This window comes from Miscanthus floridulus, chromosome 15 (genome assembly GCF_019320115.1).
Source record: "Miscanthus floridulus cultivar M001 chromosome 15, ASM1932011v1, whole genome shotgun sequence".
NCBI lineage: Eukaryota > Viridiplantae > Streptophyta > Magnoliopsida > Poales > Poaceae > Miscanthus > Miscanthus floridulus.
This window is the reverse complement of record NC_089594.1, coordinates 67,842,528-67,912,608: the sequence shown is the minus strand read 5'-3', so window position 1 is coordinate 67,912,608 and position 70,081 is coordinate 67,842,528. Positions and strand designations below refer to the sequence as shown.

General features: G+C 50.6%; 4 protein-coding genes across 9 annotated transcripts; 2 read left to right on the top strand and 2 right to left on the bottom strand.

The window, feature by feature from the left end:
- Positions 1-28,171: 28,171 nt before the first annotated feature.
- Positions 28,172-30,735, bottom strand: LOC136509128 (uncharacterized). Of its 3 annotated transcripts, none has more exons than XR_010772236.1 (8): positions 30,498-30,735; positions 30,163-30,241; positions 29,593-29,700; positions 29,418-29,487; positions 29,255-29,311; positions 28,915-29,170; positions 28,606-28,781; positions 28,172-28,501 (listed from the first exon to the last, which is right to left on the bottom strand). XR_010772236.1 is itself a non-coding variant. In XM_066503935.1 (7 exons), the coding sequence occupies exons 1-6, from the start codon at positions 30,661-30,663 to the stop codon at positions 28,943-28,945; spliced, it is 708 nt and encodes a 235-aa protein (XP_066360032.1). In that variant the 5' UTR covers positions 30,664-30,735; the 3' UTR covers positions 28,172-28,781; positions 28,915-28,942. The 3 variants fall into 3 exon arrangements, 1 of the variants encoding a protein (XP_066360032.1); XR_010772237.1 differs by having other exon boundaries at positions 29,593-29,706; positions 30,165-30,241; positions 30,498-30,729; XM_066503935.1 differs by having other exon boundaries at positions 28,172-28,781.
- Positions 30,736-35,786: 5,051 nt separating this feature from the next.
- Positions 35,787-39,843, top strand: LOC136507597 (HIPL2 protein-like). The gene is made up of 3 exons (XM_066502266.1): positions 35,787-35,963; positions 36,121-36,281; positions 39,757-39,843. Exons 1-3 carry the CDS (start codon positions 35,831-35,833, stop codon positions 39,841-39,843), a joined length of 381 nt encoding a protein of 126 aa, XP_066358363.1. The 5' UTR covers positions 35,787-35,830.
- Positions 39,844-50,504: 10,661 nt separating this feature from the next.
- On the top strand, positions 50,505-54,769 carry LOC136508017 (HIPL1 protein-like). 4 transcript variants are annotated; one of them, XM_066502616.1, is made up of 7 exons: positions 50,505-50,685; positions 50,836-50,996; positions 52,373-52,933; positions 53,115-53,334; positions 53,422-53,561; positions 53,656-53,825; positions 53,927-54,769. In XM_066502616.1, exons 1-7 carry the CDS (start codon positions 50,553-50,555, stop codon positions 54,408-54,410), a joined length of 1,869 nt encoding a protein of 622 aa, XP_066358713.1. In that variant the 5' UTR covers positions 50,505-50,552; the 3' UTR covers positions 54,411-54,769. The 4 variants fall into 4 exon arrangements, with proteins under 4 accessions (XP_066358713.1, XP_066358714.1, XP_066358715.1 ...); XM_066502617.1 differs by having other exon boundaries at positions 50,543-50,718; XM_066502618.1 differs by lacking the exon at positions 50,505-50,685 and adding an exon at positions 51,873-51,974 and having other exon boundaries at positions 50,856-51,635.
- Positions 54,770-59,994: 5,225 nt separating this feature from the next.
- LOC136507596 (F-box/FBD/LRR-repeat protein At1g13570-like) lies at positions 59,995-61,107 on the bottom strand. Its single transcript, XM_066502265.1, has 2 exons — positions 60,714-61,107; positions 59,995-60,344 (listed from the first exon to the last, which is right to left on the bottom strand). The coding sequence occupies exons 1-2, from the start codon at positions 61,105-61,107 to the stop codon at positions 59,995-59,997; spliced, it is 744 nt and encodes a 247-aa protein (XP_066358362.1).
- Between the last annotated feature and the right edge of the window lie 8,974 nt (positions 61,108-70,081).

The window sequence follows — 70,081 nt, the reverse complement described above, 5'->3', positions numbered from 1 at the left end:
CATTGATCGGGTCGGCATCAAACTCGCTGAAACCCTAGCTCTGGTAAGTATGATTCAAAACCAACCTAATGAGCAGGTAACCGCTCCCCACAACAGATCTACCTGACCAGCTCGGACCAGTCATCCTTCATGACTTGGAACAGATCTTGTGGTCGTATCTACTCCCGAGGGGCGCTTCGCCCATCGCCAGCTAGCCTTCACGACGGGTCCCCGACTCTACGAATACAAAGCCCCGATGGAGAATCACCAGGTCCAGCCCTATGGCCTGCAAAACACTGCCTCTAGCTACGCGTACAACCCACAACGCCGCTCAGATCTGTATCCTATACACCGATCTTGGCCAAAGCCATGCAACCTCATCAACATGGTCTGGATTGAAGATTATCAAGAAGGATCCATCCACACAGTCCGAGAGGGCGACTTCGGCTCCTCATCCGGCATCACATCCAACACATCTGTCCACACCGAGCTTCAGCGTCGCGAAGATGAAGGCATCGAATATGATCTGGATCTACCAGATCACGCCCTGGGTTTCCCCCAATTTCCGTCTTTCCCTCCAAGACGAGGGGATTTGATCCATGTTGTCAGCAATGACGAGCCGCCAGCGATTGGCGAAACAGAACAAGAAAAGGCTGCACGCGAAGCACGCAATATCGACCGATTTAATCGCCGACAAATCGAAGCTGAAGCAGACCAGGAGGCACGACGCATAAGGGTCCAGCCACGTGATCTCAACAATGCTTTCGACAGGGTAGGGGACAAACAAGTCTTCAAGACCCCAAGCGCCAACGTAGCCATCGCCATGGCGACAATGCAGCGGCTACCCAACACTCCCGAGACCTAGGCAGTTCATGATGACATACAAGCTTATCTGACGGCTGCTATGGCTCAGACCGCAGAGATGAATCAAGCCCGGGCTCCATCCGTTTTAGTCGAATCAAGCCACAGTCGCCAATACTCAAGTCGCTCATAGCCACTCAACCAATGTGGCTCGCGCAACCACGACCCATCAGACAACCGTCAGGGTGGAAACGGTGGTCAAGATGGAGATCGGGATGACAACCGCCACCGGGAGGATAACTGCCGCGACGTTCGAGGTGACAACTGCCGCGATAACCGTGACAATCGCCGTGATAACCATGATCGTAGGGCTAATCTAGATGGCAATCGAGATCGACGCGATGGCAATAACAATCTCTGCCATCACCTCAGTGGGCATGATCTACGCGCTCGCATCAACCAGAGAGCCAACGATCATGCATCCCATGAAAGTTATCGCCATATGGAATATGATACTGCCCATGGCCCGCCGGGTTTGAAGCAATTTACTCCACACATTCACCAAGTCATATGGCCCAAGAATTTCAAACTCAAGAAACTTCAGAAGTACGACGGTAAGGAAAACCCCGAGTTATGGGTCATGCTCTATGAGACCGCATGCAGATTAGCCATGGCGGATGAACACGTCATGTCTAACTATTTCCCGGTCGTTGTTGGCCATGCAGGTCACCAATGGCTGGTCAGTTTGCCTGTGAACTACTTTGACTCTTGGCAGGAGCTCAAGCAGGCCTTCATCGACAACTTCATTGCTACTTGTGAGCAGCCAGGCAACAAATACGATCTGCAACGGATTCAAGATCGAAAGGATGAGCCACTACGCAAGTACGTCTGGTGTTTCTCGGAGATGCACATCAAGGTCCCATCAATCTCCGACAATGAGGCCATCGAGGCTTTCGTCACTGGCCTTTGCTTCCACGACGCCCTAAGAGACAAACTCCTCTGGAAGAGACCTGAATCAGTTACAGCGCTCTTGGCCATCGCTAAGAAATATGCGGATGCCGACAACGCTAAAAAGATAATTGTTGAAGAAGCAGCAAGGGTTCCACACTCCAACCACCCTCCACGCCACGACGATTACCGCGGCAATCGTGGTCAGAACGACAATTTTGACCGCCGCAACCAGCGCCATGACTCCCACGACCACCGTGACCAACATAATCAGCGGCGCAACCGTCGTGACGATTATAGGAGCAAACATGCTCAGGAAGACGACGGTGAGGTCAATACCGTGAAAAAGGGCGGCAGACATCGTAACTACGAGGACGACTATGCCAAAGCTTTGAAGGGGCCCTGCTAGCTCCATCCTAAGTCGAATCACACCACGGAGAATTGCCGCATCCTCAAGACTATCTACATGCGTCAACAGGCTCTAGATGCGTCCGATAAGCCTAACGACGCAGGGGAACAGCGCAACGAGGACAACGACGACGACGATGCAGATCCTCGTCATAAATACGTCAAGCCAACTGATTGCATGCACACCATCATCGGTGGCAAGGTGTCCATTGAGACCAAACAAGAACGAAAGCTGCTCGCCCATGCTTGCTTGAACGTGACAAACACCGACAACCTTCTCACCGATCCGCGGCTTCCTCCGTGGTCCCACCGTGAAATCTACTTCAGCAGGAAGGACCAATGGGCCGCCATACCTGAGCCAGGGCGTTTTCCCTTGGTCCTCGATCCTTGTATCAACAAGGTTCAGTTCGATAGGGTACTGATCGATGGCGGCAGCTCCACTGATATACTATTCAAGAACAGCCTGCCCGCCCTAAAAATAGCCTAGGCAGACCTGAAGCCGTACGAGGCACAGTTTTGGGGCGTTCTCCCCGGACAGAGCTCTACACCTCTCGGGTAGATCATGCTACCTGTGCAATTCGGGACTCCGGACCACTTCCGCACCGACTACGTCAACTTCGTGGTCGCCGACTTCGATGGCACCTACCATGCTATTCTTGGTCGACCGTCGCTCACCAAGTTCATGGCCATACCTCATTACAGGTATCTGGTGCTCAAGATGCCCACCGAGAAAGGAGTCTTAACCCTCAGGGGCAACGTATACGCAGCTTATACCTGCGAGGACGACAGCTTCAAAATAGCAGAGGCCCATGACCTCTCTATTCGCATGGCCGAGACCATGCTCGACGCTAAGAAGACCTCAGCCGACCACCTAGAGATCCCAGGGCTCGAGGCTCCATGCAAGAACATCAGGTCCAAGGAGCACAAGATGATCCAGCTGGTCGATGGCGATCCCAGCAAAATGGCCCTCATCGGGGCCAACCTGGATCCCAAATAGGAAGACGCGCTCGTCAGGTTCTTGAGGAGCAACGTGGATGTGTTTGCAAGGAAACCTTCCGACATGCTCGGTGTACCTCAGAACTTGATTGAGCACTCCTTAAATGTCAACAGCAAGGCCAAACCAATCAAGCAGAAGCTACAACGGTTCGCTCGCGACAAAAAGGAGGTGATTAGGGTAGAAATTACACGGCTTTTGGCAGCCGGATTTATCAAAGAAGTGTATCATCCAGAATGGTTAGCCAACCTGGTTCTTATACGCAAAAAGAATAATGAATGGAGAATGTGCGTTGATTATACTGATCTCAACAAACACTACCCTAAGGACCCCTTCGGTTTACCTCGCATAGACGAGGTCGTAGATTCAACAACCGGTTGCGAGCTGCTCTCCTTTCTCGATTGCTACTCTGGTTATCACCAGATCGCTCTCAAAAAGGATGACCAGATCAAGACATCTTTCATCACGCCTTTTGGTGCCTACTGCTACACGACTATGTCGTTTGGGCTCAAAAACGCCGGGGCTACCTACCAACACGCTATATAGGCCTGCCTCAACGATGAGATAAAAGATGGCCTCATCGAGGCTTATGTGGACGATGTAGTTGTCAAAACCAAGGAAGCACGTACCCTTGTTGACAACCTAGAACGCACCTTTGTAGCCCTTAATACGTTCCAATGGAAATTAAACCCAAAGAAGTGCATCTTTAGCGTTCCTTCCGGCATACTGCTCGGCAACGTCGTCAGTTACGACGGCATACGCCCTAACCCAGAGAAAGTCAAAGCTGTCTTAGACATGAAGCCCCCACAAAAGGTGAAAGATGTTTAGAAGCTTACCGGATGCATGGCCGCTTTAAGCCGCTTCATATCAAGATTAGGAGAAAAAGGGCTACCGTTCTTCAAACTGCTCAAAGCTTCCGAGAAGTTTGAGTGGTTGGAGGAAGCAGACGCTGCCTTCACACAGCTAAAACAATATCTCACATCACCCCCGGTACTTACTGCTCCTAGAGAAGACGAAACTCTCCTACTTTACATTGCGGCAACCGATCAGGTGGTCTCCACTACAATGGTGGTCGAGCATGACGAGTCGGGCCACGCCTATAAGGTACAGCGGCCAATTTATTTCATTAGTGAGGTACTCAATGAATCCAAGACCAGGTACCCTCAGATTCAAAAACTGCTCTACGCCATACTGATAACATCCCGAAAGTTGAGACATTACTTCGACGGATATCGTGTGGTGGTCATGACTGAGTATCCTTTGGGGGACATCATTCGCAATAAGGACGCGAATGGGCGCATCGTCAAATGGGCAATGGAGCTATGCCCCTTTTCCTTGGAATTTGCAAGCCGTACTACAATCAAGTCTCAGGCACTCGTTGATTTCATCATCGAGTGGACAGACTTAAGCACGCCTGCCTCTCCGGGATCCGACGAATATTGGACGATGTACTTCGACGGTTCTCTCAACATTGATGGCATGGGAGCAGGAGTTCTTTTCATGTCACCATCCAAAGAGCAGCTCCGGTACGTCCTCAGGATTTATTTCCCAACATCTAATAACGCCGCCGAGTATGAAGCATGCTTGCATGGTTTACGTATTGCGTTTGAGCTTGGTGTTAAACGTCTCTATGTTTATGGAGACTCGGCTCTGGTCATCAACCAACTCAACAAGGACTGGGATACGACCAGCGAAAAGATGGACGCATACTGCAAATCGATAAGAAAGCTAGAAGGTAGGTTCTATGGCATCGAGTACATACACGTGGTCCGAGACAAGAACTAGGCAGCGGATGCGTTGTCAAAGTTAGGATCATCCCGAGCCAAAATCCCACATGGCGTATTCGTCCAAGACCTGTTCACGCCTTCCATTGAAGACGAAGAGTCTACGGTCGACAATGCTCTAGACCAGCAATTAGTGGCTACGGTTCCGGCGCCAAGCACAACCGAGCCGTTTCCGACCACTCATGAGCCAGACTGGAGAACACCTTTCATCAAGTACTTAACAGATGGTAGCAGTTATACTGATCGAACAGAAAACGAGCGCCTGATGCGTCGCAGTAAGCAGTATCTGCTCATCGATGGCCAGTTATGGCGCAAAAACGCAAAGGAGGAAATCTTGATGAAGTGTATAACCTAGGAGGAAGGCGAGCATCTCCTGGACCAAATCCACTCTGGCTCCTGCGGCAACCACGTGGCCTCAAGAACACTGGTTGGTAAGGCTTTCCGAGCAGGGTTCTATTGGCCGTCAGCAGTAGCCGACGCAGAGAAGCTAGTCCGCCGCTGTGAGGGTTGTCAGTTCTTCACCAAGAGAATACATGTACCAGCACATGAGATCCAAACTATTCCAGCATCTTGGCCCTTCGCATGCTGGGGACTAGACATGATCGGACCTTTCAAACCGGCTCCTAGGAAATTTACATGCGTCTTCGTGCTAATTGACAAATTTTCTAAGTGGATAGAATACATGCCTCTGGTACAGGCATCCTCAGAGAAGGCTGTCATGTTCCTTGACCAGGTCATCCACCGTTTCAGCGTACCCAACAGCATCATTACTGATCTAGGTACTCAGTTCACCGGGAACGCTTTTTGGGACTTCTGCGATGAAAGGAGCATAGTAGTAAAATACGTCTCGGTGGCGCACCCTAGAGCTAATGGACAAGTCGAGCGGGCAAATGGCATGATCTTGGACACACTAAAGAAGAGGATGTACAGAGAAAACAACAAAGCTCCTAGAAGATGGCTCAAAGAGTTGCCAGCCGTGATCTGGGGCCTCCGAACTCAGCCTAGTCGTAACACCGGCGTCTCACCATACTTTATGGTTTATGGCGCTGAGGCAGTCCTCCCACTAGATATAGCTTTCAGATCAGCACGGGTAGAGAACTTCAATGAGGGCAAGGTCAATGAAGTACGGGAGCTAGAAGTCAACAACGCAGAGGAGAAAAGGCTAGATTATTGTGTACGCACGGCCAAATACCTTGCTGTTTTGCGCAGGTACTACAACAAGAACGTAAAAGAGCGTTTCTTCATGGTCGGGGACTTAGTCCTAAAGTGGAAGACGAACCAGGCTGGTGTCCACAAACTCGCAACCCCATGGGAGGGACCCTTCATGATCAAGGAAGTCACACGACCAACGTCTTACAGGTTAGCTCACCTAGACGGCACGGACGTACCAAACTCGTGGCATATCGACAAGCTTAGACATTTCTATGCTTAAACTACTGAGATATGTACTCTACTGGTATTTTCGATTTACTTCAATAAAGCAATTATGAATTCTCCGACCACTCTAATGTATCACTCTGAATTTTATGGTTATTCTAACTTAGCCAGTACAAGCCGACCACCACTCCTTCTACGGTTTTCGGAGCAGGCCTTGTCTCCGGTTTCTCCCAACACGTGCACGGGATCCGCTCTCTACGTTACGGGTGATCGACAGGTCCCCCTTGGTTTGACTTGTTCACGTCCACGTGTGCACAGGTCACAGTACTTCACACTCTGACCACATGCCAAACTAGGGCCGCACAAACTCTTCGGGATGATGTGTCGAGCAAAATGGTACAACTAAACAAAACATTAACGCGGTCTCACTTAGTTACACCAACAAAAAATTTCAAGCTTAAACACGTTTTGTACAAAGCAAACAAGCTTATAATGATATACAGTTATGTTATTACAAGGTTGCCTGAAGAGGCTGAAGTTTACAATAACACAACTATGTCCTCCTTCTACAGCTCTAAGCCTATTACATTGGCTGGTCGGGGCGCATGGCATTTATTGCTCGCCGCCTCTGATACCCTACTCGAGTCTCGGGGACTCTTGCGCTAGTCGAGCTGAAGGGGATGGCCCCGCCGGTGCCTGGCTGGTTGAGACCGCAGGCTTCGTTGGTTGGCTTGCAGCTGATGGCATTTCCAGCTGGCTTGTCGATGGCATACCCTGTACAGGTGCTATCCCACCTCCACATAGGTTAATATCGCCAATTATCTTTGACGACAAGTCCAGCTGGGCCGTTTGAAGCTCTTCTGCCATGTCTGGGTCTACCTCCTTTGGGTACCCAGCCTCCAGGCGTTTGAGATCGATCAGGGGGTAGTGGGCACGCACCATGCTTAGTACATGAGCACCCGTGTACTCACCCGCTTCCTTCACGAACTCTTGGAACCATCCCCACGCTTGTCTGCATCTCTCGACCAGTCCGAGCTGTGGCGTCCTTAGCTTTTCCTCTATGAGCGCCGGGTCGATAAGGTCGAGGATGGGCATAATGCCAGTTGCCATTTCTTGGCACCGCTTGTTCCACATGTCCCGCTCCTCGGTGGCCTTGAAGCATCGTGCTTTCCAGTCGTCACGCTCTTTGATCACGGCCTCTAGGTGCCTCTTGGCATTGACTTTCAAAACTGAACGCAGTACAAGACATCAAATGTGATGACACGACAAGGCAAGGTGGGCGACAGAATGAAAAGGTGATCTGGAATACTTACTTTTCAGGTCATCCTTCATTTTGGTGGTGTGGTCTTGGAGTTCAGACTGGCTGTGTGCCAGTTTCTCATTGGCCTCCTTCAGGCGACCACATTCTGCAGTCACACGGCTATTTTCTCCTTAGAGGCGGGTCACTTCAGCTTCTAAACCTGCATTACAGCTGTTACTGCCAATAACACAATAACACAGGTCCTGCACTTGCTATGATAAGGTGAAAACTTACTTGTTTTCTCCCGTTCTTTATTAATGAGCTGGCCGACCAGGTTTTGGTTCTGTGCTTCTCGCTCTATCCTCTCCTGGTTGGCGGCTTCAAGTTGGCGCCGCAAGCGTTCCACTTCGGCCACCAGCTCTTTATTGGTCGCTGTGATTCCTTCAATCTGGTCGAAGCACCTTTTCCGGTATTTTGCGGTTTTCATCAAGTCCTACATACAGACAAGCTAAGTCAGATAGTTCGACTACACAACAGGGTCAAGGATTCAAGTCAAATATACCTAGACTTCTGTCACCAGACGTTTGGCCGCCCGTTCAACTCTTAGGGTCTCTTCGACCTTTGGGATTTCTTCGTGCATAACCCATTCGTCGTTCCGATAGCGCGACACATATACATGTTGTTGCCTATCTTGGGGACGGCCTAGGACCTCTTCTACCTCTTCCTCTTCAGCCTCCAGTTTGGGATGTGGCGTCGGTCTAGAGCCTACAGACTCCACGACCACCAGGGCTTTTCCACGAGCCGTCACATCGGCAAGAGTCCTCTGGGCCACTTCTGGCTGCTGCTCCTCGGCTAGATCCGGCTCCCTTGGCACCATGGTGTCCGCCTCAGCAGGGTTCGTGCTCAGAGCACTTGTACTTCGCTCGGCTGTCTTCTCGACCAGCCATTCGGGAACCAGCGTCTGGTCGTCCGCCTGCTGAGGTCCAGGTGGAGTGCCTACTACAAGCTCCTCCACGGCTGGCTACAGGGCAGTTTGTCCCACCATTGCTGGCAAAGATGTGCCGCACCCGGCTAGCTGGTCGGGGTCCTCGGTGGACGCCGATCTAATGTATCAGAGACAATTTCAGAAAGATAATAGTATCCAATGCAAATTACAAGCTTACATATAAATACTTACAGCTTCGACTTGCGGAATGATGTGGCGAAGGTGCGTCTCCTCGATCGACCCTGCTCCGTGTGCTTGGCAGGTTCCACTGGGATTTTTTCCACCTCCGGTATAGGCGTCGGGGTCAGATGCTCGACGTTTCCATCATTTGTCCTTTGTGTTGCAGTGGTCGGTGATGTGACCACTGCTGGCACAGAGGAGCCACCCTGCTCCGTCGACCCCATTTGCCTTCTCCTCTTTTGAGGGACAAGTCAGAAGATGTCCGCATCCTCTACTTCGTCGTCCGACAGGGGGAAGATGGCTTGACGTCGTTTGCTGGTAGCCGGATGCTTGCCAGCGGCTCTAGTCGATGCGTCCTCCACAGTCTCGAGTACCGCCCAGTGGACGTCGTTGGTCCTAGTGCTGGTCTGGGCGGCTGGGCCGGTAGCTTGCGGCCATTCTACACCGGGCGGAGGCGACATGAACACTGCTGCTCGGTCACGACCATTACACTGAGACACAAAATGGGGACAACAGTCATTTTTCTTGTTACAACATAACTCTACAGTTAAAAGGAGGCATCATTTACCTTTGGGGGAGGCCAAGCCAGCTTGAAGGCGTGCTCGATGTCGTTCAGCCTGACGTAATTGGGATCGGCTAGGTTGAAGAGCTCCCCAATCCTGGCCTTGATTTCCATCTTGTCGAGCGGCTCCTTCCTAGTCCTTGTCGGATCGGTGCTCCCCTAGTACTCGAAGCCTGGATGAACCCTCTTCTGGCAGGGCTAGATCCTTCGACTGATGAAGTTTCCGACCACACTTGGGCCATCTAGTTTTCCCCATGGGATCATCCCGAGCAGTTCGGCGATCTGCTCTAGGTTCTCGGGTTTCTCTGTCTAGCTATTCTTCTTCTCTGGAATCAGTCCCACATCACACAGGGTGATGGTGTTTGGCTCTTCACGGATGTAGAACCACTTCTTGTACCACTCATCCAGCGAGGTGTTCTAGGGGCAGTGCAAGTATTGTGCTTTCATGCTGTCTCGCAGATTTAGGTAGACGCCTCCGGCTATCTTCGAGCCACCGCTCCCTTTTTTCCAAAGACAGAACAGGTGGCGAAAGAGGTCGAAATGGGGCTGGAAGCCACCATAAGACTCGCAGAGATGGATGAAGGTGGAGATAAGGAGAATTGAGTTGGGATGCAGATTGCAAACCCCAATCTCATAGTACAAGCAGAGACCCTGAAGGAAAGAGTGCACTGGAATCCCGAAACCCCGTTTGAAGAAGTCTTCGAAAACCACAATCTCACCTGGTTGTGGATCGGGGAAGCTTTCCCCTTCCGGCGTGCGCCATCCCGCTAGTGCCTTGTTGTGGAGCACTCCCATGGCGATGAGGTCCTCGATGGTCTGCTCATTACTCCGTGACTTCCACCATTCCTTCGCCATGACCCCGCCTTTCTTCTAGGCGTCTCTCTTCACCATTAGTTTGTCCTTACTAAGGGGGTGGATGCGGAAGGGCGAGGGGATTGGCGATGATTTTTCGACGGAATAGGGTTCGACAGGAGGAAGAAGAAGGTTGCGGTGGTGGCTGACAATGGGGAACGGTGTGAGTAACTTACCAAATCTACATTATATAAAACAAAGAGCCCCGTCGTTTCGTTCGCCTGAGAATATTAGGAGTCATGCGCACGCACTGCAGATGGTTGTTCACACAACCTCGAAAACTGTGCCAATAAATGCGCTCCTTTGTTAACAGTGTACGCACCTCTTCGTTGATAGTGTAAGAGGGCCCACACTGACACACCTCAATACAGGTGTCAACAGACTGTTTGCCAAAAAAAATAAGAAGACAGAATGACGTACTATACCCATTTGCTTTTTTGACCAGACGTGTCAGACTGAACTTGGCAGAGAATAGAGACAAATAAATACACCAAATAATAGTACAAATAGCGCATGCGATCGTGGATTTGCCCTGACCACTACTGTGCTCGGGGACTGCCCAGACCACTAATGTGCTCGGGTACTGCCCAGACCACTACTGTGCTCGGGTACTGCCCAAACCATTTTTGTGCTCGGGGACTGCCTAGACCACTCTCGCGATCGGGGACAACTCCGACCACGGTGACTGCTCCGACAACTACGGTGCCTGGGGGCTGCTCTGACCATTACCGTACTCAGGAACTGCTATGACCACTACTGTGCTCGGGGACTCTCCCGACCACTACTTGGAGTTTTGCTCTCCTTGGCTACATGTGATTTGTACTCACATACAGTTAAGAGACATTTATTTGGACCTTGCTACAAGGCTCATACTAAGCCTTACAGTAAGCTCGGGGACTATGTCGGTACTATGCACCTGCCGGTGCATCTTGTTTTGCCTGTACGGCAATTGGATTCTTAACTTCAGCGGAATTTCTTTTTAGACCCTGGCACCACGTGCCTGCGTCACCTACTACCAGGCTCGGGGACTAAGTGGGCACACTTCACTTTGCGGTGAATGTGTTTGTTTAATCAACCCCTGTGCTTTGAATCATTGTAAGGATTATTAATATGCTCGGGGACTGTCCCGACCACTGCTTGAATAATGGTTCTCCTTGGCTACATGTGATTTGTACTCATATACAGTTAAGAGACATTTCTTTAGACCTTGCTACAAGGCTCATACTTTGCCTTCTAGCAAGCTCGGGGACTACGTCGGTACGATGCACCTGCCGGTGCATCACGGTTTGCCTGTACGGCAATTCGGTTTTCAACTAAACTAGGAATTCTTTTTAGACCCTAGCACCACGTGCCTATGTCACCTACTACCAGGCTCGGGGGCTAAGTGGGCACACTTCACCTTGCGGTGAATGTGTTTGTTTTTTGACCCCTACGCTTCTGATGTTCAAGGATGCTATGCTTTAAGACCACTTACATTTCTTTTTAGAAATACAAGTGGGCACACTACTAAGGACAGAAATCTTTTTCTTTTTTCTTAAGAGCACCATACATTCTTCGGACAACCTACTTCTCCGGTGATGACAGTGGTCGGAGGCATCAAGGATTCAAGCCTCACTTGTCGGAGAAGGTTAAAATGGCGTGTCGCAGCATAATACATGATGCTCGGGGACTAGCTGTGGGGGTATTAACCCCTATACCCTTACGGCTAAGCTTGGGCTATCCCGGATCAATGGGTTCGGTCCACCCAAAAGACGACGTGCGGCCCAGTTAACCTGATCGGAGTCTCGCACAAGGAATCAAGACGGATTTGGCGACCAAGCAGGATCCTAGTCGGTTAGAATAGGAATCCTTATCCGGCCACATATAGCAATTGTAACTGACTAGGATTAGTTTCTAGATCTGTAACCCTACCCCCCGAACTATATAAGGCGGACAGGGGACCCCTCTAAAAAACATATCTCATTGACATACAGTAATACAAATCAGACGCAGGACGTAGGTATTACGCCTTCTTGGCGGCCGAACCTGGATAAAACCTCATGTCTGTCTTGCGTCACCGTCTTGTTTGGGGCTTGCGCATCTGTCTACCGATAATCTACTACCTTGGGCATACCCTAGGTAGACTGTCGACCATATTTCGTTGACAACTTGGTACGGTAAATACCGGCACCCACAACACTGTCGATGCCTAGAGGCATGTGGGGGGAGCCTTACCGTATGGGAGTTAATGGTGCCCACAATACTGTAGGGAGAAATATCGGCGCTACAACACTGTGTGTCAGGGAGGTTGCAGAGTACTATTTCTATAGGCGTACAGGGTACAGTCCCTGATATCGTGGTTGGACTTGTGCACCATGCCTTGCTTTCTCCGGACGTTTCCTGGTCCTTACTGGGCGGGCATCCCCGGTCGGTTGGTCCTAGTCGACTATGATCGCGTCAGTCGGAGAAGAGTAGTGAGCAGGAGCTTAACGCATCCCCAGTCGGAGATGCGGGTCGGAGTAGGAAGCGACACTTTGGCTAGGCCTTCTGGTCGGAGAGGCCGTCCAGAGGCGGGCTGGAGACCGAGGCGCATGCTCTGGTCGGTGATTGGGTCCGGAGGCGAGTCAGAAAACGAGTGTTGTTCCTCCTTGGCCTGGCCTTCCTGTCGGTGATTGGGTCGCCCCTCTAGCCTGTTGTTTAGGTGCTTGGGCTGGGCCAACTTTGTTGGGAAGCGGGTCTGCGAGGGACCCTGGGTTTATGAACCTAACAATTTCTATTTCTAAATAAATTTATTAAAAAACTAGATTTCAAATATCTATCCAATGATACTAATTATGTATCATAAATATTAATATTTTTTAATATATATTTAGTCAAAGTTATTTCTCGGGAAGCGAAAACGACAGACATTTAGGAACGGAGGGAGTAGAAGCTGAAGCACACTAGGGCATGTGAGCTGCATGCAAAGTTGTTTGGAACTTGGAAGGATGGCCGTAGCTCGACTTCAGACTGACACCTGAGCTTCATTGAGTCATTGAGATAACGAAAGCTCTCTCAACACATTACGGCAAAGACAAGCCACAAATGGATGAAGGCTGTGTTCGGTTGGGCTTAATTGGCTGGATGTGCTGGTTTTGGCTGGGCCGACAGCCCAGCACCAGCCAAACAGCTGATGTACAAGCGGGGTGCCTTAGCTCTACTTCTTATTCCCTCCTATCATCCAATTCCCCCGATAGCCGCTAGGGTTCCGCTCATGCGCCGCTCAACCTCTCACCTCCACGCGAGTCGTGGCGGCTGTGACCTCCGCTTTGCCATGCCTGCCCTAGCCACCATAAGTGGATGCGTCCCTGCCCGCCTCGCAACGCCGTGAGGGCACATCATCACCATCGATAGCCTTCCACGCCGACCGTCTGCTCCGCATCCCTCCCCAAACTCGCTGCCATCGACGGTCATCCACCGGCGACAGGTAAACCCGGTTATGCATCCGGTGTTGTCCCTTCCCCTCTGGATTTGACCCCCATGTTCTTGTTTTGTAGGTGAGTCTGGAACGCCGCCCACAGATCTCCATCTCAATAGCCCAGAATCGCCTTCCGCCCGTAAGTGTTGCATCTCAGCTCGCCCGAATCGCTTGCCGCCTCGCTAGATCCAGTTAACCTAGGTTCGTTCTCGTTAACCTGTGTCCTAGCTCTCCCTACTCATTGCCTCTGTGCCGTGCCTCGCCGCCACTTTCCAAACACCCCTTCCGTCCTTCCTCTCCATCGCCGCCTCCCAAGATTCGAACCCCTAGCCGTCCATCGGTCCATAGGTCTTATGGACCTATGTTCTATCACGCCCCTTTTGTTCTTATTCATTGTTTGTTTTGTGTGGTGGTCTACTTTTTGCTTGATTTGAATGTGGTTTTGCCATCTCAAATTTGTAACTCATGTTCCGGTTGTAGGTTCAATTATAGTTTGGTTTCATTTTGTTTTCTAGGGTTTGTCTGTGGGGGGGGGGGGAGGGTACGCAGGGGATCTGAGCTCCCATGTTCATCTCACCTCCCTATAGCTACATGCATAGATTCGTGGCGGACCCTTTTCTTTAAGTGTACCATTTTCTCAATTTGGTTGTGGTAGTATGAGCAGTGCCTATGTAATCTTGTATTGCCTGACACTTGCCATTTGCTATTGTAACGGATCAATTGATGGGGAGTACACCTTGTTTTAGTTGCTCCTTTGATATTAATGATGATTATATACCCTTCAAAGTCAAACAAAATACTCATGTTTCTTTGAAAAAGGTAAAAAGAACAAAAGCAGTGCTTCTTGCTTAAGTTGATATTTTGATATTATTATGATTATTATGGATGATTACACACCCTTCAATGCTTAAGGGCCTGTTCGGTGCACCACTCCTAAAGTTTACATACGGCGCAATGCGGCGCATAGCTTGCTAATTGCTAGCAATGCTTGCTAATTGCCAGCAATGGTGCATGTCATCATTACATACTCTGATTACTTTCTACAGTGATGAAAACCTTCATATTTTTCTTTTCAATTTATGATTTGTCAACCTTAAAATCTTATGACCTGCTATTTGCTATTTCGTATTGCCTCACCTTGTCACCACCACTTCACATCATTTCAACGATGAGAGCAACTACTACTGCTTTCTTCTGGCTGCTTTTGTGTCTATGGTCTCGGATGCAAATTTGATAGGACAATGACTTATGTCGAAACACAAAATGGGTTGTCGATTTTTTGGGCCTGCTTTCGTATCTATGATTCCCCATTGTGCACATATGTTTTCATTGACAAGGTGTTTTTTTCTTTGTTTCTTTCAGTGCACCGCTCACAAAATATTCTCAACGCTGCCCATATTGGCAGCGTCCTCCACTTCATCGTGGTCTTCACCTCAAGCCAGGCACTACAACCATCGATCAAAACACGCTAAGCGTTCTACTAAGGTACGTCCAAATTTTTTCTGCTCTAACTCTCTTGTTTGTGATGACAAGAATTGATGTTTGTTGGTGTCTGTACTACGTTCATCATACTTATAATGTAAACATGGCAACAGATGTCCACAGAACATGCTAACTGGGATGACACCACCGTGAGGACCTTTTTGGAACTTGTGATAGAACAGAAAAACCTATTGCATTGGAACCAAAGAGGCCTCACAACCTTGGGGTGGGCAAATTTGTATCCAGCATTCGCAATGGTAGTGGGGTTGACGTACGATAAGAAACAGCTACAGAACAAGCTGAATGGGATGAAGTGAGCATATTTTACTTGGCGCGACCTTCAATCCCACACTGGCCTTGGCCGTGACCCACATACAGGCGGCGTCATAGTTGACCTCTCATTCTTTGAGGGTGGCAATGGGGTACTATTTCCACCTATTTGTTTTATAACCCCCGACTAACCTCTGATAGGGATGTTCCCATTCTATTCAATTCTAACCATTGGATCCATGGCACACATGTAGGAAAATAGCCAGTCTACTGTGGAACGGACCAAAATGCCCAAAGCCTTGACCTACTAATAATTCTATGGGGACACACTCCCCGTGATAGGGATACGTTGATCTCAACTGGTGGCCATCATCATGAGACGACACCCAACAATGACAACCATGATAGTCCACACGAGATATCATCGGACCCCTTCATTGTTAAGAGTGGTGGCCAGTCCTCCAAGAGAACCACTAGGGATTACTCTGTCAATAGCCCTCGCAGTAAGAAGAGTGCTTCCATTGATGAGTGCCTGAACGACATCACTAATCTCATTAAAGACCATAAGCTCTAGAAGGCTCATAAAAATAGGCAGGAAGAGGAGATGGACAAAGTGGTGAAGATTATGAAAGAAGATGGTGTGGATGAGACTGATGATGTTTATACTGAGGCTTTAATAATTTGCAAGGACACACTGGACCGTAGAAACTTCCACAGCATAGAAACAAAGAGGGCCGCCTCAAATTTCTAAAGATCTGCTGGGATGATAGGAGATCCAGATCCAAGTAGATGTTAACCGAAACAACCCTCCTACTATGGCAGTCTCTGTTGTTTATATTCCTACTATATTGATGTTTAGTTTTATCTTGTCGCTTAGAACATTTGTTAAAGTTCCCTCGTTGTAATGCGGCCTGTGTCCTGAACATTGTTTGCTGTTTTTTTTCAAGTACCCAAATAAATTTGTTGTGTGTGGTTATTTGGTTTGTCCAACAAACATTTCAGTTTTTCATGTTCAGGAAGAAGTAGTTGTTGCAGCCACCATGAAGTCGCAAGGTATGAAGCATTCTGTACATTTGTTTTCACATATGCAGCATATGTCCCTACCTTTCTTTTCTAGGCTATATTGTTACCTTTTAAAGATGGAGTCATTTATGCCATTTATCTTGTGTAGTCAGCTGAGGCAGTAGAGGAGAAAAACAGATGATGCCACTGTCTTCAGTTGTTTTAGATTGATATGTGCCTCAAATGTGAATAACTTTGCCATCTGTATAATATGAGTTCTGAATCATTAGCATTCTAGTTTGAAGTTGCATTAATGTTCAATGCCTGATAAATTTGGACTTAATCTTGGTTTTGTAGATGAACAACAGTGAGGAATCCGCTACCAGCGACAACTCAAGTGAAGGATCATTCATTTTTCCCTTGGCAGCTGTTGCTCTACTGCTTGCAAAGTACAAAGCCGCAATAGCCAATGAGGCTTCTATGGTGAACCCGGACCTCCCCTTCTAGAAGATCACCGGGCGGCAATGGATGGAAGTCAATCTACGAAACGAAAGGAAGTGCCTAGACATCTTACGTATGTCTTCTGAGAACTTGCTGCATTTGCATAACATTTTACTTGGGTTTGGCTTGAAGGGTACACGAGAGACAGGATCCCTAGAATGTTTAGGTATTTATTTGTGGACTTGTGTGCACAACCTGGCAACTAGAAGGAGCAGCGATAGATTCGAACGGTCTTTGGATATAGTTAGTAGAAAGATTAGTCATGTCGTCGAGGTTATGTGTAAGTGGGCACACTCTGTTCTTGTTCCAGCAGACAACAATTATGCTGGAGTGAATTGGAAACTTAGCTCATATGCACCATTCTTCGATGGATGCATCGGGGCTTTGGATGGCACACATGTCAAAGTTAGGGTGAACAAGGAGGCCAAAATTAACCATATAAATAGGAAAGGAGATGTAACTATGAATGTCTGTGCCATTGTCGATATGGATGGGCGCTTCACATATGTCGGTGTGGGGATGGCGGTTTCGGTGCATGACATGTCAGTTCTCAAAGAATGTTGGGAGGAACCAAACTTCCCGCATCCACCAACTGGTGAGTGAGTACTGCCAATGAATCATGTGTTACATTATTTCTGTAGCTTGTGCAGTCCATAAAACCTAATTGTGCAATTGGTTCACGTGTTACAAGCCGCTACTATCTGGTGGACGTGGACGCTGGTTACACACTAGAGTCAGGATACATGGGTCCTTTCAGAAATACAAGGTACCATCTGGATTATTTTAGGGGTGTACCTGTAGAGACTATGTCTCGACAGGAGAAATTTAACTTGACTCATTCTAGGCTACGCAATGTTGTAGAACGGACATTTGGGGTTCTAAAAAACCGATGGCAGATTCTTGATGGGGGTACCGTACTGCCATAGGACCAAGCAAAAGATGATTATAATTTCTTGCTTTGCACTCCACAATTACTTATTCATTAGGGAGCATGGATTAGGATCCGCAACCTACCCACCGTCTCCCTGGGTTCAGTTCAATGCTAGTAACAGTATGTCTGCGGTTAGGGAGTTCATATCTTTAGGACTGTGGGGACAATGATTGTGGAGAGGTGATGTACCCATTGATGGTTGGGTAAGTGGCTTTTGCATGGGAACTGCCTTCATGCTCATTCTTATGTGCCTAGAAAAGGGTACAAATTTTGTACAGATGCCACTTAGGTCATTTGGTACTGGAGGAGATTGGGTCTAAGGGGAGCAGCCGATGGCATGAAGGAGAAGGTTCAAGTTGGTATGTGCATTTTCATCATTTGGGCTTCATTTTCTCACTGTGTGAAGTACCTTAAAGGGTGTACAACTTGTGTATTGTTGTTCCACGTAAGCACCCAATTAGATGTAGATGACTGTTGTGATTTGCAAATAATTGTTTATGATCTGCTTTAATGGGAAATGCGTAGGAGAAGTCTGATTTTGTGACACTTCTTCTACCAGTTAATTAAGTGGCTTCTAGGGGCTGCAAGTTTTGTAAATGTGCCCACCACTAATTCTCTATCAAGGAGGTAAGAGCTATAGTTGTTTCACATGTATGGTGGAACTGCTACTAGTTTTGTAAATGCTCCACTAAATCCCAAGTACTAGTGTCAAGGAGGCAGACTTGTATGCTTCTGTTTGTGTAGTAGTGCTACATGTATGGTGCAACTGCTATAAGTTTTGTAAAGGCTCCACTAATTCCCTAGTAGCAGTGGTTGTAATGCAGTAGTAGTGGTTCGTAGGAGTTGAAAAGAATTGTTAGTATGAAGTGTTGTAATGGACTGAACTGCTGTAATTGCTTCTTAGTAGTTGGTATGAACGGTTAGTATGAACTGTTGTAATGGAATGCACTGTTGATTTGTATGAAATGGAAGGCTTGTAATATTGGGATCAGCTTGTGTGCAATTGGCGCTATTTTTTGAATGAATGCTGCTGTGCTGGCGCCATGTTTGAATGGTGCTTTGTTAATTCAAATTTGAATGTGGCTGAAAGCACATGAAGCTGGCTGCTTTTTCATGTACCAACTAGATTTCAGCAGCAGCCGTTTCTAGGCTGATAATACCAGACGGAGCCGAAATCAGGACCGGAGAATAAGCCTAATGCACCATCACTTGATATATATATATATACAGAGGTAAAAATAAAATGCTACAGTTATCGGTTCACACTGAAGAGTCAATACCCAGACAGTCACCATCTCTGTCGGAACATTTAGCACTGTACAACTACGGCCATTGATCAGAACAATGTTGTTGTAAAATCATTATCTGATGCCAAGGTAAAATCCAATTGCCAAGTATTAAAAGCCCCCACAGATGTAAAAATCAACTAGTGATCTCACCTGTTCAATTTTTTTTAAATCTATCTTTGCTCATCATGATAATGGACCGTTTATATCCAGGACTGCGACAGCGATGCAGTAAGGCCCCGATTAGGAGAGCTTCACTCCTTGATTGTGATTCCTAGGAGGGAGTAGTGTGGGGAGTTGATGAGAATTAATTTTTTGTTGATCTCCATCAGAATATAGCAGGGAGCATGGTGAAATAGATTTTTTTTTTTGCTCCTAGCTTCTAGTGTAAATGGAGAAGTGATTCTCTCCTGATCTCCACCTGAATCAGATTTGAGCGTTCGGCTGGTTGGAAGTGATTCTCTTCGGAGAAGCAGAAGCTGGAGCTATCCCAAATGGCCCCTTAGCTCCCACCTCCCAGTGTAAATGGAGAAGTGATTCTCTCATGATCCTCATCTAAATCAGTTGGCATTTTGAGCTCCGGTTGGGAGTGATTCTCTTCAGAGCTGGAGCTATCCTAAACGGTCCCCTTGGTCTAGTTAATCGGTGGGTCCGGTGGGTCCTCTTAGATTGTATGCTTCCGGGTGAGAAATGGTTAGGAGAGATTTTGACACTTTGTATCAACAACCTGATGTAATGCTCTTGAAATTTAATGATGGCCTTGTTCGCTTCTCTTATAATTTATACTTTTCAGCTTGTTTTTTTAGTCGGAACAATGTTTTTCTCACACAACAAATCAATCGGAACAGTGTTTCGACTTGTTTTTTCAGCGAAGCGAACATGCCGATATCTTCTTTCACAGAAAAGAAACATGATCATACAACACAATGCCCACATCAATACACTTGTTCCATGGAGGGGTGTGTGTGTGTGTGTGTGTGTGTGTATATATATATATATATATATATATATATATATATATATATATATATATATATATATATATATATGGAGAGTATATTTATTAGCCAGCTACAAAATAAGTTATTCAGTAGCCACCTTCATTTACGATAATTTTATATACTAATTTACGATAATGTCAATACATATTTACGATAGTTGGGTTATTATAATACATAGAGATATTTACCATAACGTTATTGTAAACCACTTAGTATGGAGTTACTATAATCTCGTAAATTAACATAGTAATTATCGTAACTCAAAGTGGCTACATAATAAGTTATTTTATAGCCAGCTACGTAGTAGTTCTATATATATATATGAAAATTAAATGAAGATATATTAATCATATTAAATCATATTTTTTGCGAAATTAAATGAAGATAATTTTTATATGAAAATTATAGATCTCGATGAGATCTACAATGAGATCTACAACTTTCTAGTTTTTAATTTTTTTATTTGAAGTCGTTAAGATGCTAAAAAAATTAATGACATATTTAGACTTAAGGGTATTTTCGATTTTTCACACCTGTAGTTTGACGACGTTAGAGCCCAAACTGACGGTAGTGGCATGGAGGGCACAAAAAAAAGTTAGAGCAGTAACGCTGAAGACCGCTAAACTTTTCTAGAGACTCACTGGCCGTTATGTTTTTTTTTAACAGCACACGGGGGATTCATCCAAAAATCAAGAGTGAATTCCTTGTGAGCCATTATAAAAGTTCTTAATTTTCTGTAAGCCACCAGAAAAATTACAATGTCATGTGAGCCATTGCTCCAATTTTTTTCACTCTTACATGCCACTACCGTTAGCTTATGGGAAGATGGTAGCTAACAGGATCTTGAAATATCCATTTTGCCCCTCTTACAGGTGGACCCCGCATGTCAGCCTGCTTCTTCACCACACACACCACTTTCCAGTCTCCGGCTCTCCCCTTCTTCTCTCCTTCATTCACTTCTCCTTCCCTTCCTATTTCTTAACTCCCCGAGCCCCCCAAAATCACGCACCCAGAGAGTGGAGAGCGGAGAGGAGGAGAGGCCGCGCCCCAAACCCAAACCATAGCCCACACATGACACGACGCCGATGGGGTGCGCGCAGGGCAAGTGCTGCCTACCGCGGCACACGAGGACGCGGCGACCACGGCGACGCCACGGTGCCCGTGTCCGGTCTGGTGCTGGAGTACGCTGCGCTTCGCAGTCTTCGACGGCCATGGCGCCACCGGTGCCGCCTGCGCCGGCTTCACGCGGGACGCGCTCTTGAGCCTCCTCGCGTCGCCCTCCCTCGCTGGCGCCGGCGCCGCCGACCTCGCCGCCGCGTCCCGCGCGGCCATGCTGGGCGCCAACGCCGAGATGCCCCTCTTGCTCTTCTCCATCCTCTCCAGCGTGTTGACGCCGCTGCAAGTCCAGGCGCAACAGCCCTATGGCAGCCAGATCGCGGACTGCACTAACCAGCACAACTCCTCCGACCTGCTCGGCTACTTCTGCGGCGCCGGCACGGGCCGTCGTGCCCGACCTTCCTCACCTTCACCGCGCGGGCGCCGCGCTCCAGCCTGGCCTCCATCGGGGCGCTCCTCGGCGCCGACCCCGCCACTGTCTTGGCGCCGCCCAACGAGCAGGCCGCCGCCGCTAGGGCAGATGAGGACGCGCCGCTCCCGATGGGACCCGGGTGCTGGTCCCGGCGACGTGCGCGTGCACGGCCACGCTAGGCGACGGGCGGTTCTACCAGCGAAACGCCAGCACGTACGTCGCGGCCCCCGGCGACACGCTGCTCATCATCGCCAACGACACGTTCCAGGGCCTGACGTCGTGCCAGGCGCTGGAGGCGCAGGCGCTCCGCGGCACGCCGCCGCAGAGCCTTCTCGCCGGCCAGCCCCTCACCCCCGTGCCGCTCCGCTGCGCGTGCCCGACCGCGGCGCAGGCCGCGGCGGGGGCCAGGTTCCTCGTCACCTACCTCGTCGACGTGTCCGACGAGCTCGCCGCCGTGGCCGCGCGGTTCGGGGTCGACGCCGCGACCGTCGCGGAGGCCAACCAGCTGCAGCCGCCGTTCACCATATTCCCATACACCACCCTGCTCATGCCCGTCGTCGCGCATCTGGACGCCGCCGCCGCCTCCCCAGCGGGCGGAGGAAGGAGGGCTGGAGCTCGCTCAAGGCGGCTAAGGTAGGCGGGCGGACGGGCAAGCGGCGCTAGCGAGGTTGTGAGGCGCATGCCTTAGAGAGAGTGGGGGAGTCTGAAAGATGAAGAAGGCTGATGTGCAGGGCCCACATGTAAGAGGGGCAAAATGGACATTATAAGCTCCTGTTAGCTGCCGTTGGTTGAAAAGGTAACGGTAATGGCAGGCAAGGGTCCAAAAATTTTGGAGCAGTGGCTCATGTGACATCGTAATTTTTTCAGTGGCCCATAAATTGAGAACTTTTATAATGACTCGCGGGGAATTCTCCCAAAATCAACCGACCCGCCCCTCCCGTCTTGCAATCCGCCGCTTCTTCCCGATCCGTTTCCTTCCGCGATGCCGACCGCGCCCAACGCTAGGCACCGCCGCCCCCTCCACTTGCTTGCTATGGCGTCTCCTCCTCTTCTCCTTGTGCAGCTGGCTATGGCGCTCCTCCCTCCGGCCTGGCGCGGCTGCGCCTCCACCTCCCTCTCCGTTTCCTCCTCCCTGGAACCTCGTCCTCCCTCCTCCAGTTTCTTCCTCACCAAATCTAACGGAGCTCCATGCACCTGATGTGTCCCAGCGCCCCCGCCGTCGCCCCGTTGTCCGCCTCTCGGAGCCCACTGCCGCCACGAGGTCCTTCAACTCCGGCGTCATGGGCTCCTACGCCCAGATCTAGGGGCCGGGGGGCGCAACAATGGGGCCATGGGGGCCACGGCGACCGGGGCAGAGAGAGGTGGTTCTGGCCAAGGACGGGGCCGGCTTCCAGGACGGCGGCGCCAACATCGGTGGACGGCGACGATAACGACGATGATTTCCTCTCTTCGGCGGGAGCAGCAACGGCAGGAAAGAGAAGGGTGAGAAAGGGAGCACGATTTCTTTATTTCTTCGGGCCGGGTTCCATTCAAGGGAGCGGGTCCTTTGTAGAATCGGCCTCGCAATGTATGGGAGCGGGTTCGATCATCGCATTTATTGCATAGGAGCGGCTTCGAACCGCACGCCGTGGATGCTCTTAGGGCACTAGCAGTGTATAGATCCCGGGGTGGTCCTTAGCTGGGCCCTATGAACGATTAGACGTCATCTGTTATGCTAGCAGCAATGTATAGGATCGGGGTTGGTTCTATACGTGCGCCTCATGTGCATAAGAAAAACAACCAATCCTCTTCTTCGTGAAGGTTTGGAGCCGGTTCGATATGAAGGAGCGGTTCCTCCATCGAATCGGGTTCACAGTGTATAGAAGCCAGGTCGATCTTCACATTTATTGCATCGGACCGGGATAGGAGCGCACACTGCGGACGCTCAAAGGGCACTAGCAGTGTATAGATCCAGGGGTGGTCCTTAGCTGGGCCCTATGAACGATTAGACGTCATCTGTTATGCTAGCAGCAATGTATAGGATCGGGGTTGGTTCTATACGTGCGCCTCATGTGCATAAGAAAAACAACCAATCCTCTTCTTCGTGAAGGTTTGGAGCCGGTTCGATATGAAGGAGCGGTTCCTCCATCGAATCGGGTTCACAGTGTATAGAAGCCAGGTCGATCTTTACATTTATTGCATCGGACCGGGATAGGAGCGCACACTGCGGACGCTCTTTGAACTCGCCGCCGGTTGCCATCCTGGTGGCGTGCGCCTCTGCTCTGTCTGATGGAGCGATGTATAGCATCATGTTTGCCCAGAAGACGGCGAGTACTTTCCACCTATCTTCGACGTCCTGAATCCTGTCGACGAGGTAGACAGCGATCCTTGCGCCCTCGGACAGAAAGCGGACCTCGCGCTTTGTGCAACCCGAACGCCCATCTCGTACAGCCACAACCTTCCGTCAGTGACCTTGCCTTTGGTGTCCTTGAGCTGGCGAAGCACAGCTTGCCTCACTTCCGTAGGCAAGGTGATGGAGCAAGTCATCAGTGAACTGTCCAGAGCCCTGAGCGATATCCATGATAGGAAGGACTTACCAGTGAGGGTGGTGGACTTCGTAAAGGATGAAGTACTGGCCGATGCTTCCTTTCCAGTACTTTGTGAGCGTGAAATGGCACAGGACCTTGAGGGGTACCTCCACCAATGCCCTATGCCATGAATCCTTTTGCACGTACTGGCACATCATCTTCACCTTTTGCCAATCCGAGAAGACGAGTGCGTGGAATTGGTATACTCAAGAAAGATGGACCAAATGAGTGAGAAAAAAGATCGAGATGGAAACCATGGACAAAGATGTTCTCTCTGCCTCTGGTAGGCCGGTACTTGAGGAGATCCTGGCAGAAGAGAGTAAATATGCTGGCTGCAAGGATCATAACATAGACAATAAAATCCGGAGCTTTGATTGATGGGTACCGAGCATAGAAGAAATCAAAGAGGAGAGTGGGGTACGTGCCCAGTGCCCACCCTGTTAGTCACCGTCTGTGTGCGCTTTGGGATTCGGAAAGGAGGCTATTGAATATCTGACTAATGGAGTCATTAGCTGACGTGTCATCTTAAGTGTAACTGGGGAACTCTGTACTTCCACGGGGAGCGTGTGCGCGTAGCAATTTTGGGTTAACGCCTCGAATGCTCTGACGCCTCACCTGATTTGGGACGGAGTAGCCCGGGCACGGCGGCGGGGGCGGCGTCGTTGGGTGCCGCGGCGGTGCGGAAGGGCAAGGCCGAGGCAGCTGCGGCGGCATCAGCTTCCTCCATTGGCCGTGGATCCAGCTCGGCGGCGTCCCTCTTCCCCATTGGCCGCGGCAGCGGCATCAGCTTCTTCGATGTCTGCAATTGGTGCGGCAGAATCGTCCCCAATCGATGGCAGGCGAGGGAACGCCGGCTTCAACAGCCATGGCAGAGGTTGCTCGATGACCACGCCTCCTTCTTGCTGGGATTCGGGCGATTGTAGTAGCCCAATGTCTCCTGCGTTTCGGCGTCAACCAAGCTTTGATCCAGCATGGTATAACACTTCGTCCTACTATATGCTGATTTACTATTGTTTTATGTAATGATTCATCAACTGCTGTAGACTGCAATGGCTTAAACAAATAATATTTTTCGGCTGTATCTTCAGATGTTGCCTCTGTTGTTTTTTTAGCTGATTCTTCAGTATGTATGTTGAAGTAGAAACATTGTTTCTCGGTGTAATATCAGCCTTTACTTTGCTGGAACTAAGAGTTTCAAGTTCTAAGATATCAGAGTTACAGGTAGCAGTAGATGAACTAAGAGTTTTCAGCTGGTTCTAAGTTATGCAATGACTGACAGTAGATAGTTGATTAAGTTAGTATTTGTTGTCAGTCAGTTCATCTACTCCTGTTCAGTAACTAAAATCCTTGCACTGTGTAGTAATGATGTATGGGTACTTTGCTACTGATGATTCTGGATGCTACTTGTTCTATGCTTCTGAATTTTTCTGCACTTGAGATGATGAAGATGCTTTTTCTGCCATTGCTCAAAGTAGTAGTGCTATTGTGAATCAATATAGCAGTTTAACATTAGCAGGTCCTGGATACCAGAAAAGGCAGTTAACTAGTTGTATGAAATGGCAGTTTTGCTTGTTTTCTAGTGAACTGAATGATGACAAGTGGTAGCTGTACTTGTGCATTTCACTTGCAGTGATCATCCCATATTTTTGTTCCCTGTACACATTTCTGGTCCCTGTAGATATTTTCTGAAATTTGAGTTAGTGCACTCATATGTACAACAATGTTGTGACTAGAGTTCGAACAAGTGACGGAGACACGGATGACTTCCCGATTAGGATAGGATTACATCAAGGGTCAGCTTTGAGCCCTTATTTGTTTGCTTTAGTGATGGATGAGGTCACAAGGGACATACAAGGGGACATCCCTTGGTGTATGCTTTTCGCGGACGATGTAGTGCTAGTTGATGAAAGCCGGACAGGAGTGAATCGGAAACTGGAGTTATGGCGGGAGACTTTGGGGTCCAAAGGTTTTAGACTCAGCAGAACTAAAACTGAGTATATGAGATGTGACTTCGGCACTACTACTCGGGAGGAGGAAGATGTTAGTTTGGAAGGTCAAGTAGTGCCTAGGAAGGATACCTTTCGATATTTAGGATCAATGCTACAGAGGGACGGGGATATTGATGAAGATGTTAGCCATAGAATCAAAGCAGGGTGGATGAAGTGGCGGCAAGCGTCTGGTGTCCTATGTGACAAAAGGGTACCACAGAAGCTAAAAGGCAAGTTTTATAGGACGGCGATTAGACCTGCTATGTTGTATGGTGCAGAATGTTAGCCTACGAAAAGACGACATGTTCAACAGCTAAGTGTCGTGGAAATGCGTATGTTGCGTTGGATTTGCGGTCATACAAGAAGGGATCGAGTTCGGAACGATGATATACGTGAGAGATTAGGGGTTGCGCCAATTGAAGAAAAGCTTGTCCAACACCGGTTGAGATGGTTTGGACATATGCAACGGAGACCTCCAGATGCACCGGTGCGTAGTGGAATCTTAAGTCAGGATAGTAACGTGAAGAGAGGCAGAGGAAGACCGAAGTTGACTTGGGTAGAGGCAATAAAAGGAGACTTGAAAGGACGGAATATACCGAAAGACTTAGCCTTAGATAGGAGTGCTTAGAAGACAGCTATTCACGTGCTTAAACCTTGATTGCTTCTGATGGGTTTCAACTCTAGCCTACCCCAACTTGTTTGGGACTTAAAAGCTTAGTGCACTCATCAGGATGCTACCTGTTACCTGTTTTTGGTGCCTGTTACCTGTTACATGTGTATTCATTTTCTTGCTGAAGAATTTGGTAGATCCCTCTTAGTCTGTTACTGCACAGCACACTGTAGATCTAGCACCGGGCTATCTCGTAGTTGATCTCACCATATTGTGAGCTATTTTTCTGCAGGGCTATTTGTTACTGAAAACAGCAGGAGTCAACAATGTTACGCCGTCCATGGAGGAGGAAGAACAGTTTATTGAAAATAGCAGTCCTATTTTTGGTGAAAGAACAACAATGAGGCGGAAGTCGTCATCACCACACCACGCCCCCAAGACGACCCCCCTCCACAATGCTCGAAACTTGTGTGACCACAGTGGTCTTTAAGGAAATATCGCCCATTTGTTTCCTTGGTCTATGGGGTTGCCAATTTTGTGAAGAGTGTATGGGCAACCTCAAACTAATGCTGTGTATGGTTATTCAGTACTCTTAGAATTATTTGTAAGAAAACCCATGAATGCAACTTTGTTTGAGAACCTATTTAAATGTAGCCTTCATGCTATGGGTCTTTGTAGCAGTTGGTACACGTCTGCTAATGGACACGGCCTTGGTCGTATGGTTATGAAGTGTGCTCTGATTTGATCTAGGTAGCTATTCCAGAACAGCTACATGCATCACTGACCGTCAAACAATCTACATTACTTTCGCGGTGGGAGGCGAGATTGCACATTTGCTAGATTTCGTGATTTGTGTGGGGTCATATTTCAGGAATGGTTCAGGATAAGCTAATTGTGCGATATTATTACAAAATGCACAGGATAGCGCAACACATACTCTCTCCATACTAAAAAATAAAGTCGTTTTGGACAGCGACACGGTTTCCAAAGTATTGCTTTGACTCCTTGTTTTTATAAAAATATTTATCAAAAAGTGATATATGTATATTTTTATGAAAATATTTTTCAAGACAAATCTATTTATATGTTTTCACATTTCCAAACTCAACAACTTAAAAGTTATTCATAATTTATATTCCTAATGTTTGACCCAAATCTTATCCAAAACAACTTTATTTTTTAGTACGGAGGGAGTATATCATATTATCCCTAAGCATTTAGGTCCCACATAAACCTATTGACTGGCATTATTGCACACCTGCCAGATTTTAGTGAATTGATGCAGCATCTAAGTGAATTGATTAAGAAGCATGTGACAGCGCAAAGCACCCGATAAGACGACTCCCAGTCTATCTTTTGTATTTGACAGTGGGGTGGCAAGACTTATAATACACAGAGGCCACATGACATACAAATAGCAAACAAGTAACAGATATCAGAAACCAGTTGATAAACTCAGTTCCAGTACACATAACATAAGTTTCCATCAGTTGGGTCCACACCTTACAGAAAAGATTAGACTAGCATAGATGCCTGCTACGCTGAGCGACCAGCACAACATCCGATCGTTTCCCAGACACTAGGACCACAATGGATTACATAAATTGTGCTCTTGCGCATACAGAGGCCACCCCTTTGAAATCCTAGCAATCCCATCCCCCAAAAGGCTCCAGGTATGATAACATGTGACCCAAGAAATCGCATAGCCATTCGTTTCAAAAAAAGAAATCGCATAGCCACAATGCCTTTTTCCTTCCGGCAGCAAATTGGAATATTCCTTTGAAAAGAACTGTAAGTAGCAGACAATGATCGGGTACCTTTTAGTAACTTAGAAAGGGACTACGGTACAATTCATAATAGATATAAAGCACAGCAATAGAACAGACTACAAACCAGGCACCATCCTTCAGTAGGGGTAGATAGTAGACTGCACACAAACATTGGGCTGTATACTGAAGAAGCTGACAACACTTCATGCATGACTCGGAACACTGCAGGTGTCAACGCAGTGCTGGAGCTTACTCCATAGTCACGACCACTCCAGGTGACAATAGAAGAGGTGCTCCTCGCTACAAGTTATATCAAGAATTAATTATTTCAGCACTTTCACAAATATGTGGTTACGAAAACAATCGTTATCACAAACAAATTCCCATATACTAAGCAGTGCCAATATAGAAATCACTAAACACTCAATTGTACCTGGACTGAAAACGATTGGAGGGTTATATCACGATGTGTCATTATTCCATATATAGAAACTGTCCTGGGTTTCCATCTCGAACATGACCATCTGCTGCTCTTCTAGATTTTCAGAAGCCACTAAAAGTTCCCAACCACGATGAAGCGAGAAATAGCCATCCTTTTGAACCATGTAAAACTTGAAGTAGCGATCATGCTCAGTCTTAATAACAACCCACCAGCTGTCGCCAACAATTTCATCTATCGGTGGGAAATCCTAAGCAATTGATAAACCACCATATTATACTCAATCCATGTTTCCATCATAGACATGCCACTAAAATTGCATTACAGTACTCACCACAGAGAGACGGAATGTGTTGAATAAATAAACTTCGAAATGAGGCGTGTTATTCGCCTGCAGTGCGTAGCAAACAAAATCATTCCAGCATCAATCAAATACAAAAAATACAGATACATGTTTTTAACCCACACAAAAAATAACAGAAATGAAGATAACATACAACATCATCTTCAGAATCGTTTGGTTCTTCATCTGTGGTGTTAGACAAAGACCAGCCTAGATTCACTTCACTGCATAAACATCAGCAACAAAACCCAAAAAAAATTAACAGATTTAGTGTAGGCCATCAAAAATATATGCAACAAATCAACGCAGAAAAACGGGTCTGTATGCACCTTGAAAGGACTCCGCTGCATGTCCGGAAACACTGCTGTTGCGGCCTAACGGCACTCCAGAACGCGAAGAAGAACCAATGTGTGGCATATCTGGACACTAACCACCACCTGCTCCTTTGTGAAACATAAAAAAGACTCAATCTATGTAGATAAGACTGTAACTTATCGACAGACAAAGACGCATCAAATCAGAACCAAAAAATAAACTGCACTGCCCCTACAGGTACTCTCACCCGCATAGAAACTCATGTATAGCAATCGCCTCAATAAACTGAAACAAAATTTCTTTTTTGATGTGTCCCGATATCTATCTATCCGTGGCTTTTTAGGAATGTATCTCACTCGTAACCGTTCTAGTTCCCGGGACCATAGTGGTTTCCCGGTGCCCCTTCTTGTGCATCAGATCGTTGTCTCCGATTGGAGCTACCTACGTACGGGCGGCCAACAGGAGGCGCAAGAAAGGTAAAGTAATATGACATTTTGCGAAGCCTACCAACTTGAATTAACACAGATTGATTCAACAGTTCTCAGCATTAAGGGATAAATATATTCCTTAGTTCTTCCACGCACACCTTTCCTTGTGTCTCCTTTCTTGGGGTAGCAATTTCTTCTATCCCACACTGCCTGATGTCACCGTGCAGCAGCAAGTCTGAAAAATCAGTATGCAGTCATTCAGTCCGTCAGAGAATGCACTACTGAAGAATGCACTAGCTCAGCAAATTTGCACGGAGTGGCCTGCATGCAAGGAAGCTTGCAGCAGCTTTCATTCAAACATGAGAGACCGACTGTGTAGGCATTGGACCATCAACATGAATTTCATGAAGAACGTTTCACCACGAAGCTACAGCAAATAAGAACCCTAGATCGTAGATTTGGTAGACATGAATCCTAGAATCTACAATCACCTGGTGGGGTGAGCGGGAGAGTCCTCACGGGAGGGCTTCGGAGATGCGGGCGTCGTCCCCTCAGGGTCGGGGACGCAGCGGCGCGCGACCTGCCGGCGGAGCTGCGCGAGGGACGCCTGACGGCGGCGGCGCTGCGCTGCGCTAGCCCAAACCCTCGAACCGTCATCAGAGGCAGAGCGCGCGAGGCGTCAGGACCCAAAATAGCTAGCTACGCCTACGCGTACACGGTCCCCGTCGAACTACAGAGTGTAACAGTGCCACGTAAGTGCACTGATTTGGTTTAGCAGTGCTTAATTGGATAAGTGGTAGACACGCGTCAGTCATCTAGGTGGGGGAAGGAATTAAATCACAGCCATTCGCATCCACTGCACACGGCGCGGTGACTGGTGCGTGCACCTAGGCTGCTCGGGGCTTGGCTAGGCACGAGGGGCTTTCAAGGGCTCCAGTCGACAAGGTTTGTCCTTGCGGCCGCGCACGTGAGTGCCGTGGTCGCGGGCTCGCTACGAGTGTGCGCAGTGCGCACGTACGCGCGACGACGTGCAGCGCTCGGACACCGAGTGCAGGCGAGCGAGGCGGGCGCGCGTCATGGTGCGCAGCGCCGCTGAGCCAGGGGCTGCGTTCCACCGGGCGGCGGGTTGTTCACGTACGACGGCTGCCCAGGCATGTGTGTACGTGGTGGTGCAGTGGTGAGCGCGCCATAGCGTAGCGAGCTCGATCGTGAGGATCAGTGTCAAAGGAGTATATATGGGCATGTAGCCCGTGGCCCGATGGCCCGGCATGAGGCCCGGTGTTTTGGCCTGGCTCGGAGCACCAGGCCGTGCCTGGGCCGCTGCTCAGGCACGCCGAACGGCATGGCCCGGCCCGACTATTGAAGCCAGGCCCGGTGTCGGCCCGGTCGCTACCTCCACAGCCCACCAGCAGCCCAGCTTCCACCCTTAACCCTAGCTTCATCATGTACCGCATCCACACCCATCTCCTCCAATCCAGCACACTCACGCACGCTCCCCTCGTAACCGCGACCTCGCGAGTCGCGACGCGGAGCGGACTGGCCGTCCCTCCCTCACACGACGCCGCCCCTGGAGTTGGACCACGCGACCTCGGTTGCCTCCTCCACGTCCTCCCGTGCAACCGCGACGGAGGTAGCGTCGAGCGCCACGCGACCTCGGCTGCCTCCTCATCCCTCGTCCCAAGCGGATCCGGCCTCCTCCACACCGCCGCGCAGCCGCACCGCAGGCACCGCACGGAGGCTCTCTCTCCGGCTCCGTCACTGCGCTTCGGCCTCCTCCGACAGTGTGCGGTGCCCGCTCCTTCGTGGGCCTCAGGCCAGCCCGGCACGTTGAATTGACCGTGCCTCTCGGGCTGGCCCGGGCCGAAAAACGGCCCTGCATGCCGTGCCTGCGCCATCGGTCAGGCACGACGCTCGGCTCGGCACGGCCCGAGCAGCACGGCGTGCCTGGCAAGAGTGGCGTCCATGAACTGGTAACGTGGTTGATATATAGGGCCCTTGAAGGATTATTAGTTTTGAAAAATAGGTTTTCAAATGAATTCGAGTAACAGTTCGAGTTCATTTGTTCACTGAACCAATTAATTCCGAAAGCCGGTCCAAATCACACATAGCACGTACTCCACCATGCATATACAGTATATACACGCAATGCATCATATTATTATTGCATGAAAAATCTTCGAAATATGTTTGTGTTTAATTTGAGCAGAAGCTTAAATTCAACTTATTTTATCTTTTCAGAAAGACACATTAGTTTTTGAAAGTAGCATAGTGTTGTCATGATGACTTGCCTTGGTCGAGGTCGTGACTAGGGAAATTTTATTTTAAAGATTTTCCATAAGGGATTTTCACAAAATAGAATAAGGTGTGAGAGAGCTAGCACACTTTTCATAGGAGGCTTTTGTATTTTGAATGGGAGAGGATTATAAATGTGTTCAGTGTGAGTCGTTGACAACACTAGTAAAAAGGGTTTATTTACAATCCAAATAAATTTATTGGGTTTTGTTTTGGTAAACAAGGTAAGAAAGTGAGAGGGTTGACTTAGTTTGACCTACAAACTACATGCAACAAATCATCAAAGCAATGTTTTAAGAAAAAAATTGGTATTTTTGTATTACATAAAAGCCCGCGCCGAAGCTCGCCCGCTTCGGCGATGGAGAAGGCAGCATCAAGCAGTCCCTGTGCCTGCGCTCGCCAGCGAAGGACAGTGTTCATTTGGGTCGGAAACGATTTCTCCATTTTGGAGGTACCGGATGAACCTGCATCTAGGAGGTATTATCCTTGTGAGGATGAATCCAACCCACTTGCACCCCAACCAAACACTACCAAATCAACTCATCTCAACCGACAAGGACCCTCAATCCAAACACACTCTAAATGGACGCAGACCCTTCCTTGGTGTGGTTCAACAGTACTGACAGGTTGTTGGAGAGGGCAACTTGCTTTAGTGGATGGGCATAGCCGGTTGTTTCCAGTTGCTTGTGGTGTACTCCCTCCATCTCAAAATATCTGTTACTTTCGCTTTCCGAGAAACAACTTTGATAAAATATATATTAAAAAATATTAATATTTATGGTACATAACTAGTATCATTGGAAAGATCTTTGAATCTAGTTTTTTAATAAATTTATTTGGAGATACAAATGTTGTACGTATTTTCTACAAATCGAGTCAAACTTGTGGCATAAAAACCGGAAACGACAAATAAACTGGAACAGAGGGAGTATTTGAATCAGAGTCTGCTGAATGCTGGAAATAGTTTTTTGAGAAGCTCCAGTCTGCAATTGGTTCTCCTACATGCCTTGTAATCTCTACTGATGCAGGGCCTTGTTTAGATTGCAAATTTTTGCAATCTGGACACTGTAGCACGTTTTGTTTGTATTTGACAAACTTTGTCCGATCATGGACTAACTAGGCTCAAAAGATTCGTCTCGTGATTTACAACCAAACTGTGCAATTAGTTATTTTTTTTACCTACATTTAATGCTCCATGCATGCATCCAAAAATTGATGTGATAGAGAGAGTGAAAAAACTTAGAATTTAGAGGTGATCTAAACAAGGCCCAGGTAAAGGAATTGACCATGTAGTCACATCAGTCTTTTCCCAATGGAGTTGAGCATAGAGAGTGAACTTTCAGAGCAGGTACACTGTGGCCTGCAGAGCATACAATCAACAGCACTACTATCAGTACCATTACAACATAATGCAGAAGGCTTCACCAAAGGCAATTAAACCTGTTTGGTACGGCTCCGAGATGCTTCGGCTCCTACACTGTTTCATGCTATAGCGTGTCAGAACCGAAGCCGGAGGAGATAGAAATTCGAGCTTCACTGGCTCCGTGAACAGTAACCACGCTACAGTGAGAGGGAAAGGGGGAGTGAAACACATCTCTGCTGCTACAGTGTTCGTTGTAGGGGTGTCAGCCGGAGCCGGAGCTGCCGGGAGCCTGGCCAAACAGGAGGTTGCTACAGTGCTAAAGTGGATTGAAGACACACATAAGCCCTTGTGGAACCGATGGAGGTTACCCAGGCTGACTTCAGCTTCCATACGATCGAAAGGGCGCGGCAACGCCGCACAGGTGTTTCTAGTATTCATTATTCCAACAAGAACATAGCTAGAAACGAACAGAGCATATAGACCATTGTGTTGGACTGTCATAATTTTTTTCAGTGAAATATAACAACCCTACACTTGTATGCATGCCTATGCACAATAGCCCTAGCTTAGCTTGCTAGTAATTGGTAAGACATTTAATTTACACAAACAGCTGACAGTGAGATCAATGAAACGACATGTTCAGGGTTGGTAATTAAATGTAATCACTTATATTAAAGTAGCTGCATACCATTGAAGCTGCACATCAGCTCTAGAGCAGCCACAGACTTCTATGCAGTAGCAGCGCATCGCCAAGGAACATATGCTAGTTAATTCCTCACATGCTCTCCAACGGTTGGAGCACAAATCAAACAAGCAAAACAGAAAGGGAAATTGATCCTAACATTATATTTAAAAGATAAATAAGATTACTGGAACGGAATGGGGAAATCGACTTAATTGCATTGCATGATGCAGGCAAATATAATGTTAGGATCTCAGTCATGGGGAAATCGATTTTAATTTGCACGCTGAGTGGCAGTGTAGATGGTATAAGTTGAAGCATGCTACGCGGAGATCAGACCAGGCCGGTGTCCTTCCACAGGATTTGCGCCTCTTGCCTTTGCGGACGCGGATCAGGGATGGGCGCGGCTGCTCGCGTCTCATCTACGAACAAGTCAGGCACAGAGGAGGGGATGGCGCACCTGGTCCAAAGGATCTCGCGCCTCGCGCCTGCGCCTTCTTGTTGGCGTCGTCGTTGGGTGTCGGCGGTGCGCACGGGCGGCGCGACGCGCGAGCTAGGCTGGCGAGTGGCGACGGCCGGGCCGAGGCGGTGCCGCCGCTCGGTGGGGAACTCAAAAAGGCTCAGCCGCTCAGGTGGCGCGATTGAGTTTTAAACCAACTTATACCCAGGCTGCTCGATACTGCTTGGAACCAAATTTCAGTGGGCCGGCCAGATGGGGTATTTATATCGAACTTTTTGGTTTTTAATTTTGGGTAATGGGTTTGGGTCAACCCACAGGAGCAGTATCCCGTCACGGCCTGGTTGAGATGGGCCTCACGGCCTGTGTTGACGACTCGACAACTCAAACAGAGGAGGAATCGAGAAGATTCGAGAACCCAAACAGAGGAATCGGGAAGACTCGAGAACCCAGAATGGCATCCGGGATCGTTGTGTTGGGTAGAGGGGAAAGCGAGGAAACTCGGGAGGGCAATTGGAATCTTGGGTCCTCACCACTGCGCCGACCAAGTGTGCTTGAAGGGGCCCGTACTGTATTTTTAATGTAATGCTACCGACTAAAAGCCTGTTGGATCTACTGGCACTAAAAATTACTATATAAAATTAATATTAATGGTTCCAAATAGACCTACTAATTATTAGTTAGAGAGTTGCTAATTATTATTTTTATTAGCAGGTTTGAAGTTGTTACTGGGTGTTAATAGTTCATATACACTTTCGACTTACTATCTAACCACCTATTACAGACAGACCCTGCTAAAAAAGTGGAACATTCGTTGCACAGACACAGTAGACAGCAGCGCTAGATGATCCAGTAGTCACGGTGTTAGCGTAAGGTGGACGCTGATTCAGGTAGAGAACGCGTTTCCATTTTTTTTTCTCCCCTCCCGATTGTATATAAAAACACCGGTCCCTCCGGCCGGACTCCCAGCCTCGCGCGCTCACGGTGTCACCTGCTCCTTCCATTCCATTCCATCGATTTGATTGGATTCATGGCGACGGAGCAGGAGGCAATCCGCGCGGCTGTGGCGCCTGCGCTCCGCCTCCTCGGGGTTCTCTTCCTGCTCTCCGGTGCTTGGTCCACGTCCGCTGCCTCCCCGGGCGCCCCGGTGTGCGCGGGCTCACGTGAGTAGCTGCTGCCTGTGGCGCTGTGATAGCGTATGCATGCTTCTTGCTTCTTGCTTCTTGCTCCTTGGTGGCCGTCGATCCTGCTTGCTTCGCTAGCTGTATGTGTTGCCCTGTCCATTTTATCTAAAAAAATGTGTTGGACTGCCCGCCGCAGGGGAGCTGGTGGTGCTTGGAGAGGCGCTGGGATTCTGCAGCGGTGACGGCGGCGTGAGCTGCTGCGACGCCGCCGACGACGTGGGGCTCAGGGCGGAGCTCGAGGGCATGCGCATCTCCGACGCCACGTGCGCTGCCATCGTCAAAGCCTTCCTCTGCACGGTAATGAGACATGACGCGTTGTCTGGAGGGTCGGTCGAGGTGAGGGGTGATGGGCCGCGGACGACCCGGCCTCGAGCGATACGGAGAATGAGGTCTCGCGCGAGACGAAGATCGGGCTCCCTGCCGAGGCCTCGCGCGAGACGCCTCGCGCGATACGGAGAATGCACCCCCTGCGGAGGCCTTCCGTGGAGAGCCTCGGGCGAGGCGGAGACGGCGTTCCCTGCCGAGGCCTTCCCTGGAGAGCCTCGCGCGAGGCGGAGTTAGTGTCAGGATGCCGAGACCTCCTGCTCGAGGCTCGAGGCGAGGAGGAGGAGGACCCAGTGGGCTCGGTCATGGCGGGTGAGGGGCCCACGGCTTACCTTCTAGCTTTATTTTTTAGATGGGACTTTAGCGACCCATTTGAGGTTTGCTTGGGGTACCCCGTTCTAAGGTACCCGACAGTAGCCCCCGAGCCTCGGGGGGAGTGCTTGCACTCTCCCTGAGGGTTTGCCGAGGCTGGGTTTATACTTGCTCCGTAGGTATTGGGTTTTGTTTTTTTTTTAGGTTCCGGTGGGTGCGCGCGAGCACACCCGTCAGGTGTAGCCTCCGAGCCCCTGGAGGAGTGAAGTTACTCCTCCAGGGGCTTTCTCCATTTTCGCGTTTGAGCGAGTAGTTCTTACTGCATTTGCCGAGCCCATAAGCGCAAGTTCGGGTTGTGGGGGTCTCGGCGAAGCTGCAGGAAAAAGCCCTCTAGCCTCCGCATGAAGCGAGAGGTTCGTCAGGGCCCCCCCTGACTTTGGGTATGACCCTCACGCTTCCTTTCGCTCGGAAGGAGGGGTGGAATGTGCCAGGCTACCCTCGATGGGCGCGAGCGTGGACACTTCCGGTGAGCTGTTATCGGGTAGTCCGAGTGGAGGCCCGAGCCCCGTTCGCTTGGGGACGGCTAGTGGTCCAGAGACGCACTCCAAAAGTACCAGAGGATTTCTCTAGTGGGTGCCGAGGCCGTTCGTTGGGCCTCGGTGGCTCGATGCCTCCCTACGGTGGGATCCCATTCGGATACTTTCCTGCCGGTCTCGGACACGACTTAGGACGCCCCGAGCGACTGTTCGCTCGGGCCTGGGCCATTCGTAGGCTCGCCCCGAAGTCATCCCTGACTCTGTTGCCCTGGGGCGGCTGTCGAAACCTCTTGGAGGCCCATCCTTCGAACCCCTGGACCGTAACGGGCTCGGTGCCCTTTATCGTGTTTGTAGCGAAACCTCTAGCGCGGTTTTAGACCGTTTGTCTTTGTCTTAGGTGTCCTGGCCCTTTCATCTGACCTTCGCATGTCCTTTTTGTTCGGACGGAGGGTTTGTTTGCCGGGCCCATTCTGGTCTCAGCAAGGTTGCAGGAAGAGCCCCTAGCCTCTACGTGAGAGGGCCATCGGGAGTTCCCCTGGCTTTTTATACGCCCCTCGCGCGTGAGGGCTTATTTACCGAGGCCCCTTTGGGCGCGAGCCCGGGTTGTGGGGTCTCGGCATGTTTGCAGGAGGAGCCCCCTAGCCTCTGCATAGGGCGAGAAGGCCGTCGGGGATTCCCCTGACTTTTTATGCGACCCTCGTGCTTCCTTTTCGCTCGGAAGGAGGGGTGGAATGTGCCTCGCTACCCTCGATGGGCACGAGCGGTGGCACTTCCGGTGAGCTGTTATCGGATAGTCCGAGTGGAGGCCCGAACCCCGTTCGCTAAGGGTTGGCTAGCGGTCCGGAGACGCACTCCAAGAGTACTAGTGGATTTCTCTAGTGGGTGCCGAGGCTGTTCGCTGGGCCTCAGTGGCTCGGTGCCTCCCTATGGTGAGATCCCATTCGGATACTTTCCTGCCGATCTCGGACACGACTTTGGGCGTCCCAAGCGTTTTGCTTGCTTGGGCCTCGGCCCCGTATAGGCTCGCCCGTGGTCGCCCCTGACTCTGTTATCCTTGGGCGGCTGTCGAAACCCCTTGGGGTCCAGCCTTCGAACCCCTGGATCGTAATAGGATCAGAGCCTGGTTCCTTCATACGAAAGGAATAGGCCGCGGGGAATATCTTCCCTATTGGCTCGACAGCAGGTGGCGCGCCTTTTGAGGCGGTTTCATGGGGGGGGCGAAACGACGCCTACTGCCATAGTGGCCGAGCGTGACGTGGTGGATGGGACATAACTATCCTCGCATTTAATGCGGGAGACGTGGGCGCGTGGGTCGATGAAATCGGCTCGTGGTTAACTGCGCCGGACAGGGGGAAGACTTCCCCGATTTCGTCGCCCGTTCGTTTCGCCTCCTTCCTGCATAAATACCCGAGGAGTCTCGCCCCTCCTCGTCTTACCTTGCCTGCATTAGCGCCGCCTTCGTCGAGCCGTCGCTAGAGCAGCGGGTGCCGGGAAGAAGAGGAGAGAAGAGCGAGCCTAGGGAGAAAGCGAGAAAAAAGCGAGAGCATGGGAGGGAGAGAAGAAACTCACCACCGCACCTGATTCCTCCATCGCACCCATGGCCGGCGACATCGTTGTTGTCGAGGTGGACCCCTAGGATCCGTCGGATGTCACCGAGGAGATGCTCCAGCCGCTTGTCGACGGTGGTCTCCTCCGCCCGGTGACAGACCCCACTAGGCCGGAGTGGATTGCTCCGTACGGCGAGCCGGAGCCGAGGCCTTGCGACGGCTATGTCGTAAGCTTCATCTCCTTCCACGAGCGCGGCCTCGGCGTCCCGGCGGACCGGTTCATGCGGGCGCTCCCGCACTACTACGGCGTAGAGCTCCACAATTTTAACCCCAATTCCATCGCTCAGGCGGCTATCTTTGTTGCCGTCTACGAGGGGTATTTAGGGATCGCTCCCCATTAGGAGTTGTGGCTCCATCTGTTCCGGGCGGGGCATACTACCAAGCCGACGGGCACGTCGGGTAAGAGGAAGGCGGCGCAGGCTGGAGGCTACACTCTCCAAGTGCGTCAGGACTGCCTGCACCTCTACATCCTGGCCCAACTCGCGTCCTCCAACCGCCGGTGGTACACGAGTTGGTTTTACCTCCGCAATGACGACGGAGGGCGTCCCCCCTACACCGGGCAGATTGTGGGGAGTTGCCCGGAGAAATGGAAGTGGGGCATCCCAAAGGTCGACCAGCCCAAGCTGGAGCTGCTCCTAGAGGGGCTGGCGAGGCTACAGGGCCATGGCCTCACCGTGGCTGTGGTTGTGGCCACCTTCCACCACCGGAGGGTGCTGCCGCTGATGGCTCGGCGACGGCGGCTATTCGAGATGAAGCCGGGTGAGCCCATTGAGGGCACCCGGATGTCCTCCTCCGCCCTTTCCGATGAGGAAATTCTTCGTCGGGTGGGGGAGACGGTAGAGGCGAAGCTGAGGGGCGGCAACTTGACCCCTATCGTGATGCGGCCGTCGTGGGGGTTCCTTTCGCTGGTAAGTCGTGTGCCGCTGTAGCCTCTGAACCTCCTCAGTCTCCCCTTACCCCTTGTTCCCTCATGCGTGTTTGTTATTACTTCAGGGGATGAGGGACGTGCGCTCCTCTCCACCGCCCATTCCCGAGGACGCGGGGCGACGGGTGATCAACCGCGCTCACGCCGATGCGTAGAAGAGGCGAAAGGACGCCAAGGCGGCGAAGCACACGAAGCACATCCTCGCACGCGAGGAGCTGGATAAGCGCCGCCGTCAACAATGGAAGGACGGTCTCCCGCTAGAGGAATCCCCGTCAACGTCGTTGTCGACGGAGGCCTCGGACGGGAACAACAAGGGCGAGGGAGGGCAAGGTCCCCTGGACCACCTTCCTAACGTCGTGGAGGTGAACTGCGTCCCGTTGTCGGTGATGATGGTGTTGGGGACCCCAAACCTATGGATGATGTCAGTGAAGAATAGCACCGCCTGCTCGGATTTGATTCGATTGATCGGACGAGCCTCGATCCATTTGGAGAACTTATCGATTGATACCAATAGATGGGTGAAGCCCCCGGGGGCCTTTTGTAGAGGCCCGACCGTGTCGAGCCCCCACACGGTGAATGGCCATGTGATGGGGATGGTTTGTAGGGCCAGGGCCGGGAGATGTGTCTGCCGGGCATAGTACTGGCATCCTTCGCAGGAGCGTACTAGCTTGGTAGCATCGGCGACTGCCGTCGGCCAGTAGAACCCCTGGCGAAAAGCGTTCCCTACGAGCGTCTGAGGCGCCGCATGGTGCCCGCAGGCGCCTGCGTGTAAGTCCCAAAGCAGGGCTTGGCCCGCTTCGGAACTGATACACCGTTGGAGGACACCTGAGGGACTTCGCCTGTACAATTCGCCGTTGTAGAGGGCGTAGGTCTTGGCTCGCCACGCAAGCCATCGTGCTTTGGTTCTGTCGTCAGGATGCTCCCCCCGATCAAGCCAATCGAGGAACGGGACTCGCCAATCCGCGTCCTGATTAGTCTGTGGAGGCTCGGTGTTGACTTCCATGACCTCGGGCTTGGTCGAGGGGGTCTCGGCAGCAGAGGGGGCGTCGAGCTTCGCCGCGGGTTCCACAGGTGGGCCCTCCTCTGTTGCCGAGGTGTATCCAATGGAAGGTTTGTGGAGGTCTCTAGCGAAGACGTTCGGGGGGACCGGGGCCCGTGCCGAGGCCATCTTTGCCAGCTCGTCGGCGGCCTCATTGTACTTCCGTGCGACGTGATTTAGCTCGAGACCGTCGAACTTGTCTTCTAGACATCGTACCAACTTGCAGTAAGCCTCCGTTTTGGGGTCGAGGTAGTTTGACTCCTTCATTACTTGATCTATGACGAGCTGTGAGTCGCCTCGGACGTCGAGGCGCCGCGCCCCAAGTTCGATGGCGACTTGTAAGCCGTTGATGAGGGCCTTGTATTCGGCCACGTTGTTGGAGGCGGCGAAGTGGAGCCACACCATGTAGCGCATGTGTACTCCGAGGGGCGAAATGAAGAGTAGACCCGCGCCTGCCCCAGTCTTCATTAGGGATCCATCAAAGTATAGGGTCCAGCACTCCGTCTGAATTTGAGTGGGTGGCAGTTGGGTATCTATCCATTCAGCCACGAAATCGGCCAAGACCTAAGACTTGATCGCTTTTCGAGGCGCAAAGGTTAAGGTTTCCCCCATAAGCTTGATAGCCCATTTGGCTATCCTGCCCGAGGCCTCCCGGTTATGAACTATTTCGCCTAGGGAGAAAGATGATACCACAGTCACTGGGTGCGACTCGAAGTAGTGACGCAGTTTGTGCCGGGCCAGGACCATGGTGTAGACCAGCTTCTAGATGTGGGGGTAGCGTGCTTTGGTCTCGGAGAGTACCTCGCTGATGAAATAAATAGGTCGTTGGGTGGGCAGAGTATGCCCCTCTTCCTGCCTCTCTACCACTATGGCAGCGCTGACCACTTGGGTCGTTGCGGCAACGTAGAGCAAGAGGGTCTCGTCCATGGTCGAGGGTATCAGGACGGGAGGATTCGTGAGCAGTGCTTTGAGTCTATCGAGGGCTTCTTCGACCTCGGGAGTCCAAGAAAAACGCTCGGATTTTCTCAAGAGTCGGTACAGAGGCAAACCTTTTTCGCCGAGGCGCGAGATGAAGCAGCTTAGGGCCGCAAGGCATCCCATGACCCTCTGTACTCCCTTGAGGTCCCTGATTGGTCCCATGCTGGTTATGGCCGAGACCTTCTCTAGGTTGGCTTCGATGCTGCTTTTCGAAACTATGAATCCCAAGAGCATGCCTCGGGGGACCCCGAACATACACTTCTTAGGATTGAGCTTGATGCCCTTTTCTCTAAGGCATTTGAAGGTTATCCTCAAGTCATCAACGAGATCCTCAGCCTTTCTGGTTTTGACCACGATGTCATCTACGTAGGCCTCGACGGTCTGCCCGATGTTGTCACCAAAGACCTGGGTCATGCACTGCTGGTACGTGGCACCTATGTTTCTGAGGCCGAAGGGCATCGTCACGTAGCAGTACAAGCCGAACGGTGTGATGAAAGAAGTCATGAGCTAGTCAGACTCTTTCATCTTGATTTGATGGTAACCAGAGTACGCATCGAGGAAAGACAGGGTCTCACACCCTGCAGTGGAATCAACGATTTGATCGATTCGAGGTAATGGGAAGGGGACCTTTGGACAGGCTTTGTTCAAACCGGTGTAGTCTACACACATCCTCCATTTCCTATTTTTCTTCTTGACTAACACGGGGTTAGCCAACCACTCTGGGTGGGACACTTCCTTGATGAACCCGGTCGCCAAGAGTTTCTGTATCTCCTCACCAATGGCCCTACGCTTTTCCTCGTCGAAGCAGCGTAGGCGTTGCCTCGTGGGTCTAGATCCGGCCCGGATGTCCAGGGTGTGCTCGACGACCTCCCTTGGTATGCCCGGCATATCCGAGGGACTCCATGCAAATATGTCGGCGTTCGCACGGAGAAAGTCGACGAGCACGGCTTCCTATTTGATGTCGAGGGTGGCGCTGATCCTCAGCGCTCGGTCGTCGGGGCAGGTGGGGTCGACCGGGATGAGTTTGATGGTTTCCGCGGGCTCGAACGCCCCTGCACGACGCTTGGAGTCAGGCACCTCACCACTGAGTTGGTCGAGGTGGGCGATGAGGGTCTCGGCCTCCGCAAGGGCCTCGGCATACTCGATGCATTCAACGTCGTAGTCGTATGCATGTTCATGCGTGGACTCAATCGTGATGACACCGCTAGGGCCTGGCATCTTGAGCTTGAGGTAGGTATAGTTGGGCACTGCCATGAACTTGGCGTAGCACGGCCGCCCTAGAATGGCATGGTAGGCTCCCCTGAACCCGACTACCTCGAAGGTGAGGACTTCCTTGCGGTAGTTGGAGGGGGTGCCGAAGCAGACAGGAAGGTCGATGCGCCCAAGGGGTCACGTGCGCTTCCCTGGCACAATGCCGTGGAAGGGTGCGACGTCGCCTCGGAGCCTCGACCGGTCGATCTCTAAGAGCTCCAGGGTGTTGGCGTAGAGGATGTTGAGGCCGCTGCCTTCGTCCATCAACACCTTGGAGAGTCGGGTGTTGCCGATGATCGGGTCGACAACCAGTGGGTACTGCCCGGGATTCGGAACATGGTTAGGGTGGTCATTTCGATCGAAGGTGATCGCCTCTCGAGACCAGTCGAGGTACTAGGGGGTGGCCACCTTGACCAAGAAGACTTCTCGGCGCTCCCTCTTGCGCTGCCATGCCGTAAGGCATGCCGAGGGCCCACCGAAGATCATGAAGGCATTGCGTACCTCGAGGAACCCGTCGTTCTTGTCCTTGTCTCGGTCACCGGCACCCTTTTGCTTGGCGTCGTCGTCGGGGAGCCCGAGCCTGGCATAGTAACGCCACAGCATGGTGCAATCCTCGAGAGCATGCTTGACCGGACCCTGGTGGTAAGGGCAGGGCTTCTTGAGCATGTCGTCGAAGGGCCTAGGGCCTTTGAAGCCTCGGGGGTTCTTGCGTTCTGCGGCCGCGACCAGATCAGCCTCCAGGACCTCCTGCTTCCCTAGGCACCCCTTTTTCTTTCTCTTGGGGAGGTGGGAGGCTGAGGCCTCAGGGGCCTCGTCCCTCCGCTTACCCCTGATGTCGGGGAAGATGGCTCCAACAGCCTCTTCACCCAAGGCGAAGCTGGTGGCGATGTCGAGGAGTGTGGCAGCAGAGCGCGGCACATTTCGACCTAACTCTCGAACTAAGTCCCGACAAGTGGTGCCGGAGAGGAAAGCCTAGACGATCTCCGAGTCGCCGACACTGGGCAACTCGGTGCACTGTTTGGAGAAGCGCCGTATGAAGTCTCGGAGAGACTTGTCCGGCTTCTGGCGACAGCTCTTAAGATCCTAGGAGTTCCTAGGGCGCACGTATGTGCCCTAGAAGTTCCCGACGAAGACTCTAACCAAGTCATGCTAGTCGTGGATTTACGAGGGAGGAAGGTGCTCGAGCCAGGCTCACGCTGAGTCTGACAAGAGCAAGGGGAGGTTGCGGATGATGAGCAGGTCATCGTCCGCGCCACCTAGCTGGCAGGCCAGGCGATAATCGGCAAGCCAGAGTTTAGGGTTGGTCTCGCCACTGTACTTTGTGAGATTGGCTGGTTGCCAAAACCGAGCGGGGAAAAGAGCAGCGTGGATGGCCCTGCTGAAGACCCGAGGGCCTGGCGGTTTAGGGGAAGGACTATGGTGGTCCCTGCTATCGTAGCGATCGCCTCGGTGTGGGTGGTAGCCCCGAGCAGGCCCCTCGTTGTCGTGGCGTCGTCGCCTGCTGACCACCTCATGGTCTCCCTGTACCTCGCGTCGATTGCCGAGGCGGTCCAGAAGCACAGGGGCCCTGTGGGCTATCGGCGCTCGGTCGGGCTCGGGACGAGTTGGGGCTTCCCTGTCCTGCCGAGGCGGTGCCGTGGGTAGGTTCGAGGCGCTCTCGTGTCATCGGGAGGTGGAACTCTCAGCCTACTGAACCGCTGCGGTCTCTAGGAGATCCCAGAGCTTGCCGTGGACCCGCCGCCCCTCCATGGTAGAAGGCTCGGGCATTGCGCGGACCAGCATTGCCGCAGCCGCGATGTTCTGGCTAGCGCGATTGAAGACTGGGGGTTGCTCACTCCCTTCGTCGTCATGGATGCGGTGATGCACATCGTGGGCCCTCCATCGGGCTCCCCTGCCTTCGCCGCGACCTCGCTATTCCTATTCGAGAGTCTCGAAGCTGCTGCAGAAGGAGTTGGTCTTGTTCGACCTTGGCCTAGAGCTCACGGAGCTGTTCTAGGTCTAGGCACTGAGGTCGCGCAAGAGCGACGTTCTCATTTTGTGCGGCTGGCAGGACGGCGTGTGGAGGTGTGACAGCGCCCGCGCCTGGGCGAAGCGGGGAACGGCTACCTGCCCCTTTGTCCTCTTCGCCCGCCCTCGGCATCCCGAGCCTGACGTGAAAACACTCACGAGTGGGGTCGTAGGTGCCTTCGTCGTCGGAGTCGGAGTAGCCGAAGCAGTAGTCGCTTCCGACCAAGAACTGACGCAAAGCCCCAGGGTCGTTGAGTCCGGAGAAATTCACTCCGGGCCATGCCTCGTTCTCATCCAAGGAGTCAGCGTGGATGCTCAGGTCGAGAGCTAAGCGCTGGCGGCGTTCCGAGGGATGCTCATGAGCGGCAGTGTAAGTGTAGGCGTAAGAGGCGGCGGCATTTCTCAACCCAAAGGGGTATGGGGATGGTGCCATCGCTAGATTCTACCCCGCCGGGGTCGGTTCTTCAGGGAGTGGTGGAGCGGAGCTTGACGACTGGGCATCACCGCGTGTCATAGGCGACTTTCCTTTGTCCAAGCTCAGGCTAGACAGGTCCCCAGCCAGGGACCCTGTGCCCACAGCTGGTCGTAGGATATCGGCGGGAGGTGGCGTGGCGCCCCGGATTCGCGTGGCGTCGAGGTGGCCTTGTTCGTGTCGTGCTTGGCGAACGCGGCGAGAGCGGCCGCCCGGGCACTGCCTGCGCCTGGGCTGCCGGGGTGTGACTTCATCGTCGGACGGTGGGGCTCGAGGAGTGAGGAGTACCATGTCATACTCATGCCCTAGAGACATGAACTCTAGGCTCCTGAACCAAACCACGGTGCCGAGACGCAATGGTCGTACGGGGTCTGCCATCCGAACCTGCTGGGATGACGAAACTGACACGCAACGCCCCCTACCTGGCGCGCCAACTATCGGTGTTTCGGACCGAGGGGTCCTCAACCAACCAGTGAATTTGTTCTGCGTGCTCCCGATTCCGGATGGTGATGCAAAGAGACAAAGGTTTATACTGGTTCAGGCAATCGAGGCCCTACGTCCAGTCTGAGAGGTCGATCTTGTATTTCTTGCACCGAAGTGCTCATAGTAGGGGGTTATAAGCTAAGGGAGAGAGGGAGCTGGTCCTAGGTCTCGGCAGGGTGTCGTGCAGGCCGCTTGAGGCGTTGCTCTCAGGCGACAGGGATGTGCGTGTGTGTGTGTGTGTTACAAGGCGTTCTCCTCCCGTCCCTCAAAACGGCCCAAGTCCTCTTCTTTTATAGCCTGAAGGGAGGACAAGGACGATACATGAGCTAACTATACGGTGTCGTGTGAACAGAGGCGGCGTGTCCGGGCCCTGTAGTCTGTTCTTGTGGTGGCGTGGTCGTCGGAGTGGTCCGTCCTTGGAGCACTAGAGCGGCGTGGTCGTCCCATCAGATTTTGTGCGTCGTGGGAACCCCGGGACTGCCTTGGAGTGGGTGCGGTGGTGAACGTGCAAGCCACTATGGACGGACTGTGCGCGAGGCCGAGGCTTGGTCGGTGCCGAGGCTGCACCACGGTGGAGGGGTCTCGGCAGGCGCGAACCCCAAGATCGCCGAGACCTTGGTGTACAGTGCCGAAGCCTCGAGCGGGCGGCTGATCGTGGGCACAGTGTTAGGACACAGTGGCCGATAATCCCCGTCGTACCCTGTCCCAGCTGGTATGGCATTGATCGTGGACATAGTGTTAGGGCACAGTGGCCGGTAATCCCCGCTGTGCCCTGTCCCGGCCGGTATGGCGCTGATGCGACCTCGGGTCGCGTCAGCCATTCTATGGCGTTGAGCCATCGTCCGGCTGAGATTGTGGGAGTGGTTGAAGCATTAATGAGACATGACGCGTTGTCTGGAGGGTCGATCGAGGCGGGGGGTGATGGGCCGCGGACGACCCGGCCTCGAGCGATACGGAGAATGATGCCTCGCGCGAGACGGAGATCGGGCTCCCTGCCGAGGCCTCGCGCGAGACGCCTCGCGCGATACGGAGAATGCACCCCCTGCCGAGGCCTTCCGTGGAGAGCCTCGGGCGGGGCGGAGACAGCGTTCCCTGCCAAGGCCCTCCCTGGAGAGCCTCGCGCGAGGCGGAGTTAGTGTCAGGATGCCGAGACCTCCTGCTCGAGGCTCGAGGCGAGGAGGAGGAGGACCCAGTGGGCTCGGTCGTGGCGGGTGAGGGGCCCACGGCTTACCTTCTAGCTTTATTTTTTAGATGGGACTTTAGCGACCCATTTGAGGTTTGCTTGGGGTACCCCGTTCTAAGGTACCCGACAGGTTTATTTACAATCCAAATAAATTTATTGGGTTTTGTTTTGGTAAACAAGGTAAGAAAGTGAGAGGGTTGACTTAGTTTGACCTACAAACTACATGCAACAAATCATCAAAGCAATGTTTTAAGAAAAAATTGGTATTTTTGTATTACATAAAAGCCCGCGCCGAAGCTCGCCCGCTTCGGCGATGGAGAAGGCAGCATCAAGCAGTCCCTGTGCCTGCGCTCGCCAGCGGAGGACAGTGTTCATTTGGGTCAGAAACGATTTCTCCGTTTTGGAGGTACCGGATGAACCTGCATCTAGGAGGTATTATCCCTGTGAGGATGAATCCAACCCACTTGCACCCCAACCAAACACTACCAAATCAACTCATCTCAACCGACAAGGACCCTCAATCCAAACACTCTAAATGGACGCAGACCCTTCCTTGGTGTGGTTCAACAGTACTGACAGGTTGTTGGAGAGGGCAACTTGCTTTAGTGGATGGGCATAGCCGGTTGTTTCCAGTTGCTTGTGGTGTACTCCCTCCGTCCCAGAATATCTGTCGCTTTTGCTTCCCGAGAAACAACTTTGATAAAATATATATTAAAAAATATTAATATTTATGGTACATAACTAGTATCATTGGAAAGATCTTTGAATCTAGTTTTTTAATAAATTTATTTGAAGATACAAATGTTGTACGTATTTTTCAAACTTGTGGCACGAAAACCGGAAATGACAAATAAACTGGGACAGAGGGAGTATTTGAATCAGAGTCTGCTGAATGCTGGAAATAGTTCTTTGAGAAGCTCAAGTCTGCAATTGGTTCTCCTACATGCCTATGCATGGCCTTGTTTAGATTGCAAATTTTTGCAATCTGGACACTGTAGCACGTTTCGTTTGTATTTGATAAACTTTATCCAATTATGGACTAACTAGGCTCAAAAGATTCGTCTCGTGATTTACAACCAAACTGTGCAATTAGTTATTTTTTTTACCTACATTTAATGCTCCATGCATGCGTCCAAAAATTGATGTGATGAAGAGAGAGTGAAAAAACTTAAAATTTGGAGGTGATCTAAACAAGGCCCAGGTAAAGGAATTGACCATGTAGTTACATCAGTCTTTTCCAATGGAGTTGAGCATAGAGAGTGAACTTTCAGAGCAGGTACACTGTGGCCGGCAGAGCATACAATCAACAGCACTACTATCAGTACCATTACAACATAATGCAGAAGGCTTCACCAAAGGCAATTAAACCTGTTTGGTATGTCTCCAAGATGCTTCGGCTCCTGCACTGTTCATACTGTAGCGTGTCAGAACCGGAGCCGGAGAAGATAGAAATCCGAGCTTCACTGGCTCCGTGAACAGTACCACGCTACAGTGAGAGGGAAAAGGAGAGAGAAAAACCGCTGCTACAGTTCGTTGTAGGGGTGTCAGCCGGAGCCGGAGCTGCCGGGAGCCTGGCCAAACAGGAGGTTGCTACAGTGCTAAAGTGGATTGAAGACACACATAAGCCCTTGTGGAACCGATGGAGGTTACCCAGGCTGACTTCAGCTTCCATACGATCGAAAGGGCGCGGCAACGCCGCACAGGTGTTTCTAGTATTCATTATTCCAACAAGAACATAGCTAGAAACGAACAGAGCATATAGACCATTGTGTTGGACTGTCATAATTTTTTTCAGTGAAATATAACAACCCTACACTTGTATGCATGCCTATGCACAATAGCCCTAGCTTAGCTTGCTAGTAATTGGTAAGACATTTAATTTACACAAACAGCTGACAGTGAGATCAATGAAACGACATGTTCAGGGTTGGTAATTAAATGTAATCACTTATATTAAAGTAGCTGCATACCATTGAAGCTGCACATCAGCTCTAGAGCAGCCACAGACTTCTATGCAGTAGCAGCGCATCGCCAAGGAACATATGCTAGTTAATTCCTCACATGCTCTCCAACGGTTGGAGCACAAATCAAACAAGCAAAACAGAAAGGGAAATTGATCCTAACATTATATTTAAAAGATAAATAAGATTACTGGAACGGAATGGGGAAATCGACTTAATTGCATTGCATGATGCAGGCAAATATAATGTTAGGATCTCAGTCATGGGGAAATCGATTTTAATTTGCACGCTGAGTGGCAGTGTAGATGGTATAAGTTGAAGCATGCTACGCGGAGATCAGACCAGGCCGGTGTCCTTCCACAGGATTTGCGCCTCTTGCCTTTGCGGACGCGGATCAGGGATGGGCGCGGCTGCTCGCGTCTCATCTACGAACAAGTCAGGCACAGAGGAGGGGATGGCGCACCTGGTCCAAAGGATCTCGCGCCTCGCGCCTGCGCCTTCTTGTTGGCGTCGTCGTTGGGTGTCGGCGGTGCGCACGGGCGGCGCGACGCGCGAGCTAGGCTGGCGAGTGGCGACGGCCGGGCCGAGGCGGTGCCGCCGCTCGGTGGGGAACTCAAAAAGGCTCAGCCGCTCAGGTGGCGCGATTGAGTTTTAAACCAACTTATACCCAGGCTGCTCGATACTGCTTGGAACCAAATTTCAGTGGGCCGGCCAGATGGGGTATTTATATCGAACTTTTTGGTTTTTAATTTTGGGTAATGGGTTTGGGTCAACCCACAGGAGCAGTATCCCGTCACGGCCTGGTTGAGATGGGCCTCACGGCCTGTGTTGACGACTCGACAACTCAAACAGAGGAGGAATCGAGAAGATTCGAGAACCCAAACAGAGGAATCGGGAAGACTCGAGAACCCAGAATGGCATCCGGGATCGTTGTGTTGGGTAGAGGGGAAAGCGAGGAAACTCGGGAGGGCAATTGGAATCTTGGGTCCTCACCACTGCGCCGACCAAGTGTGCTTGAAGGGGCCCGTACTGTATTTTTAATGTAATGCTACCGACTAAAAGCCTGTTGGATCTACTGGCACTAAAAATTACTATATAAAATTAATATTAATGGTTCCAAATAGACCTACTAATTATTAGTTAGAGAGTTGCTAATTATTATTTTTATTAGCAGGTTTGAAGTTGTTACTGGGTGTTAATAGTTCATATACACTTTCGACTTACTATCTAACCACCTATTACAGACAGACCCTGCTAAAAAAGTGGAACATTCGTTGCACAGACACAGTAGACAGCAGCGCTAGATGATCCAGTAGTCACGGTGTTAGCGTAAGGTGGACGCTGATTCAGGTAGAGAACGCGTTTCCATTTTTTTTTCTCCCCTCCCGATTGTATATAAAAACACCGGTCCCTCCGGCCGGACTCCCAGCCTCGCGCGCTCACGGTGTCACCTGCTCCTTCCATTCCATTCCATCGATTTGATTGGATTCATGGCGACGGAGCAGGAGGCAATCCGCGCGGCTGTGGCGCCTGCGCTCCGCCTCCTCGGGGTTCTCTTCCTGCTCTCCGGTGCTTGGTCCACGTCCGCTGCCTCCCCGGGCGCCCCGGTGTGCGCGGGCTCACGTGAGTAGCTGCTGCCTGTGGCGCTGTGATAGCGTATGCATGCTTCTTGCTTCTTGCTCCTTGGTGGCCGTCGATCCTGCTTGCTTCGCTAGCTGTATGTGTTGCCCTGTCCATTTTATCTAAAAAAATGTGTTGGCCTGTCCGCCGCAGGGGAGCTGGTGGTGCTTGGAGAGGCGCTGGGATTCTGCGGCGGTGACGGCGGCGTGAGCTGCTGCGACGCCGCCGACGACGCGGGGCTCAGGGCGGAGCTCGAGGGCATGCGCATCTCCGACGCCACGTGCGCCGCCATCGTCAAGGCCTTCCTCTGCACGGTAATAAAGTGTGCTTCGATCCTCCTCGTCCTCGATGGCGACTCCGGCCCACTTATCACTCACCATCGTTTCACTCCCTCTCTCTCACTTTTTTTTTTGTTCTTCTTCTTCTTCTTCTTTTTAGTTTTTGCCATTTGCTGTGTATGCTGGCATCAAATGAATAATCGGATGATGGATACTGTATATACGTATATTATAGTATATGCGGCTGAGTGCGGACCATTCCCCGCACCGCACCAACAAAAAGCAGCACATGCAATGATGGAATCTTTGATGTGCCTTGAGATTATCACATCAGCAGGTCAGCTGCTCATCCCAAAGGGGTGGTGTGTGTATTGTACACTATACAGTCTACACTGTATGTATACGTATACGTATAAATAAGTATAAAATAAATATATATTAGTTATTATTAAACAACAAAACCCCATCTGCCTTTCCCCTCCTTCCCGTCTCTCTCTCTCTCTCCTCTTCCGCCTCTTCTTGCACCAGTTCCCCGCCAGCAGACTTACGCCACCATGGCCAGATCCGTCTGCGCCGCCGGCGCCCCTGCCGTGCCGTGTCCGGATCCACCCATGGCGCGGCATCAGCGCCACTCGCCTTGGTTGGATCCACCGTCCCCCGCCGTTTCGTGCCCAGGTCCAGCTTCTATGACTCCACTCTATCCCCTCCCTCTCAGGCTCCCCGCGCCTCAGCGGTGTGGGGTTGGAAACTTGGAATGGCTCGCGACTACAGTCGTGGAGCCAACAAATCCACCACATCTGCCTCCAAGGCATGCTGTGGATACTACTTGACTCTTGTCTCCTGTTGTTCATCTGGATCTTCATTCGCTGGTCCTGTGATTGGACTGATACTAGGTTCGGAAACATCTGATAGGTACAGCTACAGCCCAGCTGAAAAGAATTTCGGCATCCTTTATCGACTAATCTAGTACAGGGACAACTGATTGATTGACAAGCACACATGTTCGAGCAGTTGGTATGCGCACGTTTTAATTAATTAATTTCTAATCTTTCAGTCGATATACGAATGATGGCTGCAAATTCTACTCAAAACTGTATATCTGTAAGTTTTTGCGCAAACCTGCAGATGCATCTGAATCGGTTTCCATTGGGTCAACATTGGGTCAATGCACATACATCAGCATAATATATGGGGTGCCTGCGGAGCTTGTGTCATGTGTGTTCATATAGCGTTTAGTGTTTGTAAAAGGTTTGAGGTGTGTTGTCTGGAAAAAAAAAAATGCATGCTACGAGATTTCGAAGAAAAACAACTTTTCATGAAAACACAAGCACATTTTCGATGATCTGCAATTAGCTGATGAGGCCTGCATGGACAAATACTGGTGGTTTGACATTCCCCAATTACTCATGCAGAGATGTGTGCCGTCCCTCTCGGCCATGCTGTTCAACTCGGCTGACTCCTCGACGACCATGAAGCTCGCGGCTCCTCTCCTCTGCGAGTCTATTCAGTCGTCGATCTCTGCCCAGCGCCAGCCCCAGTCCCCTACTACCCGTCTGCCATGGCAGCAGGACACGTTGTGCCTGGAGCGAATCAGCGCAGGATCCTACATCACCATGGCCGCTCACCCAGACGGCTCAGGCCGAGTCTTCTTGTCCAGCCGAGAAGGAAAGATCTGGCTGGCCTCAATGCCTGAACAGGGTTCTGGAGGCGCCCTGCGTGCTGACAGTCCTTTCCTCGACATCACGGATCGAGTGCACCATGATGCGGTGCTCGGACTGGTGGGCGTGGCGTTTCACCCAGGTTTCACCACCAATGGGCGCTTTTTTGTCTCCTACAACTGTGACAGCAGCACCTCGCCGGTCTGTGGTGACAGCAGGTGCTGGGGTTCTGCTGCCGGAAATGGCTCCCGTTTGTGCAGATATCAGCTGGTCGTCTCTGAGTTCTCTGCTAAAGGTGGCACTGACTATTCCAAGGTAACAGATTTCACTTTCTATTTCTGTGAGTTTTATTCACCTAAATGAGACTAGATTTTTTAGTAGTACTACATAGAAATAGGAGCGAGCCTGAAGATTCAAGGATTCCCTAGTGCTTTGCTCATGATCGACATTATTGCTAATTAATTTTCTGCCCATCTGCATGATTTTAATTTGTTAGGCAACTCACGCTTATCCATCTGAAGTGAAGAGGATCTTCACCCTGGGTTTGCCCCACCCACCCACATCATATTCCTACCAGCATCATGGCGGACAGATCCTGTTCCAGCCAAGTGACAGTGACGGATACCTCTACCTCATCACTGGAAACGGCGATCTCTCAAAGAACGGGAGGTCATTTTTTGGTAAAATCATAAGGTTCTACGTCGGCGGTATGCCAGGTAGGCAAACGTTTCAACAGGCCCGTATGTACCAACATGTGTGTTGCTCTGTGGTCTCAGGTTCATTTCTGTACCTGTGATTTCCAGGAGAAAACAGACGGACAAGCAATCGTGCCACTCCAAAGATGGACAAGCCGGAGATGTTTGCCACGGGTCTGAACAACCCAAGCGGATGCAGTTTTGACTCCAACAGGCCTTCCTATTTGTACTGTGCGGACGTCAATGAGGTACAGATATACTACATGCTTATCTTTCTCACTGAGCATTCATTCTGGATAACTATTGATTTGAATCTGAATTCGCCTGAAAATTGGTATGCAGAAACGGTACGAGCTAGTGTATCTTATCACGAGTGGTAGAAACTACAGTGGCTCCTCAAAGGTGACTGTCTCCAGCATCATCAACCACGGCCGCCCTGCTGATGGCAGGATGCCATCAATCGTTGGTGGTCTCGTGTACAGAGGGTCTGCAGATCCCTTGCTGAAAGGAAGGTACAGAGATGATAAACACATCACTTTGCTGTGTAATTGGTTTGAACATGGTACACTGTACTCACATGTCTGATCGTGTTACATTACATGCTTGAATGTAGGTATCTGTACATTTATGCCTCCAGTGTGTGGGCCGGCGTGGATGCCCTTGACAGCAGGAGCAACAGGCGCCGCGCCTCTGCTCAGGTTCCCATCGTGAGGTGCTCCATGAGCAGCCCTCTGCCCTGCAACGGCATCGGCATCGGCATCACTGGGCGTGTGCTGTCCTTGGGCGAGGACAGCAGCAAAGACGCCTTCGTCCTCGCCGCCGGAGGCGTGTTCCGACTTGTTCCACCGAGCCTATGCGGCATTACTCGGCCGCTGCAGCCTGCACGTGGTGCAGGCTGGGTGCTGTCCATGGTGGGATTTGCGCTGTTGTTTGCGCTCTACCTGGTCTGGACGACAATATTTGGCAGCGGCGGACAGATTAGGGGAAGCTGTAACGAGTGCTTCCGCGAGATCAGTTGCTGCAACTTTTATTTCTGGGGAACCCGCAAGAGATCAGCTCGCAAGAGAAAGAGGGCGAGGTGGGCAATGAACAACTGATCATGCATGCCCAGGCTCTTGCGGGGCCGCTGAACTGGTAATAAGGTGACAACAATTCTGCTGGTGTATGTATATGCATTCACACCAGCCAAATCTGAGCTCGAAGCGTACATGTATATGCATATGGCTCCGGTGCCCGGCGGCGAAGGGAAGGTCATATGGATGTGGAAACGTAGGTGATTGTGTAGGGTCGGATCCAGTTTTAACTATGTGCTAAGTATTGCTGGTGTGAGTGGTAGCGATTATGAAGCCAACCGGGACAAGATTATGTAGATCTTATTAATGGGGTTCGGTCCTTCAAAGAATTGTATGATCCCTATGTAAATATAATAATATGTCGGTGTATGTGTTGACCACTAGTTTGGTTGTTCGATTATGCTTTGGTGACAGCAAAACTAAACACGCAGTAATAATGCTATTCTCAAAGGAGACTGAAGCACCTGGGGCTGTTTGATGGATACCCTGCTGGCCAGGCCTAATTTCGGCCGTTGACGGTGGCGGCTCGGCAGCGTTTGGACGTGATGTGCCGTTGTTTGGCTTGGGCGCTTGGCTGGCTGGTGTAACTAATCTCCAGATCAATTCGACGCCTGTCTGGCCAATTTGGGCGGCCGAGACAGCACTGTGACCAGCGAAAGATTTGGCACGGCCAACACTACTGCAGAACGTACAATCTCTACTGGACAATTGCGTTAGCAGTGATATGGCTTTGTTACCGGATCAAAAGCCTAGGATTTAGACAGCGAGGACCCTCCAATCAATCAGATTAAGTTGATCTGGCATCCTTTGGCCAACACTCAACCCAACTAATCCAGGCGTCTCCAGTAGCACCATTCGTGCTAACCACACATAAGTACATAATTAACTCACACAAGTTAAATTTAACATAGAAATCATAGTTTAAGTTTACAACCAAAGTTTGGTCATCACATTACTTCACACATAAAAAAAATCAAAGCCTACAGGGGTGTCACGACTCACGACACCAAGGGATCCTGCTGCCAGTGAAGATCGCGGAGAAGATGGCGGGAACGCAGCTGGCCATGGCAAGCAGCAGCACGCTTCGGGAAGGCCCAGTCGAAGGATCCAGCCCAACAAACTCTACCAAGGCCCAGAGTGGGCGACCCATCAGTAACGGTGTCATATCTGTACGTGCGTCTGGAGAACGTTAATACAGAGCAGGTAGCGTGAAGGACAGGTAGGAAGGGAGAAGTAGGAATTGACCGGCTGTGCTGGAGGAGATCGGGGCGAGCGATTGCTCGATGTAACACTACTCCACTGCAATACGTCGTAATGTTAATCGTGGTGAAGTGATTCCCTAACAAGGGGAAGTTCATAAAATAGTTTGATACATAGATGTATGACTCATGCCACACTTTCGATCTACGTCTCTCAACTAGCCTATTCCTAGTATTCCTAGTCCACTGAAGGATTGGGGGCATAGAAGTAGCCATAGGTAGGAGGGTTACCTACAAAATAACTTAAAGTAGCTTTCTAGCTATCCCGTGCCCCAAATCGTGTCGAGTCCATGAGGTTATCCGATCGCGACACAATACTTGGCTTACCATACCCATACATATGGCAAGTGGTTTATACAAAAGGTGTGTTCGAAACATGTTACAACAGATGCCACAATCCTTAACCAGTCAAGCAAGTTACATCATCCAAGAACCCTGGTCTCGCCACGACCCTAACCCCTCGCCAGTCATCACATTAATTTCATTAAGTGCGCCAAGTTTTAGATCATTGCTCCTTCCTAAAATTCATTACTAGTCAACCAATTTCAATGTCGTCCAAAATGTGAGAAACCCATCATGAGTCCAACTTCTACCGTGTCTAAGCAAGCAAGCATTAAGAGCATACTAGAAACCAAAAATCATAAATAACCTCCCTCAGTAGTAAAATATATGCCTGGTAACCAAGTAGCAAGAGTCAAATCCTGCAACAGTAAATAAAGCCACACGACCACAAAATATATGTACCACAACCATAAAAGTATAGGCATCAATTTGTACGGTGTATAAATAGACTTCAAACCCTATGATTTTTCCTCATTTCACCCTGTTCTCTCTCCTCCCCATCTGCATCATGCACAACAGTAGCAGCGACGGGCTTTCACCCAGGGCACTGGCCTCTTCTGCACCTCACCACCAGCGGTGGCAGTGCGGCTTGCCCCACATGCATGGTACCCCTAGGTGGCGGCGCAACGATGCTTTCCTCCCTCCCAACGGTGGTAGTGCCTCCTTGGCGTGGCGCCTTCCTCCCTCCCAGTGGTAGACCCTCTATAAGGACCGATGGCACAAGAGGGGTAAGGGCTGAATTGGGCTCTAAAAATTTTAAGCAACATTACTTAGCCTATGCAAGAACTAAACCCCAAAACATTCTTAGCTCCTAAGTTCTTCTACAAAGAAAACTAGTGAGTCCCTAGGGCCAACAAGCTAACCACGCCCTTAGCAAAGTTTCACACAAAGATTAAGATACTTAAGAATAAGAATGAAACCTATGCTAAGCACACACTAGCATGAATCCAAGTTACCATGCAACAAAGACTTTTGCAAGCAACGGAAGTAAATGCAAGAGAGAAATAGCAAGGAAAAGAGATAAACAGATTTTTCCTGTGGCGACGGGTTGTTGCCACAACCCCTAATCCACGTTGGACCACCTAAGTCACAAAGACATGGTTGGACCCCACTCCACTAGTGAATGCCTATTCGTCATTCCAGTATTGTGGGTTTTGATCCCACGTACAAGCTTCTTGGAGCCTCCTCTGAAAGCCCTAAAAGTTTGGTTTTGGTAACTAAGTGTCAGCTAGTGGACTAATGCTTTCAATGAGTTGTGATTGAACTAGGATAGGCATGATGGTGATGAGCAAGGCTAGGAGATGATGGTGATGGAGATCAAGCCATATGAAGCAAAGGCTAATCCATGGATAGGAGAAGAAGATGAAAACAAGCCTGAAGGCAAAGGTACATGCTAGGGGTTTTCATTTCGCCAGCCAAGATGCAACAGAGCGCATGATCAGGTTTAGGATAGATAGTCGTACTATTAAGAAGGGAACTCGAAAGCTATAATGATTATCTAGCGCCACTAGGTTTGAACTAACTTTGCATATGCATTGAACCTAGTGACGTAGTGAGGAAGCAAGTGAAAATGCTTTGAAAAAATGTTTTTGAAAAGCTAACTCAGTGCTTAAAGGAGTTGAATTCATGTTGGAACACATTTGGAGTTGGCACACTTGAAAAAGAATTTGTGAGATGGGACTTAGTGTAGTTTTACTACACTCACCATCCGGTGCTCTTGAGGGGGAGTCATTGGAGTTTAGGGTAGTGCAATACCCTAACTATGCTAACTATTCAGGCTATTGAACAGCCACCAAAAATGTCCAGTGGTTTGTCTTTGTCAGTCACTAGACAAAAGGCTCTGAGCTAACTATGCTTTGACTAGGTCACCGGAATTATCCAATGGTGCCCTGGAGCTCTCGGGTGGTTTATGTAGAGAGGTTTTCTGTTCACTGGAATACTCTGGTGGTTGGCACCGGAGTAAAGAGAATAGAGCCATTAGGATTTCCAACAGCTAGTTGCTGTGGGCGAGGCTCTAGGGAGTCACTCGGCGTGTTCGCTGGTTGGTTTCTGGGCTGGTTTGGGCTGGTTGGTGCTGGTTTGTTGTGAGAGGAAAACACTGTTGGCTGGTTGAATAAGCCTGATTAAAACCAACAAGCGAACAGGATGACTGAAAAATTCCAGCGGTGCCTCCCCAGCGAGCACCAGAGAACGAGGTAGCCAATGGTCAGATCATTGATCTGGACCGTTGGATGTACATAATTGTTTCTATGGTGGGTGTTTCTAGTGGTCACTAGACTTTTCTTATGACCCCAAAAACTGCCTGAAACAAACCTTCCAACGACTATATTCGTCGTGGAGCTTATAAATAGGTGTGTGCTCGAAGCACTTGGCAGCGTGTTGTAGACGCGTGGCTAGGTGCTAGAATGCTATCGGCTGCGGCGACCATCAGCTCTCGGATCCTTCGGATCGCCTGGCGTCCTTCCTCGGTTGATGGTTGCGGCATGGCCACTGCCTCGCACATAGCCTCGGCCAGGTTCTGCTCGGCCCTAGAGAACGGCGGGGCTGCCCGTAGGATGTCATTGTGGACCTGACGACCGTAGGCCGTGTTTTGCTCCTGGCTCTAACACCGGAGTTTCCAGTTTTCTTCTGCTAACACGTCATTGTGATTAAGCAGGCGATCTCGAGCTTCCTGGCTGGTCTCGTAAGGGACAGCGTAGTCATAATCGAAGTGATTGCAAGGAGAATGCTTGGGGGTGAGATGATGTCATCATCGTCGTCGTCTGAGTCGGTATTCCAGAGCTGCATGTCGCAACTGTCAAGAAATCGGCAGAACTTTGCTGGATTGATGAGTCTAGAGGTGCCTGTGCCTTGCCACTTGGCGTCGTGATCAGAGTCGTCCGACTCGTCCAGGACAGTGCCACCCTGGCTAAGGCTGCGAATGGTAACCCCGACAAAATCGAGGTCGAAGTCATCATCGCTGCAATCCCAATTAGTTTGATCTGGGTTCTGAAATTCCTCCGTGGGAGGTTTGGCGGGTTCCACCGTAGCTTGGGGGGACTGAATCTGGCGAGTCATCACCGTGTTTGTTGGTCCTCCTGAGGATCGGGAAGGGGCATAGGATGGCAACGGGGTCCCGATACCTGATACCCGACGGGTATTTGATCCATTAGGGAATGGGGATAGGATTATATCTTTACCTGCGGGCATCTAAATGGGCAAGAATCCATCCCCGATGGGTATAGCGGGTACGGGAACGTTCCATGTTTACCCATCCCCGTTACCCGTTGGGGAACCCGACTATTTGAGCTGCCATGCAAGTATTAGGCCCAAAGAAGCTCAACATAGGTATTTTGGCCCAAATCTGAACAATCATATATATAGTTTGTGTATTCTAGGAACCCTAGTTCAATTTTTCCTCACCATCTCCGCCAGCAGCACAAGCACGTATGCCTCACGAGCGCTCATACCCCTCGCTTTCTTAGTTTGGTCTCTCTGCCACCTTTGCTCGTCCTCCTCGCAACCTCGCTCCTTCTCCTCGGCATCTCCGAGACTCCGACACTTATACCCGGGTGAAGAAGAAACATCTCCGATTGCAAAGCTGCGACCCCAAGTGTCCTTATTTATCAGGTATGCAGTACCCGTTGGGTATCTGTTACCTGACCGATGCCCGATGGGTACGGGGATGGGCAAGAATCTATACCCGAGACAGTTAACGGGGACGGGGACGGGATGAATTCTCCGTAGCGGGGAAGAGAACATTCTGGCGATACCCGATGGGTACATCCCCGTTGCCATCCTTCGGCATGATCGGGTGTTGGATCCGTCATAGGAACGAGATCCTCAATCTTAACGGAGGTAAAGAGTGGCGTCGAAGTTGTGTTCCCGGCCTGGTTTGGCGAGTAGCCGACCATAACAGGTTAGATGGCGGGCGATGCCGAGTGGTGCTCCGTCCACAGCCTCCTCTAGACCCGACAAATGACGAACATGTGGCAAGAAACCATTATCTTCTTACCAAGGGACTACCATCAAGCAACTCCAGCTCCTCCACGTGCGAAATGCCCTGGAAAATATGCAGAAGCTTTGACCCCACCTTCCTGAGCATAGCGGAAAAATGGTAATTGGAGCTTGGCGCAAGCAAGATCGGGAAGCAGGCTCACAAACCCCACCATCCAACCAGTGGAACATGCTTTAATCTCCAAATGGCGAAGGCGAGGTGCAGCAATCTTTAGCGTCACACCAGCCACCTCTGGGACAACTTTTACTGCCAATTCCTCTAGCCCCGGGCAACCAGAAATTAGAGCCGCGAGCATGTCAAACTGAGGCCCCGTTTGGCAGGGCTTCTCCACCGGCTTCAGGAGCCGTTTGGAGCTGTTTTCTACCAAACGGGGTAAAGTAAAATAGCTTCACTTGTGAAGCCCATAAAAACATGCTCTCACAGTGATTTGGGGTGGGATAGAGCCAAAAAAAGTGGCTTCTCCTGGCTCCTCCTCCAGGCCCCTAAAAACATGCTCTCACAGGGAAGCCATTTTGCCAAACGGTTTACCAAAACCGCTTCAGCTCCACCGGTGGATCTGTTCATGGAGCTGAAGCCAAAAAAAATGGCTTCACTAGTGAAGTGAAGCCCTACCAAACGGGGCCTGAGCCGAGTTCAGATGGTGCTTCAACTTCGCAGTGTAATGCACATAAAGCCCTTTGAGATTGCACAGCCCCAAGAAACCCGGGGTAAAGTTTGGTAGCAGACAACCTTTAAGGTCGAGGTACTTGAGCTTAACGCGGGAGAAGATGGAGGAGTGCAGCTTGTAGGACGGGAGCTTAAGGACGAGGACCTCGAGGGGATGACGAGGGGAGGAGAGATGGACGAGCAGATCATCGAGGCGCGGGTGGTCGGCCTCGGGAAGCGGTGGTGAATGCGCATCGAGGGCAAAGGCATCCACCAAGGCAAGGTGGCCCAGGAGGACAGACTGGGCGGCGGAAGCCATGCCGAGGCGGCCGAAGGAGCAGTCTCTGAAGTCGAGGACAGGGAGATGACGCCAGCGGTGGCGCCAGGCGCGGGAGAGCGCGGAGGTGCGGACGGCGTCGCGGATGTCAAGGCGACGGAGGATCTCGAGGACCACCTCGTCGGGAGGTCGGTCAGGCATAGCGGCCTGGGCGTCCGTCGCTTGGATCTCGTCGCCATTGGAGTCGCCGCCGCGGTGAATGGGAGAGAATTGGGGGCGCCAGTAGGTCACTATGCATTCAGCGCTTTTCCTTTTTTTTTTTGGCTTTGATGTAAATTTTCTTGCCTCGGTAGCATTTCTCTTGTTTTTTTAGAACCGTAGCATTTCTCTTGTCCAATACATATCCTAGTCGTTTCTTCTAACTCAAAATTATTTAAATCCAACCGACAATACCTATAAATTTATATTACCCTAAATGGAAATAACTATATATTATAAAATTAGTTTTCATATAAAAATTCAAAGGTGTCCTCATATCGAGGATATATATCTCGTATTAGAGCTATCAATATAGGAGATTGAAAAAACAAAATTAAAAGAGAAAGGGATGCTTGCCGCAGCGGAATGAGAAAAGCTCCACACCTTTTCTCATCTACTAAGATATGGGGCGCAGGTATAAGTGAGATTCAATCCTTCTCCTCCTCTCTCCTCTCCTCGTGAGTCTCCTGGTTTCGTCTAGGTGGCAGGGCTGCTCAATCCGTCGAATCTCCTAGTGTGTTGCATAGCGGCGTGGTGTGGTTGGGGCATGGCGTGGCGGTAGCATGGCGAGGCAATGGCGGCCCGTTGGCCATCCAACTAGACGTGGAGCTCGCCGGCACGGGGAGCAGCGTGGTACGAAGCTTGTCGGCGTGGGCGCGGATTTCACAGTGCCAGCTCCCGGCGTCGAGCTCGGTGCGGCAGCTTGGTCGACGCGAGGGGGGCCGTATGCTAGTGAGAGGGAAGGTAGGAAAGAACATTGAGAAAAAATGATGCTCGGTCCCCTCTTTTGAGGGACGGAGGAGATTTTGAGGGATTGAAGAAAACTTTTGGGAAAATGGGATTCGGTGGAGCTCATTCTTTGCATTTAGTTTCCTTTTAGTTGGTTATAGAAAAACAGGATTGGTTTTAGTCAGTCCGGTGGAGATGCTCTTAGCAACTTAGCATGAAGGTGAAGCTGAAGCCTTGTGCCTTGTTCTTGACTACGGCTAGAGGGTTCATTGTTGGGCTGCCTGTTGGCGGCAGGCGACGCCGCTCGTCGGCCTGGAGAGCAGCGGCAGATCAAATAATTATTTGGTACTTCCTCAATCTCAAATTATAAGTGGTTTGACTTTTTTTTTTTTTACACCGATCACTCGTCTTATTTAAAAATTTGTGCAAAATATCACTTCTTTTGTCGTGGCTTGCTTAATAAGAATGATTTAAATTTGACTATATTTGCATAAATTTTTTTGAATAAGACGAGTGGTCAAACTTGGAGTCAAAAAAAAATTTAAACGACTTACAATTTAGAATGGAGGAAGTATGCTTTAGTCAAATTCAAACTTGTCCGATAGGCTGGTCAGCTCTTACTAGTACGGGTACACAGCTAAGAAGACAAGAGGAAAGGTCATTGGTTACATGGGAGCAAAATGGTGTTTCAAGATTGCCTAAATCACGTGGAGGGATTGGGTTTCAAGATTGCAGCTATTTAATCAAGCTCTTCTTGCAAGACAGGTGCAGTGACTAATTTAGTTGCCAAGAGTGGGCGTACAGGATTGTTAAAGGCTAAATACTACCAAGCAGGTGAGCTAACTGATATCGTGTTCAGGTCACAAGTATCTCTGCTACGCAGAGGAGTTGGACATGGGCTTGAGCTATTGAAGAAATGACTAGTTTGGAGAGTTGGTTCAGGCAGCAAATTTCAAATATGAAGAAACAGGTGGATTCCATGACAACCATCACGACATATTTAGCCAAGTAAAAACCCGAAGCAGGATTGAGATGGGTATCACAGCTTATAAAAAATGATGGCCATTAATGCAACAAAAATCTTATCTAAAATATTTGCTACTATTATGACAAAGTACTCCGCCTATGTAGTCTCAACATAGTAGGTCCCAAACCTTGGTAAAGGAGGAGGGTTGTGATAGGCGTGGCGAGCCAATGTTAAATCTAGCCATTCTAATGTAGATGAAACCCGAAAGAAAATTGTTGGGGCGTAACCCTCTTATCAACGCGCCATATCGGAACCCGGGTATGGTGTTAAATGGGCAAGGGCCGGATCGGCACCCCCTTGGTGACGCGCCGTGTCGTGATCTGGGCATGGTGTCAAGTGAGCAAGGATCGGGTCGTCGCTTCCTTAGTGGCGCGCTACATCGGCGTCCGGGTGTAGTGAAAAATGAGCAAGGGTCTTCACATCTGTCGATAGAATATCGTCGGCAGTCCTCCGAGGGGTAACCCACGAAGGTAGATTGATCGACAGAGATGCATGTAATGGAGAACAAGAAGGCAACAGACACACACGAGTTAGACAGATTCGGACCGTCAACACGACGTAATACCATACTCCTGTGGTCTGTTGGATTGTATTGGCTATCGTATGATATTACGTATGTTTGGAGGGGGTCCCTGCCTGCCTTATATAGTCCGGGGGCAGGGTTATAAGTCGGTTAGATCTAGGAGATAACCGGAAAGTAATAACAGATTACAGGAATCATGGGATCATACGTATCCTAACAGATCTCGTAGTATCTTCAGGATATCTTCCCGGTGTCTTGCGGGACGCGCCGAGCAGCGCCGTGCCCTGCAAGGCTTCGTCTTGTGGGCTAGGCCTCCCCTGGGGGCGCAACCCATGTGGTCTGCCGTGGGTATCTGGGGTCGTACCCCCCACAGCTAGTCCCCGAGCGCCTTGTATCCGTTGTGCAACGCCGTCTTGAGCTTGTCCGAGCAGGTGTGAACAAAGCCGAGCAGTCAAACTCATGGTCCGACCACCGTGATGAGTTGCCGAGCAGTTGTGAACCGTCGCCGAGTAGTGTGAACCATCGCCGAGCAGCTGTGAACCATCGCCAAGCAGTGTGAACCATCGCCGAGCAATGTATCCCAAGTTAGGCTTGCCATAAGGATGTAAGAAGCTCAAGTCCAAAATCAAAAATTTTCTCACAGTGGACCAAGTGTGCCCACTTAGAGTCCGTCCACGAGAAAAGGAGATAGTCTTCTCCAACTTTAGGAGGCGCGGAGTCTTCCAGATTAAAGCAAACACACTCACCACGAGGTGAAGTTTGCCCACTTAGTCCCCGAGCATGACAGTAGGTGACGTAGTCACGTGGTGTCAGGGTCTAAAGTAGAAGAAAAACAGAAGACCAGCCGAGTAGGCAACCAGTTCTCGGGCGTAGCCCCGAAATGAGAAAAGCACATTCACCGCAAGGTGATGTGTGCCCACTTAGTCCCCGAGCCTGACAGTAGATGACATTGTCACGTGGTGCCAGGGTCAGAAACAATAGTCAATAGAAGAAAGTCCCTAGTGCGGTGAGGAACCAAGTCGTATTGATGACGCAGTCCCTGAGCCACAAGTGGAAATCTTGGAGAAAATAAATCGTGCAGAAAAAACCGGAGTAACGGCTGTACAGTAGGAGTTACTGAGCCTTAATGGATTGCGGAGAAGTCAGCGAATATTCGGTGAGCAGTAACAAATTGCGGCGGAAAAATGGGTGTGATGGGCTGCAGTTGCGCGAAAGCCCAAATAATGGCCCACCACGCCGTTTCGGAGAATTTGGAGAGGCGCAAATCATGGAGCGGTTTCCCAAAAACCCTCGAATGCGAAGAGTGGGGGAGTGCTTTATAACTGTGCCGCCACACTCTGCGCTCCCACCTTTGCCACTTCGCTACTTCGTCTTCCTTTTCAGCCCTCACACTTCTAGATTCATACATGCTTCCATTGCCAATCCCAAACCAAATCTGAGAGATGGCACCGAAGAGGGGAGTTGAAAACCCAAAGAAGGCGGCCGTCGGAGCCAGTCATGACAATGAGTGGGTGCCGTCGCTCATGGGGGAGGCAGAGATCAATAGGATGGTGGAGGCAGGCATTCTACTAGACCGTGTCATGTCCAGATGGTGGCCAGCCAGCGGTGAGCCCTACCCAATGCCTCATACCAACGAAGCTATAGTTTTTGAGGATTACTTCTGGCGTGGATTAGTATTTCCCATTCATCCTTTCTTGAGGGATCTGCTGGAGTTCTGGAGAGTTAGTCTGTGCAACCTCCACCCAAACACCATCTTGCACATCTCTATCTTTATCCATTTCTATGAGGCGTATCTCAGAGTTCTTCCCCACTTCAACCTCTTCCATCATCTATTCTGGCTGAAGAAGAAGGGTGGCGGTGGTTCCAGGGTGGTCGGCGGCGTGTATCTACAACTCCGCGATGGGATGGTAGGCGAGTACCTCACTGTACCGCTAAACACGTAGCAGAGCCATCCTGCCATCCGTTGCGACGTCGACCATGTCCTGGAGAACTAGAAGAGCTGGTTGGAGAAGCCGAGCAGTGCCGATATGGAGCAAGTGAGGGAGCTCCTGTAAGGTCGAGATGACGGACTAGAGGGGGGTGAATAGTCCTTTCTAAAATTAATCATGTCGGCTTAGCGAAACAAATACAGAATTAAAACTATTGGTCTAGCCAAGACTACACCCCTCTATCTATATTATCTAGCACCTTGCAAAGATCCTAATTAAGCAATTAAGGTGTGGAGCTAGCTAGAGCTCACCTAATCGATTCTAGAAGCAAAGTCACACAAATCTATGCCACTAGTACTTCAAGCAACAGTGGAGCTCCTACACATGCTAGTAAGCAAAAGCACAAAGCCACCTAAGCTCACTAGCAATGCTCAATAACAAGGCTACACAAGCCAAATTATAGAGTGCAAGTTACTTAGTTACATAAACTAAGCAATGTGACTAACAAGGTTACACACACCAAATTAGCCACGCAAGGGAGCTACTTCTATACTACACAAGCTAAAAGGTAACTAGCAAGCTACATAAGCTAACTAATTATAAGAGCAAGTACACACGCACAATGTATATGAAAGTAATACAAGCTTATGTTGCGCAGAAAGCAAACCACCAAGAAGATGATGAAGACAATGTTGACACGGTGATTTTCTCCCGAGGTTCACGTGCTTGCCAACACGCTACGTCCCCGTTGAGACAAGCTCCAAGGTTGCCGTCGGTCCTCTTGCTAGTGGTGACCCACAAGTCACACTCTCCCACGTGGAGTGCTTACCACAAGCTCTAGCACTTGACCCGCCCAGACCACTTGTCGCCCTTCGTGTCTCGCTCTACTAGAGTTGCTCTTCGCGACTCCCGTGGGGCGAGCACAATCCCCCTCACAAAGCTCTTCTTCGGAGCACCGCACAAGCTTCTTGCGGGCTTCGATGGAGACCACCACCAAGCCATCTAGGAGGTGGCAACCTCCAAGAGTAACAAGCACCACCGGCTTGCAACTCGATCACCTAGTGCCACTCGATGCAACCTCATGATGCAATCGCACTAGAATTGCTCTCTCACACAATCGAATGATCACTATCAAGTATATGTGAGATGGAGGGCTCCCAAGCACTCACAAGCATGGACACAAAGTCCCCCGAGGTGCTCAGCCCCAGCCATGGCCGAGACCACCTTCTATTTATATCCCCACGGGCTAAACTAGCCGTTACCCCTTCACTAGGAAAAACTCAGGGTGACCGGACGCTCCGGTTAGATCGATCGGACGCACCCTGCCAGCATCCGGTCAACGGATGGATGCCATGTCATCCCTGGCTTCAAATATTGAGTGCCCGATCTCAATGGTTAAGTTGTGACTGGACGCAACACAGTGTATGACCGGACGGAGGACCCCAGCATCCGACCACTTCCAGTAAGGTTCCACTCATGACCGGACGTGTCCGGTCACCCCCGACTGGACTCACCCAGCGTCCAATCACTCACTGTCTCCTCTATGCACCACCACACCAGCGTGACCGGACGCACCCAACCAGCGTCCGGTCACTTTCAACGCCAGTGTCCGGTCGAAGACCAACGCCTGCGCGTTCTCTGCTGCCACTGACCGGACGTAGGACCCCAGTGTCCGGTCACTGCGTGACCAGCGTCCTGTGCACTCTATGAAACCCTGACATTTCTGTATAGGGCGCCGGTGGCACCGTCGGACTGTCAGCACTCTATAGGCGAACACTCCGCTAGTGGAGTTTCGAACCTTTCTCGCCTTTGTTCCATCGCCGAGTTGATCCACATCAACTCCAACTTCATCTCCTTTATAAATGTGCCAACACCACCAAATGTACACCACCATGTGTATGTGTGTTAGCATTTTCACAATCATTTTCCAAAGGATTAGCCACTCAACTTGCCACGCCACTCAATCCTAGCGACAATGCAAAGTTAGATCACTCGAGTGGCACTAGATGACCGATATGCAAACAAGTTTGCCCCTCTTGATAGTACGGCCATCTATCCTAAACCCGGTCATCAACTTCTCTACACACCTATGACCGGTGAAATAAAATGCCCTAGGTTATACCTTTGCCTTGCGCATTCCATTCCATCTCCTCCAATGTTGATGCAACACATGCACCAATATGATCAACAATGATATGATCCACTTCATATCATCATGTGATCATATTAGTTCATCAATCTTGACTTCACTTGCTTTTCACCATTGCTTTCGTCCATCGGTGCCAAGTATTGCTTAAGCTTCACCACCACGTGGTCCATCGCTCTAAAGCCTCCAACTTGCCCTTCATGCTTGCAACCGGTCCATCAAGCCAAGTCTTATCTTGATCTTCTCCACCTTGATCACATGACTCAATGTCATGTCTCATGTGCAATAAGCTCCTTCATCATCACACGTATGAGCTTTGCAACATCTCCAAGCCATTTTCACTTTCATGGCATATGTTGCTCACACACATGTACATGTGGACTAATCACCTGTGTATCTCACATAAATACAATTAGTCCACCTATGTTGTCACTCAATTACCAAAACCACACAAGGACCTAATAAACGCGGGCTTTGACTTCAAGGGGGATACCGATGGCACCCAAGAGAGGACTGAGAAGCTATCGTGGGATGACATGCTAGAGCGGGCCACAGAGCTATTTGCTCCAAATGCCTCGTTTAGCATGTCAGGGCAGACTAGGCCCTTCAATTGTATGAACCCGTAGCCTCAGGTAAACATCTCAATTGTTCATTCCTGATCCTTTTTATCCTATACCGTTGCCGAGTAGTGAACTAATTCACTTGTGGGAAGATCCATTTGTAGGACCAAGCGGCGTACTTCTTGGGCGTGCCGAGGAGCGATTGGCCAAAAGCAGTGGACGCCCATCCAACAACTCAGCCTAAGGAAGGTGCTATTAGTTCCTCATCAGAGTCCAGAGGCACGAACGCTAGTCGGACGGAGAGTCCTGCCCTGATTTCGGAGAAAGTTCGGGGAAGAGGGCAGCGACAGATGAGCTGGCCCGAAAGAAGAGGAAAACGATGGGTGCAGTTCCCTGCAAGCCGGGTGACATCTCGCTTGGCGGTGACTAGACCACTCGGACGCAGAGTGCGGCGATGTTCGAGTGGTCGGATGACGATGGGGCTCCATTGGCTCCTCCACCGAGGACTAAAGCACCTCCACGTAACATGCGGGTGGAGGTGCAATCAAAAGGAGGGGAGGTAGTCCCCGAGCAACAAGCGAAGGGAGTCCTCGAACAGCAGGCGAAAGAGAGGTCGATGGCGGAGGCCATGAGACCTCCTCCTCAAGGCTCGTGGGTCAACCCTAGGGCTACGCCTGGGGGCTTGGGTAGGCATCGCCGGTTCAGAAAAGTGTACCGGAAGGCCGACGTGTAATTATCCTAGCTTTGGACTTATTTTGTTGTCGGGTCCTTATCTTTGATTGATGAGCTAATCTAATGCAGAGCGAGGTGTACGGAGGATTTGAATCCATCCGTCCAGATCGATGAACAGCTGGGGGCAGGTCCTAGCACAAAGGCAATGCCGGCAGACTCTGTCCCGAAGTCCCTGGGTGCTCGACGGCCTACGAAGGAGTCAACCGCCGCTGCTGATGAACTTGGTGGTGGAGAACGGTTAGCATCGATGGTGGACTAGCCGGCGGCGGTGCCCGGGGCATTGGTAGGAGCCACCAGGTCTTCGGATGCGGATGCTGGAGTTGCCGACGCTGCGCCAAAGTCTAGAGCGGAGAGGCCGGTTGTGCTCGAGGAGCAGACGATGCTCCCTGAGGTGTTGGAGGGCGTGGTTGGACATGCTGTGCGGCCACCGAGCCCCCTAGTGGTGCCCCCAGCTATGGAGGAGGACGAAGTGGAAGAGATTGAGCATGAGGAAGGTCACCCTCAAGCCATTTGGATCCTCCACAAGTAGGGCGATGAAGTTGTGGTGGTGGAAGAGGAGGACACCACCAGGGAAGTCAGAAGGCTAGAGTCCACCCTTTCCATGGTGATGAAGTAGATCAAGGTTAGTATTGCGTCAGCAATGTCTATCTGTGTCGTCGGAGATTGGAGTTCTTCATAATCTTGTTGCTTTTGTAGGGCATAGCACGAACTGCCGAACATCGGCGATAGCTGATCAAGAGGATGGAGCCCCTCATCGAGGAGAATGAAAAACTGAAGGAGGCAGTGAAGCTTATTGAGAAAAACATCCAGAGGGCCCAGCGCGAGTGTGATCTTGCCAAATCCAACGCGAGGGATCTAGAATACTAGAAGGGTGTCCTATCCGAGCAGCTGGCGACCGTGTCCGAGCATTTGCGGGTTAGCTTCAAGTAGCTAGAACATAGCTCTAAGCAGCTGACAAGTCTGTCCGAGCAGCTGGAGCACAAATCCGAGCAGCTGAGAAACGCCTCCGAGCAGAGAAAAGGTATGGCGGATCGGCGAATTTGCTTTGCATTGCTGAACAGTCTTATTGTTGCTGATGACCGTTATGCTTGTAGAGCAAGACGCGGAGCTCGGCCAGTTGCGCCAAGTCGTTGGTCAACTCCAGGAGGAGGAGAAGAAAGCATCTGGGCGGGCAGAGAAGCTAGCCAAGGAGCTAAAAGGTGAGTACTTCATGGCCGGAGTTATTGCAGAAGTGACTTCTTCGTTTGACGCATCCTTTTGGTGCCTGTAGAA

Excerpts from the sequence above, each read along its gene's own strand:
- LOC136509128 (XM_066503935.1), bottom strand. The coding sequence starts at position 30,663 with ATGACGGTTCGAGGGTTTGGGCTAGCGCAGCGCAGCGCCGCCGCCGTC. Across the intron at positions 29,488-29,592 it reads TGCAGCGGAGTCCTTTCAAG|TGAAGTGAATCTAGGCTGGT; the intron begins GTGCATACAGAC and ends ATGTTTATGCAG. Across the intron at positions 29,171-29,254 it reads ACACATTCCGTCTCTCTGTG|GATTTCCCACCGATAGATGA; the intron begins GTGAGTACTGTA and ends TCAATTGCTTAG.
- LOC136507597 (XM_066502266.1), top strand. The coding sequence starts at position 35,831 with ATGGCGACGGAGCAGGAGGCAATCCGCGCGGCTGTGGCGCCTGCGCTC. Across the intron at positions 35,964-36,120 it reads CCCGGTGTGCGCGGGCTCAC|GGGAGCTGGTGGTGCTTGGA; the intron begins GTGAGTAGCTGC and ends TGCCCGCCGCAG. Across the intron at positions 36,282-39,756 it reads TCAAAGCCTTCCTCTGCACG|GGGATGAGGGACGTGCGCTC; the intron begins GTAATGAGACAT and ends TTATTACTTCAG.
- LOC136508017 (XM_066502616.1), top strand. The coding sequence starts at position 50,553 with ATGGCGACGGAGCAGGAGGCAATCCGCGCGGCTGTGGCGCCTGCGCTC. Across the intron at positions 50,686-50,835 it reads CCCGGTGTGCGCGGGCTCAC|GGGAGCTGGTGGTGCTTGGA; the intron begins GTGAGTAGCTGC and ends TGTCCGCCGCAG. Across the intron at positions 53,562-53,655 it reads ACTGTGCGGACGTCAATGAG|AAACGGTACGAGCTAGTGTA; the intron begins GTACAGATATAC and ends ATTGGTATGCAG.
- LOC136507596 (XM_066502265.1), bottom strand. The coding sequence starts at position 61,107 with ATGCCTGACCGACCTCCCGACGAGGTGGTCCTCGAGATCCTCCGTCGC. Across the intron at positions 60,345-60,713 it reads CAAGTACCTCGACCTTAAAG|AAAACAGCTCCAAACGGCTC; the intron begins GTTGTCTGCTAC and ends CCCGTTTGGTAG.